We start from the raw sequence: 62,573 nt of genomic DNA on the forward strand, positions 1-62,573 counted from the left end.
TGTATCTCATGTGCCATCACCCACTGTACCTCATGTGCCATCACCCACTGTACCTCATGTGCCATCACCCACTGTACCTACTGTACCTCATTTGCCATCACCCACTGTACCTCATGTGCCACCACCCCCTGTACCTCATGTGCCACCACCCTCTGTACCTCATGTGCCATCACCCCCTGTACCTACTGTACCTCATGTGCCATCACCCACTGTACCTACTGTACCTCATGTGCCATCACCCACTGTACCTCATGTGCCATCACCCACTGTACCTACTGTATCTCATGTGGCATCACCCACTGTATCTCATGTGCCATCACCCTCTGTATGTCATGTGCCATCACCCTCTGTATGTCATGTGCCATCATCCACTGTACCTCATGTGCCATCATCCACTGTACCTCATGTGCCATCATCCACTGTACCTCATGTGCCATCATCCACTGTACCTCATGTGCCATCACCCACTGTACATCATGTGCCATCACCCACTGTACCTACTGTATCTCATGTGCCATCACCCACTGTATCTCATGTGCCATCACCCACTTTACCTCATGTGCCATCACCCACTGTACCTCATGTGCCATCATCCACTGTACCTACTGTAGCTCATGTGCCATCACCCACTGTACCTCATGTGCCATCATCCACTGTACCTACTGTAGCTCATGTGCCATCACCCACTGTAGCTCATGTGCCATCACCCACTGTACCTCATGTGCCATCATCCACTGTACCTCATGTGCCATCACCCACTGTACATCATGTGCCATCACCCACTGTACCTACTGTATCTCATGTGCCATCACCCACTGTATCTCATGTGCCATCACCCACTTTACCTCATGTGCCATCATCCACTGTACCTACTGTAGCTCATGTGCCATCACCCACTGTACCTCATGTGCCATCATCCACTGTACCTACTGTAGCTCATGTGCCATCACCCACTGTAGCTCATGTGCCATCACCCACTGTAGCTCATGTGCCATCACCCACTGTAGCTCATGTGCCATCACCCACTGTAGCTCATGTGCCATCACCCACTGTACCTACTGTAACTCATGTGCCATCACCCACTGTACCTACTGTAACTCATGTGCCATCACCCCCTGTACCTACTGTACCTCATGTGCCATCATCCACTGTACCTCATGTGCCATCATCCACTGTACCTCATGTGCCATCATCCACTGTACCTCATGTGCCATCACCCACTGTACCTCATGTGCCATCACCCACTGTACCTCATGTGCCATCATCCACTGTACCTACTGTACCTCATGTGCCATCATCCACTGTACCTCATGTGCCATCACCCACTGTACCTCATGTGCCATCACCACTGTACCTCATGTGCCGTCATCCACTGTACCCACTGTACCTCATGTGCCGTCATCCACTGTACCCACTGTACCTCATGTGCCATCATCCACTGTACCTACTGTACCTCATGTGCCATCACCCACTGTACCTCATGTGCCAACATCCACTGTACCTCATGTGCCATCACCCCCTGTAGCTCATGTACCATCACCTCCTGTACCTCATGTGCCATCACCCCCTGTACCTACTGTACCTCTTGTGCCACCACCCACTGTACCTCATGTGCCATCACCTACTGTACCTCATTTGCCACCACCCACTGTACCTCATGTGCCACCACCCACTGTACCTCATGTGCCACCACCCACTGTACCTCATGTGCCATCACCCCCTGTACCTCATGTGCCATCACCCCCTGTACCTCATGTGCCATCACCCCCTGTACCTCATGTGCCATCACCCCCTGTACCTCATGTGCCATCACCCGCTGTACCTCATGTGCCAACACCCACTTTACCTACTGTATCTCATGTGCCATCACTCACTGTACCTCATGTGCCATCACCCACTGTACCTACTGTATCTCATGTGCCATCACCCACTGTACCTACTGTATCTCATGTGCCATCACCCACTGTACCTCATGTGCCAACACCCACTTTACCTACTGTACCTCATGTGCCATCACCCACTGTACCTCATGTGCCATCATCCACTGTATCTCTTGTGCCATCACCCCTGTACCTTGTGCCACCTCCCACTGTACCTCATGTGCCATCACCCACTGTACCTCATGTGCCACCACCCACTGTACCTCATGTGCCACCACCCACTGTACCTCATGTGCCATCATTCACTGTACCTACTGTACCTCATGTGCCATCATCCACTGTACCTACTGTACCTCATGTGCCATCATCCACTGTACCTACTGTACCTCATGTGCCATCACCCACTGTACCTCATGTGCCATCACCCACTGTACCTCATGTGCCATCATCCACTGTACCTCATGTGCCATCATCCACTGTACCTACTGTAGCTCATGTGCCCTCACCCACTGTAGCTCATGTGCCATCACCCACTGTACCTACTGTACCTCATGTGCCATCACCCCCTGTACCTACTGTTCCTCATGTGCCATGACCCCCTGTACCTACTGTACCTCATGTGCCATCACCCACTGTACCTCATGTGCCATCACCCACTGTACCTCATGTGCCATCACCCCCTGTAGCTCATGTGCCATCACCTCCTGTACCCACTGTACCTCATGTGCAATCACCCACTGTACCTCATGTGCCATCACCCACTGTACCTCATGTGCCATCACCCACTGTCCCTACTGTATCTCATGTGCCATCACCCACTGTATCTCATGTGCCATCACCCCCTGTACCTCATGTGCCATCACCCCCTGTACCTACTGTACCTCATGTGCCATCACCCCCTGTAGCTCATGTGCCATCACCCCCTGTAGCTCATGTGCCATCACCCCCTGTAGCTCATGTGCCATCACCCCCTGTAGCTCATGTACCATCACCCCCTGTACCTACTGTACCTCATGTGCAATCACCCACTGTACCTCATGTGCCACCACCCACTGTACCTACTGTATCTCATGTGCCATCACCCACTGTACCTCATGTGCCATCACCCACTGTACCTACTGTATCTCATGTGCCATCACCCACTGTATCTCATGTGCCATCACCCACTGTACCTCATGTGCCAACACCCACTTTACCTACTGTACCTCATGTGCCATCATCCACTGTATCTCTTGTGCCATCACCCCTGTACCTTATGTGCCACCACCCACTGTACCTCATGTGCCATCACCCACTGTACCTACTGTATCTCATGTGCCATCACCCACTGTATCTCATGTGCCATCACCCCCTGTACCTCATGTGCCATCACCCCCTGTACCTCATGTGCAATCATGCACTGTATCTCATGTGCCATCACCCACTGTACCTACTGTACCTCATTTGCCACCACCTACTGTACCTCATTTGCCACCACCCACTGTACCTCATGTGCCATCACCCACTGTACCTACTGTACCTCATGTGCCATCACCCACTGTACCTACTGTACCTCATGTGCCATCACCCACTGTACCTACTGTACCTCATTTGCCACCACCCACTGTACCTCATGTGCCATCACCCACTGTACCTACTGTACCTCATGTGCCATCACCCACTGTACCTACTGTACCTCATGTGCAATCACCCACTGTACCTCATGTGCCATCACCCACTGTACCTCATGTGCCATCACCCACTGTCCCTACTGTATCTCATGTGCCATCACCCACTGTATCTCATGTGCCATCACCCCCTGTACCTCATGTGCCATCACCCCCTGTACCTACTGTACCTCATGTGCCATCACCCCCTGTAGCTCATGTGCCATCACCCCCTGTAGCTCATGTGCCATCACCCCCTGTAGCTCATGTGCCATCACCCCCTGTAGCTCATGTACCATCACCCCCTGTACCTACTGTACCTCATGTGCAATCACCCACTGTACCTCATGTGCCACCACCCACTGTACCTACTGTATCTCATGTGCCATCACCCACTGTACCTCATGTGCCATCACCCACTGTACCTACTGTATCTCATGTGCCATCACCCACTGTATCTCATGTGCCATCACCCACTGTACCTCATGTGCCAACACCCACTTTACCTACTGTACCTCATGTGCCATCATCCACTGTATCTCTTGTGCCATCACCCCTGTACCTTATGTGCCACCACCCACTGTACCTCATGTGCCATCACCCACTGTACCTACTGTATCTCATGTGCCATCACCCACTGTACCTCATGTGCCATCACCCACTGTACCTACTGTATCTTATGTGCCATCACCCACTGTACCTACTGTATCTCATGTGCCATCACCCACTGTATCTCATGTGCCATCACCCACTGTATCTCATGTGCCATCACCCACTGAATCTCATGTGCCTTCACCCACTGTACCTCATGTGCCTTCACCCACTGTACCTCATGTGCCATCACCCACTGTACCTCATGTGCCATCACCCCCTGTACCTACTGTACCTCATGTGCCACCACCCACTGTACCTCGTGCCATCACCCCCTGTACCTACTGTACTTCATATGCCATCACCCACTGTACCTCATGTGCCACCACCCACTGCACCTACTGTACCTCATGTGCCATCACCCACTGTACCTCATGTGCCACCACCCACTGTATCTACTGTACCTCATGTGCCATCACCCACTGTACCTCATGTGCCATCACCCCCTGTACCTCATGTGCCATCACCCCCTGTACCTCATGTGCCATCACCCACTGTACCTCATGTGCCATCACCCCCTGTACCTACTGTACCTCATGTGCCACCACCCACTGTACCTCGTGCCATCACCCCCTGTACCTACTGTACTTCATATGCCATCACCCACTGTACCTCATGTGCCACCACCCACTGCACCTACTGTACCTCATGTGCCATCACCCACTGTACCTCATGTGCCACCACCCACTGTATCTACTGTACCTCATGTGCCATCACCCACTGTACCTCATGTGCCATCACCCACTGTACCTCATGTGCCATCACCCCCTGTACCTCATGTGCAATCATGCACTGTATCTCATGTGCCATCACCCACTGTACCTACTGTACCTCATTTGCCACCACCCACTGTACCTACTGTACCTCATTTGCCACCACCCACTGTACCTCATGTGCCATCACCCACTGTACCTACTGTACCTCATGTGCCATCACCCACTGTACCTACTGTACCTCATTTGCCACCACCCACTGTACCTCATGTGCCATCACCCACTGTACCTACTGTACCTCATGTGCCATCACCCACTGTACCTACTGTACCTCATTTGCCACCACCCACTGTACCTCATGTGCCATCACCTACTGTACCTCATGTGCCATCACCCACTGTACCTCATGTGTCACCACCCACTGTATCTACTGTACCTCATGTGCCATCACCCACTGTACCTCATGTGCCATCATCCACTGTATCTCATGTGCCATCACCCACTGTACCTCATGTGCCATCACCCACTGTACCTCATGTGCCATCACCCACTGTATCTCATGTGCCATCACCCACTGTATCTCATGTGCCATCACCCACTGTACCTACTGTACCTCATGTGCCATCACCTACTGTACCTCATGTGCCACCACCCACTGTACCTCATGTGCCATCACCTACTGTACCTCATGTGCCATCACCCACTGTACCTCATGTGCCATCATCCACTGTACCTACTGTACCTCATGTGCCATCACCCACTGTACCTCATGTGCAATCATCCACTGTATCTCATGTGCCATCACCCCCTGTACCTCATGTGCCATCACCCACTGTATCTCATGTGCCATCACCCACTGTATCTCATGTGCCATCACCCACTGTATCTCATGTGCCATCACCCACTGTATCTCATGTGCCATCACCCACTGTATCTCATGTGCCATCACCCCCTGTACCTCATGTGCCATCACCCCCTGTACCTCATGTGCCATCACCCACTGTATCTCATGTGCCATCACCCACTGTATCTCATGTGCCATCACCCACTGTACCTACTGTACCTCATGTGCCATCACCCACTGTACCTCATTTGCCACCACCCACTGTACCTCATGTGCCATCACCTACTGTACTTCATGTGCCATCACCCACTGTACCTCATGTGCCACCACCCACTGTATCTACTGTACCTCATGTGCCATCACCCACTGTACCTCATGTGCAATCATCCACTGTATCTCATGTGCCATCACCCACTGTACCTCATGTGCCATCACCCACTGTACCTCATGTGCCATCACCCACTGTACCTCATGTGCCATCACCCACTGTATCTCATGTGCCATCACCCCCTGTACCTCATGTGCCATCACCCACTGTATCTCATGTGCCATCACCCACTGTACCTCATGTGCAATCATCCACTGTATCTCACGTGCCATCACCCCCTGTACCTCATGTGCCATCACCCACTGTATCTCATGTGCCATCACCCACTGTATCTCATGTGCCATCATCCACTGTACCTACTGTACCTCATGTGCCATCACCCACTGTACCTCATGTGCCATCATCCACTGTATCTCATGTGCCATCACCCCCTGTACCTCATGTGCCATCACCCACTGTATCTCATGTGCCATCACCCACTGTATCTCATGTGCCATCACCCCCTGTACCTCATGTGCCATCACCCCCTGTACCTCATGTGCCATCACCCCCTGTACCTCATGTGCCATCACCCCCTGTACCTCATGTGCCATCACCCACTGTATCTCATGTGCCATCACCCACTATATCTCATGTGCCATCACCCACTGTATCTCATGTGCCATCATCCACTGTACCTACTGTACCTCATGTGCAATCATCCATGGAATAGAGAAACGGGGAGTGGATTTAATGTCAATCAATATGAAAACAAAGGAAGATGTTTAGTAATGAGCATGAAGTGCTGTCATTGCTCTTTGGTACTGTGATGCAGGAATATTACAGTGTAGCACATATATATAACAGGGTTTATTCTACACTCCTAGCTCCTCTAGAAATGTGAAAACAGATACAAGCTGCTTGGATACAATCCTGATATAATTACGTTGCATTTAGAGAAAAATATTACCAACAGTATGAAGTTCTAATGGTGCGTACACACTAGACGATATGCTCCCTGAGCGATATCGTGTAGTGTGTCCCCGGCAGGCTGTGCTCTGTGTCGTTCATCACATTGAGCACACCCGCTGAGCGATATCATTCAGTGCTGGGCTCTCTCCCCCATTCCATAACATGTAGCAACCTGACGACATCGTCAGGTTGGCCTGCATGTTAACACGATGAACGATGATGACAAACGACCCGCGGGAACGCGCGTCGTCGTTATTGTTCATCATTTGTGTTAAAAATGGACGATAAAGTGGACGACTGAACGATAACGATATCGTTATCGTTCAGTCGTCCACTTTAATCGCCCAGTGTGTACGCACCTTAAAACATCTACCTGTCCGTGTCATGCAGCCGCTTAGACACAACATAAGGGAGCGGAAGAGCCGTTTACTGTCATCAGGGAGAATTAAGAGACACGTCTCTACTGTGCTATCTGTTGGTAGGAGGTCCCTGTTGCTGTCAACAATACAGGGAATATATAAAAACTACAAAACAAGAGATTAGGCGCTAATGAATAAAAAGATGTGTGTGTATGTATGTATGTATGTATATATATATATATATATATATATATATATATCTCTATAATCTTGCAGTCAAATTACCAAAATATTTTTTGTTAATAGCAGCAAAATGACTTGTGCTTGCGACTACACACCTACTCCATCACATACTATGGTGTAACAGAGACACACAAAGAAAAAAGTCTACGGCCCTGATTCAGAGCCGGTCGCTATTTGCGGTCGTTCGTTCTAAAACAAGGGGTGGCTATTCAAATGAACCGTTCACTCTTTGCGGTCTGTTCACGCCTCTAAGTCTGAACGAGCGAGCAAAACTTGCGGTTGTAATTTTGAAAAATACGCCCCCTGGCCGCTCGCATCCTACGTCATGCACGCTATTTATTAGATTAATCGAGGACATCGAACAGCGTATGAACTGCTCGCTATTCTTGTGGTTGGTTTTTTCAACCGCTATTTTGCAAGCAGTTCTGACTATAAAATAACCCAGTGACGTGGTCATTGACGCTGCTGTATTAATTATGCACACCCATAAAACGCCCGTTTTGACCTTTAAGCACGCCTGCGTTCGGATCTCCACTCCCCGTTTTCAAGCACCTTCCCCTGTTACCACCCACATACGCCTCTTTCTGTCACTCAAAATAGCAGGCATTCGCTATATAGCGAACAAACGATTTTCGGCCGCACTGACTGGTTCGCGCATGCGTATTAAAAACCGTACGCATGCGCAGATGTGCGAACATCGGTCAGAACGAACGAGCGGCCGCTTACGAGCGGCTCTGAATCAGGGCCTATATGTGCTGATAAGACACCATTCATTTATACAGCCGAATAGAATAATCAGGGGATCTGATGTTCAATAATAAAAATATATATATTTAATGATATATCCTATATGCAATATATATTTATTTATTCAGACTAGGATATGACTAGCCAAATTGCAAGCATTTATATTTGAACATGTAACACATACATATGTACTAACAAAAACTGCATATAAAGATACATAAAACTAATTGAACAACAAACAGTGATCACAGTGACTCCATGGAGATCTCCAAGTCTAATCTATAACTGACACTGCTATTAAAAGGACTCAGGGCCTGATTCAGACCCGGTCACAATGAGCGTACGCACGCGTGATGCGTATGCAAATATTTGAAAGTGACGCGGCGGGGAGCGATCGCTCGCCAAGGCATAAGCACGCCCATCTTACCTGTACGAGCGTTCGCTTTGTGTATGCAGACTCCCCTTAGCGAATGCAGAGACTCCCTCTGCTCCACGTCATCTCCTGGAAGTTTGTAAAAACATTGGTACATCGACCACTATCCGATGTGAACGCAGCGCTTGTGGTAGCTTTTTTTTACCACAAGCTTTGCGAGGAAAACAGAGGAAAAAATGGCTGGTGACGTGTACTATGACGCTGCCTGTTAATTATGAACGCCTCTATAACGGCGTTGAAACACTCGGGCACGCCTGCGTTCGCATCTCCAGCCCCCCGTTTTTACTGGGCTGCCCCTGTCACCACCCACAAACGGCCTCTCCTGTCACTCACTCTGCTGGACTGGTTTTGCTGGGCGAGCGAGGGTGTCACGATCCGATGCAAATGTTCCTCTGTGGAGGCCGGTGAGCCGGGGGGTTCGGGTGACCTGGGAAGTGACTGGACTAGGGGCCTGATTCAGAGCCGAACGCTCTGACCAGAGTGCTCGCTCTGAATCAGGGCCCTCATACATGGAAATGGAGGGGCCTCCTGGCCGCTTGCATAGCTGTGGGTGACCACCCACAGCATATGCGAGCAGCCAAAAAGAGGGTCGCGATGGTCTTGACCATCGCGACCATCGGACTTGCGACGGAGACCCTGCGGTAGGGTCTCCCTGCCACAAGCCCTGGAGTGATTTTGGCTCTCAGAGCCAAAATCACTCCCACTGACATCACTAGTGACGTCAGTGGGGCCGGCTTCAGACGGTAGGCGTTCCCATGGGAACGCCTCCGTCTGGCAGGCACACCCCCGGCACGCCCACCAAAGGGGGCGTGCTGTCAATCAACATCGACAGCACGCCCCCTTTGGTGCGAGACCCGGAGCGATGGAAAGCCCGTCGCTCCCCGGGTCTTGCGCACGACGGAGCTCCCTCCATCGTGCGCATGCGCAGTGGGGAACATCGACCCGCTTGCGAGCGTACTGCTGCTCGCGAGCTGTTCTGAATGACCCCCTAGTTCTTCTAGTTGCGGCCGAACACAGGTTTGGCTAGACCTGCCCAGAGGCGCGGAGTCTAACTCACTTGGTGGTTTTCTCCAATGACCCCTCCAATTGGGATTTGGTTTTCCGCTGCACCAAGTGAGCAGGTTGCGGCCCTCTTGACAGGTACCTGGGAATGGCAGAAGATCGGAAACAATATTTAACGAAGCAAATGCTAGAGCACAGGAGGTAAACTGGATCCTTAGATATTGGAACGCTGTTTAGGGATCCTAATCACAGGCTAGCATAGGAATACTGGAAAGTGTACTGAGAATCACTAAGAAATCCAAGTGCTGATTGCACAGAAAAACAGAGGTATATATTGGGAATTGCTAGATATGTTTAGAGCTGATTTGCAGAGACAAGACACAGAGCAAAGAATACCAACATGCACTGGAAAGCTATAAATGTAGGTGTTGACTGCACAGACAAGACACAGAGAGAAGTGAACACAGGCACATGTAGTAATTCCAGTCGCAGGCTAGCTTGGAAACACAGGAAAATATACAGTAACTGCAACAGATTCTGGAGCTGATAAACACAGTAAAACACAGAGGGAAGGCAGGAATAAACTGGGGAAGCTAGTAATGCTGGTACTGGACAAAGGCAATTACTAGGAGAGTGCTGGAGGTCCAGCTTTGAGCTAATTAGTACTAGCAGGTAATCTGACACTTCAGTGACACAGGGTAATAGCCACAGGAAAGCTGCAATAGAATTAGCAGCACATATACAAAGACAGGGAATGGACATGAAACACTGAAGTACTTGTGAGAAAGCTAAAGTCTCAGAGTAAGGTTTAGCATGGAAGCTAATGCAGGAAACTGGGAAACTGTGAGCAGGCTGAAGCAACATGCTGAAGGATTTAGCACAGAGCAACAGTGGGAGTAACACAGGCACTTGGAATAACGAAGTTGAACAACATCTTCCTGAAGTTCTGGGGGCGGATTTATACCCAGGGGTAGCAGATTATTGGAGCACAGCGTCAGCTGACTGAGATCATGCTACCATTGGTTAGGAGGACTGTCACATGAGAGGAACTGTCATGGCGGCGCCCATTATGGGAACTCCGATCCCCAAAACACACAGCCGACCATGGAAGTCCGCAAAAGTACCTAAGGTAGAATACTCAGCATCTCACCCCTCACTGCACCAGGCGTCTGACCACAAGGAAGTCAGGGGAAGCCGGCACGGAGGTAGGGTTCAGCCTAGGATCGGCTATCTCTTGACAGAGGGATCTGTGAACGCACAGTGTAGTGTGCGAATGCACACTGTGACGTATGTGCAGATTAGCCACCATCAGCAATAGCGAGCACACTGCGGATAGCGTCATCAGGCCCTCAGTCCATATATTCATAAGATATCGCTCCTGTATAGAGGGATGCTTTTTACTCTTTGAAAAAGCTCCCTCTATACAGGAGCGAAACCGGTTAGAGCAGTGATTCCCAACCTCGGTCCTCAAGGCACACTAACAGGCCAGGTTTTAGTGATATCCATGATTGTGCACAGATGGTTTAATCAAAATAACTGAGGCACTAATTAAGTCACTTGTGCTCAAGTATGGCTATCCCTAAAACCTGGACTGTTAGTGTGCCTTGAGGACCGTGGTTGGGAACCCCTACGTTAGAGGATCCAAAGCCCTATGCAAATGCATGTCTGGACATTCGTTATCTAAGTGCATTCACCCCTTCGCCATCAGTGGGACTGGTTCCCATATACTTTCCATTGTTGTTGCTGTCCACTTGGGGAATCCCCCATACCATCTGGCATATAGAGGCTACTGACGTCCAATTCTATCGTTAGCATTTGTGGCCCAAGTGGACCCCCGCAGGTGGATATATGGGTGGTGTGCAACCGCAGCCGCTGCACCACTCTGTACAGCACGGGAGATATTCAGGACTGCCTAATCTCGCACAGCACAGGGGGAGTCAGGACTGCCTAATCCTGCACAGCACGGGGGGAGTCAGGACTGCCCAATCCCGCACAGCACGGGGGGAGTCAGGACTGCCCAATCCCGCACAGCACGGGGGGAGTCAGGACTGCCCAATCCCGCACAGCACGGGGGGAGTCAGGACTGCCCAATCCCGCACAGCACGGGGGGAGTCAGGACTGCCCAATCCCGCACAGCACGGGGGGAGTCAGGACTGCCCAATCCCGCACAGCACGGGGGGAGTCAGGACTGCCCAATCCCGCACAGCACGGGGGGAGTCGGGACTGCCCAATCCCGCACAGCACGGGGGGAGTCGGGACTGCCCAATCCCGCACAGCACGGGGGGAGTCGGGAATGCCCAATCCCGCACAGCACGGGGAGAGTCGGGACTGCCCAATCCCGCACAGCACGGGGGGAGTCGGGACTGCCCAATCCCGCACAGCACGGGGGGAGTCGGGACTGCCCAATCCCGCACAGCACGGGGGGAGTCGGGACTGCCCAATCCCGCACAGCACGGGGGGAGTCGGGACTGCCCAATCCCGCGCAGCACGGGGGGAGTCGGGACTGCCCAATCCCGCGCAGCACGGGGGGAGTCGGGACTGCCCAATCCCGCGCAGCACGGGGGGAGTCGGGACTGCCCAATCCCGCGCAGCACGGGGGGAGTCGGGACTGCCCAATCCCGCGCAGCACGGGGGGAGTCGGGACTGCCCAATCCCGCGCAGCACGGGGGGAGTCGGGACTGCCCAATCCCGCGCAGCACGGGGGGAGTCGGGACTGCCCAATCCCGCGCAGCACGGGGGGAGTCGGGACTGCCCAATCCCGCGCAGCACGGGGGGAGTCGGGACTGCCCAATCCCGCGCAGCACGGGGGGAGTCGGGACTGCCCAATCCCGCGCAGCACGGGGGGAGTCGGGACTGCCCAATCCCGCACAGCACGGGGGGAGTCGGGACTGCCTAATGCCGCACAGCATACTGAGTGCTGACTACTAACATTAGTGAGAGTGGTGACTATACAAGTTTTCATGTTTCCATCTGCATCTGATTTGTGGCTTAAAACCAGGAGCAATATTTTATGAATATATGGACTGAGGGCCTGATTCAGAGCGCTCGCTCTGAATCAGGGCGTTTTCTTTTATTGTTTCGGCCCCCTGGCCGCTCGCATAGCTGTGGGTGACCACCCACAGCTTTTGCGAGCGGCCATGTGATAGCCGCGATGGTCGTGATCATCGCGACCATCGGGGCTTGCGACAAGACCCTTGCGGTAGGGTCTCGTTCCCGCAAGCCCCAGTGAGCTTCTGTCTCTAAATAGAGCCACTAGCTCACCACTGATATCACTGGTGCCTCCCACAAACGGCAGGCGTTCCTTCGGGAACGCCTCCGTTTGTATAGTCACCCCCCCCCTGCCCGCCTCCAAAACGGGGCGAGCTGTCAAACATAATCAACAGCCGCCCTGTTTTGGAGACCCGTAGCGACTGAGCGCCCGTCGCTGGCCGGGTCTTGTGCATGCGCACGCCGGAGCCAGCTCCGGCGTGCACGGTGGGGGACCATCGACCCGCTTGCGAGCGGGTCTGAATCAGGCCCTGAGTCCTTTTAATAGCAGTGTCAGTCATAGATTAGACTTGGAGATCTCCATGGAGTCATTGTGATCACTGTTTGTTGTTCAATTAGTTTTATGTATCTTTATATGCAGTTTTTGTTAGTACATATGTATGTGTTACATGTTCAAATATAAATGTTTGCAATTTGGCTAGTCATATCCTAGTCTGAATAAATAAATATATATTGCATATAGAATATTTCATTACATCATTTGCAAAAGAAAAGTGAAAATAGACATGTAAAAGACCACCACCAGCTAAAATGACAGGAATGTTAATGAATAAATATAACCGGGGTACAAGATGAATGCATGCGGATTAGAGCAAGATTGTCATAGAGGCTCATACTATAAAAAATGGAAATGAAATGTTGGGAAAAGATAGTAGAATGGATCGAGTCCTAGGGTTGGTCAGGTTAAAGAGCATTCCAGCAAATGTTATCATTGAGTCCATGCGGTGTAATCGTGTTAAGTTTTACAATCCATTTTGCTTCCAATGGTAACAATTGGCTAGCCGTATCACCTCCTCTCAAGTTGATGGGAACATGGTCTATTATTTTATGTTGGAAAGTTGCAAGGCTGTGTCCTCTCTCCACGAAATGCCGTGCCACTGGTCACTGGTTTTGCCTGAAATGGCAGATCTTATAGCAGTACGGTGGAGCGCCATCCTCTCACGCATGGTTCTCGTGGTTTTACCCATGTAGTACAGCCCGCAGGGGCATACTATGATGTAGCCTCTGTATGAGCCTCTATCACAATCTTGCTCTAATCCGCATGCATTCATCTTGTACCCCGGTTATATTTATTCATTAACATTCCTGTCATTTTAGCTGGTGGTGGTCTTTTACATGTCTATTTTCACTTTTCTTTTGCACACAGCGGCTCCAGCATGGATAGCGTCTGGCAGCCATGGAGACTGCCAGCAGCTCACGTCATTATCGGCAGATGCTCTCTACAATGCGCAGACGCGCGCCATTCCCGGAGCCAGCACTTGCACACTCGGGTGATTGTATTTAAAGGTAAGACCTGTTTCTGTTTTCATGTAACCTTGACAAATGGGCTGTATACTCCCTGAAACGTTGGCGTAAAACTTTCTATTGCATTTAAGACCTCCAGTGCCACCTATTTACTCACTCTCACTATATATATATATATATATATATATAAAATATATATATATATCTATATACTATATATATATATATATATATATATCTATGGCTATATATATATATCTATATATATCTATGGCTATATATATATATATATATATATATATATATATATATATAAACCTACCTCCGCAATGACTGATCAATCCTCCTGTAAAACTGCTACACTGGCGGGGAGATCTCCCCATGACTTGAAAAAGCCAGATGGGCAATATGTCGACACTAAATGTCGACATGGAAGAAGGTAAGCAGATACAAATGGTCGTCAGAGTCAAAAGGTTAACACGAAAATGGTCACCACACATGTTTTTCTTTTCTAAATCTGATCTTCATCCTAACCCTCCCTCCTGGTGCCTAACCCTAACCGTCCCTTCTAGTCCCCAGCCCTCCGGTAAGTGCCTAACCCGCCCTACCGGGTGCCTAACCCTAACCATCCCTTCTAGTCCCCAACCCTCCGGTAAGTGCCTAACCCTCCCTCCTGGTGCCTAACCATCCCTTCTAGTCCCCAACCCTCCGGTAAGTGCCTAACTCTCCCTCCTGGTGCCTAACCCAAACCATCCCTTCTAGTCCCTAACCCTCCGGTAAGTGCCTAACCATCCCTCCTGATGCCTAACCCTAACCTTCCCTTCTAGTCACTAACTCTCCGATAAGTGCCTAACTCTCCCTTCTGGTGCCTAACCCTAACCTTCCCTTCTAGTCACTAACTCTCCGGTAAGTGCCTAACCCTCCCTCCTTGTGCCTAATCCTAACTGACCCTTCTAGTCACTAACTCTCCAGTAAGTACCTAACCCTTCCTCCTAGTGCCTAACTGTAACACTCCATCCTGGAGTGTAACCCTAACCCTCCCTCCTGGTGCCTTACCCCAAATATTGGGGTAGGTGCCTCACTCTAACCATCCCTTCTAGTCCCTAACCGTCCGGTAAGTGCCTAACCCTCCCTCCTGGTGCTTAGCCCTATCCCTCCCTCCTGGTGCCTCATCCTAACCATCCCTTCTAGTCCCTAACCCTCCGGTAAGTATCCTTCCCTCCTGGTACCTAACCCTAACTGTCCCTAACCCTCCGGTAAGTGCCTAACTCTCCCTCCAGGTGCCAAACCCTAAATATCGGGGTAGTTGCCTCACCCTAACCATCCCTTCTAGTCCCTAACCCTCCGGTAAGTATCCTTAACTCCTGGTGCCTAACCCTAACTGTCCCTTCTAGTCCCTAAACCTCTGGTAAGTGCCTAACCCTCCCTCCTGGTGCCTAACCCTAACTCACCCTCCAGGTGCCAAACCCTAAATATCGGGGTAGTTGCCTCACTCTAACCATCCCTTCTAGTCCCTAACCCTTCGGTAAGTGCCTAACCCTCCCTCCTGGTGCTTAGCCCTATCCCTCCCTCCTGGTGCCTCACTCTAACCATCCCTTCCAGTCCCTAACCCTCCGGTAAGTGCCTAACGCTTCCTCCTGGTCCCTTACCTTAAAAAAAAAAAAAAACAGTCGACCATTTGCACGTCGCCAATTTTAAGAGTCAACCATGTGTACCTGTCGTCATTCTTCTATGTCGACCTTTAGTGTGTCGACAATTTTGTCCCTGTCTACCTTTTGTCCCTGTTGACCTATTGCCTGTCTAACATCTGGTGTCTATCTAGACATTGTTGACCTTCTGTCTATCTATAGTCCAATTTAAGAACCTGTTGCACCTCTCTATGTTATAGAAAAGGACATTTACTCCTTTCATGTAATAATAGGGAGAAGGGGTTTTACCTTCTGAACCAATACTGGTGTGGTGACTCCTTTTTATTACAAATAAGTAAATATACTTTTAAGACAAATTAGGTCATGAGCTGCCACTCCAAGGAAGTTATCAGGTTCTCTCTGATTAGGTGGTAATTCCAGTGTGGGATCAGCCCGAGATATTTTACCAAACAATTCCCTACATAAATGCAACCCTGTCTGTGTTATTATATCATTCCCAAGTCAAAGACAGAACATTATTGCATTTTATTTGAAATGATAAAATGTCAATATGCATTGAATAAAAATAGGGATAACATTTTGATATACCTGCAACTCCATTACTTTTTAAACTTTTGCCCTTTCTCAATGTCCCCTCTTATGTGATATCTGTGACAGCATTGTGCTGGCATACTAACCTGCTTTGCAGCCATTTTATTGCCTGTTTGTAAAAAAAAAAAAACAGTTCTAGAAATGGTTTTATTAAAAAAGAATGCAATCCTTCGGGCACAGTAGGGTAATGACACTGTGACGTTAGCAGAGAGGTCACATTCTGAGATGGTATAAACCTTACAGTTGTGTCCACTGGATAACATTATATTTGTACTTCTATCGATCTCCATCACGTTTCCCTAGATGTAGAAGCACACAGCGACCCACAGTGCATTTACTTTTACAATTCAACTTTGTATCAATAAAATCACACAACCGTGAATAACAATATTTCATTAGAGCAATCTCTATTGTTGAAGAGAATGTTGTGCAACTAAGGACCATGTTATATGGACAATCTGGATTACAATGGATTAATCTTTGTCTCCTGTATAATCTAATGGGGCCCTGTATTCCCAAACATCTGTAAGTAAGATCTCACATCCTAACACATCTTTTGACATGATCCGCACTAATAAAACGTCTTTCTTACCTCTTCGGTGCCTATCCAGGATGGCACAGAGGTCCATTCGGGAAGCACGCCACACCCGGCTGATGTTTGAGCATGCCGATGGTTCTCTGGGGCCTTTTACTCCTAACAGACTTCCCAGCTTGTTGCCATACAGGTCCAACGCCAGAGTTCCCTCCTGAATGGGGATATGGGTGTGGCCACCTTGGACTCACCTGATGCCATGCCACCATTCAGAACACTACCTGCTGACCACAGTATCCAATCATCAGGGAATTCCATTTCCTGAATGGCCTCTGTTGCCAGTACAATGTCGCTTATCGCTGAAGTTACAGCTCAGTACTGAGCTCCTGGATACTCCTTATCTGAACGGTGCATTCCGTCCTATTCTATTTCCTTCATCTATAACTAGACTCCAATATCATCTGCTGCAGTCTGGAATTGCCACTGAGAATTATCTCTCATATCACCATCGGTCCATACTGATAAACTACACTAAAGTATCACCATCAGTCATTACCGATCAACTACATTAGTGTAGTTGATCGGTAATGACTGATGGTGATACTTTAATGTAGTAGATCGGTAGGGACTGATGATGATACTTTAGTGTAGTTGATCGGTAATGACTGATGATGATACTTTAGTGTAGTTGATCGGTAATGACTGATGATGATACTTTAGTGTAGTTGATCGGTAGGGACTGATGATGATACTTTAGTGTAGTTGATCGGTAATGACTGATGATGATACTTTAGTGTAGTTGATCGGTAATGACTGATGATGATACTTTAGTGTAGTTGATCGGTAATGACTGATGATGATACTTTAGTGTAGTTGATCGGTAGGGACTGATGATGATACTTTAGTGTAGTTGATCGGTAATGACTGATGGTGATACTTTAAAGTATCATCGTCGGTCCCTACTGATCAACTACACTAAAGTATCATCATCAGTCATTACCGATCAACTACATTAAAGTATCATCATCATCAGTCATTACCGATCAACTACATTAAAGTATCACTATCAGTCATTACAGATCAACTACATTAAAGTATCATCATCATCACCATCAGTCATTACCGATCAACTACACTAAAGTATCATCATCAGTCCCTACCGATCAACTACACTAAAGTATCATCATCAGTCATTACCGATCAACTACACTAAAGTATCATCATCAGTCATTACCAATCAACTACATTAAAGTATCACTATCAGTCATTACCAATCAACTACACTAAAGTATCATCATCAGTCATTACCAATCAACTACATTAAAGTATCATCGTCGGTCCCTACTGATCAACTACACTAAAGTATCACTATCAGTCATTACCGATCAACTACACTAAAGTATCATCATCAGTCATTACCGATCAACTACACTAAAGTATCATCATCAGTCATTACCAATCAACTACATTAAAGTATCACTATCAGTCATTACCAATCAACTACACTAAAGTATCATCATCAGTCATTACCAATCAACTACATTAAAGTATCATCGTCGGTCCCTACTGATCAACTACACTAAAGTATCACTATCAGTCATTACCGATCAACTACACTAAAGTATCATCATCAGTCATTACCGATCAACAACATTAAAGTATCACTATCAGTCATTACAGATCAACTACATTAAAGTATCATCATCATCACCATCAGTCATTACCGATCAACTACATTAAAGTATCATCATCATCACCATCAGTCATTACCGATCAACTACACTAAAGTATCATCATCAGTCATTACCAATCAACTACATTAAAGTATCACTATCAGTCATTACCAATCAACTACACTAAAGTATCATCATCAGTCATTACCAATCAACTACATTAAAGTATCATCGTCGGTCCCTACTGATCAACTACACTAAAGTATCACTATCAGTCATTACCGATCAACTACACTAAAGTATCATCATCAGTCATTACCGATCAACAACATTAAAGTATCACTATCAGTCATTACCGATCAACTACATTAAAGTATCACTATGAGTCATTACAGATCAACTACATTAAAGTATCATCATCATCACCATCAGTCATTACCGATCAACTACACTAAAGTATCATCTGTCCCTACCAATCAACTACACTAAAGTATCATCTGTCCCTACCAATCAACTACACTAAAGTATCATCATCAGTCATTACCAATCAACTACATTAAAGTATCATCGTCGGTCCCTACTGATCAACTACACTAAAGTATCACTATCAGTCATTACCGATCAACTACATTAAAGTATCATCATCAGTCATTACCGATCAACTACACTAAAGTATCATCATCAGTCATTACCAATCAACTACATTAAAGTATCACTATCAGTCATTACCAATCAACTACATTAAAGTATCATCATCAGTCATTACCGATCAACAACATTAAAGTATCACTATCAGTCATTACCGATCAACTACACTAAAGTATCATCGTCGGTCCCTACTGATCAACTACACTAAAGTATCATCGTCGGTCCCTACTGATCAACTACACTAAAGTATCATCATCAGTCATTACCGATCAACTACACTAAAGTATCATCATAAGTCCCTACCGATCAACTACATTAAAGTATCATCATAAGTCCCTACCGATCAACTACATTAAAGTATCACTATCAGTCATTACCGATCAACTACATTAAAGTATCATCATCAGTCATTACCGATCAACAACATTAAAGTATCATCATCAGTCATTACCGATCAACTACACTAAAGTATCATCATCAGTCATTACCAATCAACTACATTAAAGTATCACTATCAGTCATTACCAATCAACTACACTAAAGTATCATCATCAGTCATTACCAATCAACTACATTAAAGTATCATCGTCGGTCCCTACTGATCAACTACACTAAAGTATCACTATCAGTCATTACCGATCAACTACACTAAAGTATCATCATCAGTCATTACCGATCAACTACACTAAAGTATCATCATCAGTCATTACCAATCAACTACACTAAAGTATCATCATCAGTCATTACCGATCAACTACATTAAAGTATCATCATAAGTCCCTACCGATCAACTACATTAAAGTATCACTATCAGTCATTACCGATCAACTACATTAAAGTATCATCATCAGTCATTACCGATCAACAACATTAAAGTATCACTATCAGTCATTACCGATCAACTACACTAAAGTATCATCGTCGGTCCCTACTGATCAACTACACTAAAGTATCATCGTCGGTCCCTACTGATCAACTACACTAAAGTATCATCATCAGTCCCTACCGATCAACATTATAGTCTTCAACATCGGATCAACAGCAAGTAAATTAATATTCTTCAAACATCTGATCCTCAGCAAATCAATTATTATTTTTCAAACATCAGATCCTCAGTAAATCAATTATAATTCTTCAAACATCGGATCCTCAGCAAATCAAGTACTATTCTTCAAATATCGGATGTTCATTAAGTCAAATACTATTCTTCAAACATCAGATCCTCATTAAATCAAATACTATTCTTCAAACATTGAATCCTCATCAAATTAAATATTATTCTTCAAACATTGGCTTTTCAACTAATCAACTTATTATCCTTCAACATCGAATCTTTATTAAATCAAGTTATTGTTCTTCATCATCGGACTCTTTATCAAAACAAGTTATATTATTCAACATCGGACTTCTGTCAAATCAAACTATTCAACTCAACTAGACTTTATTTATTCAGGCACCTCATTCACTACCATATCCTTATATCCCTATATGAGGAGCTCCTGGTTAAAGCCAACCAAGTTCATCCATGCTCCTCCAATCTCTCCTTCAGTCTCCCACGCCTGTTCCTGTCCAAACCAATCGTCAGGCACGACATCTTTATAATAATTACTATGACTCTGCTCTGGGACAATGCATAGATATGGCATTAGTTTCATTATACATGATATGATTTTCTGCACCTATGCATAGGAAATATGATCATATTTTATCGATTCCTTGGAGAGATGCATTATTTATTATAGGTTCCTTGTGTTATTGACATGTCTGTTTAGTTCCACAAATTACATTTGCATATAGAGTCCTCCTCTAACATGGATTATGGAAAGTATTGCTTTGTTTCATAATATTTTCCAGAAAGAAAGTACACTGAAAACTAGAGTAACACAAGTATAATTATTCCTGACCAATGGGATTTTAGCCAAGATCTGTAGAGCTTTTCACTGAGCTGTCAAAAAATATCTTCTCTGACAAAAGGGTATCACAAATGATCATGGTAAAGTGACAGAGATTGTCTGTTTCTGTTATCAAAATACATTAGCTCCTTGTTAGCTTAAATACTGTGATTTGCTGGAAAACATTTTGCTTAAGCCAACACAGATATTAGGATAGCATTATAACATAATACTGTATTTCTATAATCCTGATTAGGTTATAAACTTGACAAGAACATTGTAGTATTGTCAGCTGACAGCAATTTCCATACAGGCATCTGAAAGCTCCGGTTACCGATGAGCAGAAGACGGGTGACCCCCTATTTGTATAGTCCATTGGGGTTGGTTGCTGGTCAGGCACTTTTATTCTTGTGGCTGAATGTACACTTTTTTTTGGGCTATGGGGCTGCTATACTAAAGTTGGGTGGCTCCCAGTCTAGCACCCACTCCTTCACCTCTTGGGCGCACCTGCGATAGAACTGCTCCTGGAAAATAAAATCCTTGCACCCACTTCACCATGTATTGCCTCAGCTGGGTGGTGAACTGCTCATAGGTGCTGTTAGAGCAAGTCCCAGAATTTTTCCTATAGGACTCCTGAGTGATAAAATATTGCTGTAGGAGGGCCCTTGCGACTTTGTTGTATTCTCCACAGTCCTCAGTGGCCACTCCTCAATAGGCCTCTATTACCTCTCCATGCAGAGTGGGCACTAGGTGTCTGACCGTCTCCTGCTTATGCTGCCCATCCACTACACTACATAGAAATGACTGCACGATTAAAATGTTGTAATCGTGCTGTCGTTTCTATGTCTGTGATGTGCATACACTGAACGTTCAGTTGTTCAGTGTAGGCACACCATCATCCCCGTACATGCTGGGACTAACGTGATCGTCAGGTTGACCAGCATGTACGGGCGATGATAGATGTCAAAAACGACCAGCGGGCACGGGCATCGCTGGTCGTTTTTGACATTAAACTGCCTGATTTGCGGGCAATTACCAAGCGATTAAGTGATAACGTCGGTCATTGTCGCTCAATCGCTAGGTTTAATCGCCTAGTGGATGGGCAGCATTAGGAAAATCATGGAGTTTGTAAGTTCTTTCAAAAACGTGTAAATGTCAGTCAATGTTCCCATCACTGTCTGCAAATTTGGCAAACTGTGTGGGTCTACCAGCTGGCGATGGTTCACGGGGTGCCACTGCAAGTGGTTCCTGTTTATCATGCCACCTCTGGATAATGAGCATCTTCTCATTCTCAGTTGCTTGATCTTGCAATTCTGGCAGTCAATCAAATAGGGTGTCTTGGAACATTCCGCTGTTCTCATGCATCCTGTGTGTTCTCCTGTGCTCTCCTGTGTAACTTGACTTCTCCAATCTGGTGACCGAAACGCTGCCTGGTATTATCTCACTGCTGCCACCAATATCTGTGGCCGGATGACCTCGCCTTGATAGGCGATCAGAGATATTTTAATACACTGATTATAGAACAGAGGGTGGTTACTCATCCTTGAGTAACCTGAGTGGGCTTACTTCACCACTTCTAGGGTTTCCCTGTGACTGTCAGTAACCACCTGTTACCAAGTCCTCCCACTGCGTAGTAGGCAGGTAACGTTGCCACCACCACCAGACTTGACAGGCACCTAGAACTGCTCGACCCACAAAGGTTCCTACACCGCTACCTCGAACTGCCTACTTCTGGGTATATGTGGACACTCTGTTGCAACACTTCCTGATTAGTGTTGGAGAATTTTATAGTGATCTCACCATGGACCAGACTCTGCATGACAGCTCGCAGAGGGCTTGGAGACACTGGGCTTAATCCAGAACAGCCGGAGAACAGAATAGCGTTTTACACTAATCTGGTGGTCACAGGATACAGCAGATGAAACGTGTATTGGTGGAAGTAGAAGTTTATTGTACCAATGATAACCACAGCATACAGATACTCTTCAGATGTTTTCTCCACTGTGACAGTCAGAGGAACCTTACTCAGGGCTCGCAGGCCCAGTTTTATAGCAAGAGCACACAACACAATAGGCTACAGCCCTGACCTCTAGGACTATTATACCAATCAGCCAACTAAAATTTAAATAAATACAATTAAATTTCAAAGGAGCCACACAACTTCCTCTCTCCTCTCATACATATACTGTACCACCCAAACCAGTCTGTCCATACGCGAACTGATTTACCATGTAACGGTCTCTATTCTAACACCTTAGAAAGCTCCATTATACAATGACTACATGCAGACCCGTGGCTTGGTCATTTCACACTAGACAAAATGCTAGGTCAGAATAATTACTATATCGCATCCTGAGTCACAGGAGATAAAAATTCCTAATACAAAAAAATATTCTTGAAACGCATCCCAATATGTGCATAGTCTATACATTTAAAAATGCATTTCTGGGACAGCGCATTAAATATAATATGTACATATACAGTAAATGGCTCCTAGTGCCGATAGTATATATGAAAATGGCGCTGCCGCACAAGGGATTAACCTTCTCAGTGCCATGACCACCGTCTCGACCATGTGGACCAGGTTTCCAGCCACAGATGCAATAGATGTATAATGAGATGTAATATAAGTATATAATGTATACGTGAGTAGTATGATGTAATATAGGTATGACATGTATGTGATGTATATGTAAGTAGCATGAGGTAATAGAGGTATAATGAGGTGTAATATATAATGTCTTTGTGAATAGTATGAGGTAATAGAGGTATATTATATAATGTATACGTGAGTAGTATGATGTCATATAGGTATAATGAGGTGTAATATATCATGTATATGTGAGTATGAGGTAATAGAGTTATAATATATAATGTATATGTGAGAAGTATAATGTAATAGAGGTATAATGAGGTGTAATATATAATGTATATGTGAGTAGTATGAAGTAATAGAGGTATAATGTATATGTGAGTAGTATGAGGTAATAATAGAGGTATAATGAGGTGTAACATATATGTGATGTATATGTGAGTAGTAGGAGGTATAATAGAGGTATAATGTGATGTATATGTGAGTAGTAGGAGGTATAATAAAGGTATAATGTGATGTATATGTGAGTAGTAGGAGGTAATAGAGGTATTCTATATATATATATATATATATATATATGACTAGTATGAGGTAATAATAGAGGTATAATGAGGTGTAACATGAATGTGATTGATATGTTAGTATAAGGTAATAATAGAGGTGTAACATATATGTGATGTATATGTGAGTAGTATGAAGTAATAGAGGTATAATATATAATGTATATGTGAGTAGTATGAGGTAATAATAGAGGTATAATGAGGTGTAACATGTATGTGATGTATATGTGAGTAATATGAGGTAATAATAGTTATAATGAGGTGTAAAATGTATGTGATGTATATGTGAGTGATATGAGGTAATAATAGTTATACATCACATACATTTTACACCTCATTATATGTGAGTAGTATGAAGTAATAGAGGTATAATGTATATGTGAGTAGTATGAGGTAGTAATAGAGGTATAATGAGGTGTAACATGTATGTGATGTATATGTGAGTAGTATGAGGTATAATATGTATGTGAGTAGTATGAGGTGTAACATGTATATGTGAGTAGTATGAGGTAATAATTTGGTGTAACATGTATGTGAGTAGTATGAGGTAATAATGAGGTGTAACATGTATATGTGAGTAGTATGAGGTAATAATGAGGTGTAACGTATATGTGAGTAGTATGAGGTAATAATGAGGTGTAACATGTATATGTGAGTAGTATGAGGTAATAATGAGGTGTAACATGTATATGTGAGTAGTATGAGGTATAATGAGGTGTAGCATGTATGTGAGCAGTATATGTGAGTAGTATGAGGTAATGAGGTGTAACATGTATGTGAGTAGTATGAGGTGTAACATGTATATGTGAGTAGTATGAGGTAATAATGAGGTGTAACATGTATATGTGAGTAGTATGAGGTATAATGAGGTGTAGCATGTATGTGAGCAGTATATGTGAGTAGTATGAGGTAATAATGAGGTGTAACATGTATATGTGAGTAGTATGAGGTAATAATGAGGTGTAACATGTATATGTGAGTAGTATGAGGTAATAATGAGGTGTAACATGCATGTGAGTAGTATGAGGTAATAATGAGGTGTGACATGTATATGTGAGTAGTATGAGGTAATAATGAGGTGTAACATGTATGTGAGTAGTATGAGGTAATAATGAGGTGTAACATGTATATGTGAGTAGTATGAGGTAATAATGAGGTGTAACATGTATATGTGAGTAGTATGAGGTAATAATGAGGTGTAACATGTATATGTGAGTAGTATGAGGTAATAATGAGGTGTAACATGTATATGTGAGTAGTATGAGGTAATAATGAGGTGTAACATGTATATGTGAGTAGTATGAGGTAATAATGAGGTGTAACATGTATATGTGAGTAGTATGAGGTATAATGAGGTGTAACATGTATGTGAGCAGTATGAGGTAATAATGAGGTGTAACATGTATGTGAGCAGTATGAGGTAATAATGAGGTGTAACATGTATATGTGAGCAGTATGAGGTAATAATGAGGTGTAACATGTATATGTGAGTAGTATGAGGTAATAATGAGGTGTAACATGTATATGTGAGTAGTATGAGGTAATAATGAGGTGTAACATGTATTTGTGAGTAGTATGAGGTAATAATGAGGTGTAACATGTATGTGAGTAGTATGAGGTAATAATGAGGTGTAACATGTATATGTGAGTAGTATGAGGTATAATGAGGTGTAGCATGTATGTGAGCAGTATGAGGTAATAATGAGGTGTAACATGTATATGTGAGTAGTATGAGGTAATAATGAGGTGTAACATGTATATGTGAGTAGTATGAGGTAATAATGAGGTGTAACATGTATATGTGAGTAGTATGAGGTAATAATGAGGTGTAACATGTATGTGAGTAGTATGAGGTAATAATGAGGTGTAACATGTATGTGAGTAGTATGAGGTAATAATGAGGTGTAACATGTATATGTGAGTAGTATGAGGTAATAATGAGGTGTAACATGTATATGTGAGTAGTATGAGGTAATAATGAGGTGTAACATGTATATGTGAGTAGTATGAGGTAATAATGAGGTGTAACATGTATATGTGAGTAGTATGAGGTAATAATGAGGTGTAACATGTATATGTGAGTAGTATGAGGTAATAATGAGGTGTAACATGTATATGTGAGTAGTATGAGGTAATAATGAGGTGTAACATGTATATGTGAGTAGTATGAGGTAATAATGAGGTGTAACATGTATGTGAGTAGTATGAGGTGTAACATGTATATGTGAGTAGTATGAGGTAATAATGAGGTGTAACATGTATATGTGAGTAGTATGAGGTATAATGAGGTGTAGCATGTATGTGAGCAGTATATGTGAGTAGTATGAGGTAATAATGAGGTGTAACATGTATATGTGAGTAGTATGAGGTAATAATGAGGTGTAACATGTATATGTGAGTAGTATGAGGTAATAATGAGGTGTAACATGTATATGTGAGTAGTATGAGGTAATAATGAGGTGTAACATGTATGTGAGTAGTATGAGGTAATAATGAGGTGTAACATGTATATGTGAGTAGTATGAGGTATAATGAGGTGTAGCATGTATGTGAGCAGTATATGTGAGTAGTATGAGGTAATAATGAGGTGTAACATGTATATGTGAGTAGTATGAGGTAATAATGAGGTGTAACATGTATATGTGAGTAGTATGAGGTAATAATGAGGTGTAACATGTATGTGAGTAGTATGAGGTAATAATGAGGTGTAACATGTATATGTGAGTAGTATGAGGTAATAATGAGGTGTAACGTATATGTGAGTAGTATGAGGTAATAATGAGGTGTAACATGTATGTGAGTAGTATGAGGTAATAATGAGGTGTAACATGTATATGTGAGTAGTATGAGGTAATAATGAGGTGTAACATGTATATGTGAGTAGTATGAGGTAATAATGAGGTGTAACATGTATATGTGAGTAGTATGAGGTAATAATGAGGTGTAACATGTATATGTGAGTAGTATGAGGTAATAATGAGGTGTAACATGTATATGTGAGTAGTATGAGGTAATAATGAGGTGTAACATGTATATGTGAGTAGTATGAGGTAATAATGAGGTGTAACATGTATGTGAGTAGTATGAGGTAATAATGAGGTGTAACATGTATATGTGAGTAGTATGAGGTAATAATGAGGTGTAACATGTATGTGAGCAGTATGAGGTAATAATGAGGTGTAACATGTATGTGAGCAGTATGAGGTAATAATGAGGTGTAACATGTATGTGAGTAGTATGAGGTAATAATGAGGTGTAACATGTATATGTGAGTAGTATGAGGTAATAATGAGGTGTAACATGTATATGTGAGTAGTATGAGGTAATAATGAGGTGTAACATGTATGTGAGCAGTATGAGGTAATAATGAGGTGTAACATGTATGTGAGCAGTATGAGGTAATAATGAGGTGTAACATGTATGTGAGCAGTATGAGGTAATAATGAGGTGTAACATGTATATGTGAGTAGTATGAGGTAATAATGAGGTGTAACATGTATATGTGAGTAGTATGAGGTAATAATGAGGTGTAACATGTATATGTGAGTAGTATGAGGTAATAATGAGGTGTAACATGTATATGTGAGTAGTATGAGGTAATAATGAGGTGTAACATGTATATGTGAGTAGTATGAGGTAATAATGAGGTGCAACATGTATGTGAGTAGTATGAGGTGTAACATGTATATGTGAGTAGTATGAGGTAATAATGAGGTGTAACATGTATATGTGAGTAGTATGAGGTATAATGAGGTGTAGCATGTATGTGAGCAGTATATGTGAGTAGTATGAGGTAATAATGAGGTGTAACATGTATATGTGAGTAGTATGAGGTAATAATGAGGTGTAACATGTATATGTGAGTAGTATGAGGTAATAATGAGGTGTAACATGTATATGTGAGTAGTATGAGGTAATAATGAGGTGTAACATGTATGTGAGTAGTATGAGGTAATAATGAGGTGTAACATGTATATGTGAGTAGTATGAGGTATAATGAGGTGTAGCATGTATGTGAGCAGTATATGTGAGTAGTATGAGGTAATAATGAGGTGTAACATGTATATGTGAGTAGTATGAGGTAATAATGAGGTGTAACATGTATGTGAGTAGTATGAGGTAATAATGAGGTGTAACATGTATATGTGAGTAGTATGAGGTAATAATGAGGTGTAACGTATATGAGTAGTATGAGGTAATAATGAGGTGTAACATGTATATGTGAGTAGTATGAGGTAATAATGAGGTGTAACATGTATATGTGAGTAGTATGAGGTAATAATGAGGTGTAACATGTATATGTGAGTAGTATGAGGTAATAATGAGGTGTAACATGTATATGTGAGTAGTATGAGGTAATAATGAGGTGTAACATGTATATGTGAGTAGTATGAGGTAATAATGAGGTGTAACATGTATATGTGAGTAGTATGAGGTAATAATGAGGTGTAACATGTATATGTGAGTAGTATGAGGTAATAATGAGGTGTAACATGTATGTGAGTAGTATGAGGTAATAATGAGGTGTAACATGTATATGTGAGTAGTATGAGGTAATAATGAGGTGTAACGTATATGAGTAGTATGAGGTAATAATGAGGTGTAACATGTATGTGAGTAGTATGAGGTAATAATGAGGTGTAACATGTATATGTGAGTAGTATGAGGTATAATGAGGTGTAGCATGTATGTGAGCAGTATATGTGAGTAGTATGAGGTAATAATGAGGTGTAACATGTATATGTGAGTAGTATGAGGTAATAATGAGGTGTAACATGTATGTGAGTAGTATGAGGTAATAATGAGGTGTAACATGTATATGTGAGTAGTATGAGGTAATAATGAGGTGTAACGTATATGAGTAGTATGAGGTAATAATGAGGTGTAACATGTATATGTGAGTAGTATGAGGTAATAATGAGGTGTAACATGTATATGTGAGTAGTATGAGGTAATAATGAGGTGTAACATGTATATGTGAGTAGTATGAGGTAATAATGAGGTGTAACATGTATATGTGAGTAGTATGAGGTAATAATGAGGTGTAACATGTATATGTGAGTAGTATGAGGTAATAATGAGGTGTAACATGTATATGTGAGTAGTATGAGGTAATAATGAGGTGTAACATGTATATGTGAGTAGTATGAGGTAATAATGAGGTGTAACATGTATGTGAGTAGTATGAGGTAATAATGAGGTGTAACATGTATATGTGAGTAGTATGAGGTAATAATGAGGTGTAACATGTATATGTGAGTAGTATGAGGTAATAATGAGGTGTAACATGTATGTGAGTAGTATGAGGTAATAATGAGGTGTAACATGTATATGTGAGTAGTATGAGGTAATAATGAGGTGTAACATGTATATGTGAGTAGTATGAGGTAATAATGAGGTGTAACATGTATGTGAGCAGTATGAGGTAATAATGAGGTGTAACATGTATGTGAGCAGTATGAGGTAATAATGAGGTGTAACATGTATATGTGAGTAGTATGAGGTAATAATGAGGTGTAACATGTATATGTGAGTAGTATGAGGTAATAATGAGGTGTAACATGTATATGTGAGTAGTATGAGGTAATAATGAGGTGTAACATGTATATGTGAGTAGTATGAGGTAATAATGAGGTGTAACATGTATGTGAGTAGTATGAGGTATGAAGGGTATAGTATAATGAGTGTATTATATGTCTGTATAATATCGTTCTTCAGAGCCCTACGTGAGGGGGCGGGGTGTGTGACGTCACGACCAGTTAAGAAAAATGAATGAACATCAAACAAATCGGCGGTGTGGGCGGGGTTTTTGGGCATAAGATTCAACATCACTCGCTCCTGCTCCGGAAGAGGCGGGGCATTGTCCGGAAGTGTATCGGATGCACGTGGTGGCAGGGAAATATGAGCCCGGAAGCGAAGAGGAGAAAGGTCCCGAGTTATAGTATTATATAATAGTAGACTGCACGCTGTTATAGTAGACTGCACGCTGTTATAGTAGACTGCACGCTGTTATAGTAGACTGCACGCTGTTATAGTACACTGCACGCTGTTATAGTACACTGCACGCTGTTATAGTAGACTGCACGCTGTTATAGTAGACTGCACGCTGTTATAGTAGACTGCACGCTGTTATAGTAGACTGCACGCTGTTATAGTAGACTGCACGCTGTTATAGTAGACTGCACGCTGTTATAGTAGACTGCACGCTGTTATAGTAGACTGCACGCTGTTATAGTAGACTGCACGCTGTTATAGTAGACTGCACGCTGTTATAGTAGACTGCACGCTGTTATAGTAGACTGCACGCTGTTATAGTACACTGCACGCTGTTATAGTACACTGCACGCTGTTATAGTACACTGCACGCTGTTATAGTAGACTGCACGCTGTTATAGTAGACTGCACGCTGTTATAGTAGACTGCACGCTGTTATAGTAGACTGCACGCTGTTATAGTAGACTGCACGCTGTTATAGTAGACTGCACGCTGTTATAGTAGACTGCACGCTGTTATAGTAGACTGCACGCTGTTATAGTAGACTGCACGCTGTTATAGTAGACTGCACGCTGTTATAGTAGACTGCACGCTGTTATAGTAGACTGCACGCTGTTATAGTAGACTGCACGCTGTTATAGTAGACTGCACGCTGTTATAGTAGACTGCACGCTGTTATAGTAGACTGCACGCTGTTATAGTACACTGCACGCTGTTATAGTACACTGCACGCTGTTATAGTAGACTGCACGCTGTTATAGTAGACTGCACGCTGTTATAGTACACTGCACGCTGTTATAGTACACTGCACGCTGTTATAGTAGACTGCACGCTGTTATAGTACACTGCACGCTGTTATAGTACACTGCACGCTGTTATAGTACACTGCACGCTGTTATAGTACACTGCACGCTGTTATAGTACACTGCACGCTGTTATAGTAGACTGCACGCTGTTATAGTAGACTGCACGCTGTTATAGTAGACTGCACGCTGTTATAGTAGACTGCACGCTGTTATAGTAGACTGCACGCTGTTATAGTAGACTGCACGCTGTTATAGTAGACTGCACGCTGTTATAGTAGACTGCACGCTGTTATAGTACACTGCACGCTGTTATAGTACACTGCACGCTGTTATAGTAGACTGCACGCTGTTATAGTACACTGCACGCTGTTATAGTAGACTGCACGCTGTTATAGTAGACTGCACGCTGTTATAGTAGACTGCACGCTGTTATAGTAGACTGCACGCTGTTATAGTAGACTGCACGCTGTTATAGTAGACTGCACGCTGTTATAGTAGACTGCACGCTGTTATAGTAGACTGCACGCTGTTATAGTAGACTGCACGCTGTTATAGTAGACTGCACGCTGTTATAGTAGACTGCACGCTGTTATAGTAGACTGCACGCTGTTATAGTAGACTGCACGCTGTTATAGTAGACTGCACGCTGTTATAGTAGACTGCACGCTGTTATAGTAGACTGCACGCTGTTATAGTAGACTGCACGCTGTTATAGTAGACTGCACGCTGTTATAGTAGACTGCACGCTGTTATAGTAGACTGCACGCTGTTATAGTAGACTGCACGCTGTTATAGTAGACTGCACGCTGTTATAGTAGACTGCACGCTGTTATAGTAGACTGCACGCTGTTATAGTAGACTGCACGCTGTTATAGTAGACTGCACGCTGTTATAGTACACTGCACGCTGTTATAGTACACTGCACGCTGTTATAGTACACTGCACGCTGTTATAGTACACTGCACGCTGTTATAGTAGACTGCACGCTGTTATAGTAGACTGCACGCTGTTATAGTAGACTGCACGCTGTTATAGTAGACTGCACGCTGTTATAGTAGACTGCACGCTGTTATAGTAGACTGCACGCTGTTATAGTAGACTGCACGCTGTTATAGTAGACTGCACGCTGTTATAGTAGACTGCACGCTGTTATAGTAGACTGCACGCTGTTATAGTAGACTGCACGCTGTTATAGTACACTGCACGCTGTTATAGTAGACTGCACGCTGTTATAGTAGACTGCACGCTGTTATAGTAGACTGCACGCTGTTATAGTAGACTGCACGCTGTTATAGTAGACTGCACGCTGTTATAGTAGACTGCACGCTGTTATAGTAGACTGCACGCTGTTATAGTAGACTGCACGCTGTTATAGTAGACTGCACGCTGTTATAGTAGACTGCACGCTGTTATAGTAGACTGCACGCTGTTATAGTAGACTGCACGCTGTTATAGTAGACTGCACGCTGTTATAGTAGACTGCACGCTGTTATAGTAGACTGCACGCTGTTATAGTAGACTGCACGCTGTTATAGTAGACTGCACGCTGTTATAGTAGACTGCACGCTGTTATAGTAGACTGCACGCTGTTATAGTAGACTGCACGCTGTTATAGTAGACTGCACGCTGTTATAGTAGACTGCACGCTGTTATAGTAGACTGCACGCTGTTATAGTAGACTGCACGCTGTTATAGTAGACTGCACGCTGTTATAGTAGACTGCACGCTGTTATAGTAGACTGCACGCTGTTATAGTAGACTGCACGCTGTTATAGTAGACTGCACGCTGTGATATCACTCTGATGTATTATGTCATACTACACTCTGATATATTATACTACACTGTGTTATGTTATTATATTACACTGCATTGTTATATTTTATCACACTGCAATATGTTATATACTAGATGGGGATACTCTGCGGGGGTAGTGGTGGCAGCTGGGGGTGAGAGGTGGGGATAGGCGGCTGGGGTGGTAGGGGCAGCTGGGGGTGAGAGGTGGGGATAGTCGGAGAGGGTAGTAGGGGCAGCTGGGGGTGAGAGGTGGGGGTAGTAGTGTTAGCTGAGAGTGAGAGACGTGGTTACCCCTATGCGATATTAATGTGTATTTGCCTTAGGTAGCGGAGGATGAGCAGGAAGCTCCCATCTCTGTATTCCTGGACTGGTGTAAGAAAATTTGTATCCAATTAAATCCAAAGGTGAGGATCACTATCCGGTCTCCCTGCAATGGAACACGCTGTTATGTTTTCCTCCTTCAGTGGTACATGCATTCACAGCGTCACGTGTGTGTGATCTTCGGTGCATGGTACACGCTGTCCCTTCATTGCATGTCTCCTCTAGGGATACATGGTACACGCTGTTACTATTTCCTGTGTCCCTGATGTACACTCTGTCATTGTGTGTGTCTCTCTAGGTGTACATCAGCACGCAGAACACGGTATCGCAGTATGGGATGTTATATATATGTGTGTGTCTCTAGGTGTACATCAGCACGCAGAACACGGTATCGCAGTATGGGATGTTATATATATGTGTCTCTCTAGGTGTACATCAGCACGCAGAACACGGTATCGCAGTATGGGATGTTATATATATATGTGTCTCTCTAGGTGTACATCAGCACGCAGAACACGGTATCGCAGTATGGGATGTTATATATATGTGTCTCTCTAGGTGTACATCAGCACGCAGAACACGGTATCGCAGTATGGGATGTTATATATGTGTCTCTCTAGGTGTACATCAGCACGCAGAACACGGTATCGCAGTATGGGATGTTATATGCGTGTGTGTCTCTAGGTGTACATCAGCACGCAGAACACGGTATCGCAGTATGGGATGTTATATATGTGTGTCTCTCTAGGTGTACATCAGCACGCAGAACACGGTATCGCAGTATGGGATGTTATATATGTGTCTCTCTAGGTGTACATCAGCACGCAGAACACGGTATCGCAGTATGGGATGTTATATATGTGTGTCTCTCTAGGTGTACATCAGCACGCAGAACACTGTATTGCAGTATAGGATGTTATATGTGTGTCTCTCTAGGTGTACATCAGCACGCAGAACACTGTATCGCAGTATGGGATGTTATATATATGTGTCTCTCTAGGTGTACATCAGCACGCAGAACACGGTATCGCAGTATAGGATGTTATATATATGTGTGTGTCTCTAGGTGTACATCAGCACGCAGAACACGGTATCGCAGTATGGGATGTTATATATATGTGTCTCTCTAGGTGTACATCAGCACGCAGAACACGGTATCGCAGTATGGGATGTTATATATATGTGTCTCTCTAGGTGTACATCAGCACGCAGAACACGGTATCGCAGTATAGGATGTTATATATATGTGTGTGTCTCTAGGTGTACATCAGCACGCAGAACACGGTATCGCAGTATGGGATGTTATATATATGTGTCTCTCTAGGTGTACATCAGCACGCAGAACACGGTATCGCAGTATGGGATGTTATATGTGTGTCTCTCTAGGTGTACATCAGCACGCAGAACACGGTATCGCAGTATGGGATGTTATATATATGTGTGTCTCTCTAGGTGTACATCAGCACGCAGAACACGGTATCGCAGTATGGGATGTTATATGTGTGTGTCTCTAGGTGTACATCAGCACGCAGAACACGGTATCGCAGTATGGGATGTTATATGTGTGTGTGTCTCTCTAGGTGTACATCAGCACGCAGAACACGGTATCGCAGTATGGGATGTTATATGTGTGTGTGTCTCTCTAGGTGTACATCAGCACGCAGAACACGGTATCGCAGTATGGGATGTTAACAAGTGAGGATCTCCCTGTGGGAGAAGTTTTATTCTCCATTCCCCGATCCGCTCTCCTGTTCCAGCAGACGACCAGGATTCATGATCTGCTGGAGAAAGGTACAGTGATGGCTGGAACAGAAGAACTGTTTGAAAATGCACTTTATGCTTAAATTATTTCTCTGTAATCGACCAAAAAGCTGCTGAAAAGCAATAACAGCATAGCTGGAGGACTCCGGCTGTGCAGTGACTTCTCTGAGGGCCCCTCTTCTTCTCTGCAGTGACTTCTCTGAGGGCCCCTCTTCTTCTCTGCAGTGACTTCTCTGAGGGCCCCTCTTCTTCTCTGCAGTGAATTCTCTGAGGGCCCCTCTTCTCTGCAGTGACTTCTCTGAGGGCCCCTCTTCTTCTTCTCTGCAGTGACTTCTCTGAGGGCCCCTCTTCTCTGCAGTGACTTCTCTGAGGGCTCCTCTTCTCTGCAGTGACTTCTCTGAGGGCTCCTCTTCTTCTCTGCAGTGACTTCTCTGAGGGCTCCTCTTCTTCTTCTCTGCAGTGACTTCTCTGAGGGCTCCTCTTCTTCTTCTCTGCAGTGACTTCTCTGAGGGCTCCTCTTCTTCTTCTCTGCAGTGACTTCTCTGAGGGCTCCTCTTCTTCTTCTCTGCAGTGACTTCTCTGAGGGCTCCTCTTCTTCTTCTCTGCCGTGACTTCTCTGAGGGCTCCTCTTCTTCTTCTCTGCCGTGACTTCTCTGAGGGCCCCTCTTCTTCTTCTCTGCCGTGACTTCTCTGAGGGCCCCTCTTCTTCTTCTCTGCCGTGACTTCTCTGAGGGCCCCTCTTCTTCTCTGCAGTGATTTTGCCAGATACAGTAGAGAAAACAGGAGTAAAAAATGATTGGAAATATAGCAGTTTCAAGTATTTTGCATGACTTCTTCCTTTCACTTCTTCACATCATGCTCTATTGTCACGAAGATATCGCTCATTCCCTGATATACTCTGTGCTGCTGGGGACCCTGCTCCTCCCAGTATATAACTCTCAGTCTGTGACTTCCTGTATCAGTGTGACAGGAGCCTAACATCACTATTCTGTGCTGTTGGGGACCCTGCGCCTTACACTATATAACTTTATTTTTGTTTTCTTCGGGTTCCATAGGGTCCACAGGAATTACCTTGGGATATATAGTTGGATGGCGTCCATTGCATCAAACAGCAAAGCTTTGGAGCTCCCAGCATGCACTGCTCCTCCTCCCTATATACCCCGCCCCCAGCCACATGCATTCAGTTGTTTTGTGTGGTGCATGGCAAGGCGCACCTGTTATAACAGCGGCACTGCTAGGCAGTCTCAGGCTTTTTTTCTTTTTATGTTTTACCTTAAGTTTATGAATCTTCAGAGTTTAGCGGTACCTGCGCCGGTAATGACGCTGTACTGCGGCTCCATCCACAGAAAATGGCTGCAGTGAGTTTCAGAAGGGGCGGAGGGTGAGGGAGGAACAGCAAGACCGCAGTGGAACGGCGCCCTGAGCTGGGGGAGGGGCTGCAGGGAAAGCGCCTTCTCCCCTCGCTGATATTAACCACCGGGTCCCTGGCTATAAATTGTGCCCTGCGCCAGTGCTTGTAATGCCCTAGTGATCTAGTGGAGTCCCGGATGCATCGGTGTCCACATCAGCGAATCCAGTCGGTCTCCGGAGACCAGAGGCAAGACTGCGCATTAAACACGGGTTCCCGACAGCGGATCGGTGAATGGAGCAGCAGTGCAGGCATCTAAAGGACTGTCTTTGGGCTGCTGCCCAATAAAAATAAGCTTGGGCTGCTTAATAGTAGCCCCGTTAAAACGGTGATCCAGCTCCTGCAGGACACCAACGAAACGGAGTTCCCCTCAGGCTGTGGCTGGGGTATAGGGGGAAGGACCGGAGTATCCTGGGACTGAGAAAGCTTTGCTGTTTGTGCTAGGTCCTCCTGGTCCCAACTACACCCCATTGTCTCCCCTGTGGAGCTATATGGACTCTGAAGAAATGGGGCGTAGCGCTGGGGTTGTACGGTAGATAAATGGGGCGCAGCGCTGGGGTTGTACAGTAATGTAGATAAATGGGACGCAGCGTTGGGGTTGTACGGTAGATAAATGGGACGCAGCGCTGGGGTTGTACAGTAATGTAGATAAATGGGACGCAGCGTTGGGGTTGTACTGTAATGTAGATAAATGGGACGCAGCGTTGGGGTTGTACAGTAATCTAGATAAATGGGACGCAGCGTTGGGGTTGTACTGTAATGTAGATAAATGGGACGCAGCGTTGGGGTTGTACGGTAGATAAATGGGACGCAGCGTTGGGGTTGTACAGTAATGTAGATAAATGGGACGCAGTGTTGGGGTTGTACTGTAATGTAGATAAATGGAACGCAGCGTTGGGGTTGTACAGTAATCTAGATAAATGGGACGCAGCGTTGGGGTTGTACGGTAGATAAATGGGACGCAGCGTTGGGGTTGTACTGTAATGTAGATAAATGGGACGCAGCGTTGGGGTTGTACTGTAATGTAGATAAATGGGACGCAGCGTTGGGGTTGTACGGTAGATAAATGGGACGCAGCGTTGGGGTTGTACAGTAATGTAGATAAATGGGACGCAGCGTTGGGGTTGTACTGTAATGTAGATAAATGGGACGCAGCGTTGGGGTTGTACAGTAATCTAGATAAATGGGACGCAGCGTTGGGGTTGTACGGTAGATAAATGGGACGCAGCGTTGGGGTTGTACTGTAATGTAGATAAATGGGACGCAGCGTTGGGGTTGTACTGTAATGTAGATAAATGGGACGCAGCGTTGGGGTTGTACAGTAATGTAGATAAATGGGACCCAGCGTTGGGGTTGTACAGTAATGTAGATAAATGGGACGCAGCGTTGGGGTTGTACTGTAATGTAGATAAATGGGACGCAGCGCTGGGGTTGTACAGTAATGTAGATAAATGGGACGCAGCGTTGGGGTTGTACTGTAATGTAGATAAATGGGACGCAGCGTTGGGGTTGTACAGTAATGTAGATAAATGGGACGCAGCGTTGGGGTTGTACAGTAATGTAGATAAATGGGACGCAGAGTTGGGGTTGTACAGTAATGTAGATAAATGGGACGCAGCGTTGGGGTTGTACAGTAATCTAGATAAATGGGACGCAGCGTTGGGGTTGTACGGTAATGTAGATAAATGGGACGCAGCGTTGGGGTTGTACGGTAGATAAATGGGACGCAGCGTTGGGTTTGTACAGTAATCTAGATAAATGGGACGCAGTGTTAGGGTTGTACGGTAGATAAATGGTACGCAGCGTTGGGTTTGTACAGTAATCTAGATAAATGGGACACAGCGTTGGGGTTGTACAGTAATCTAGATAAATGGGACGCAGCGTTGGTTGTACAGTAATCTAGATAAATGGGATGCAGCGTTGGGGTTGTACGGTAGATAAATGGGACGCAGCGTTGGGGTTGTACAGTAATCTAGATAGATGGGACGCAGCGTTGGGGTAGTACAGTAATCTAGATAGATGGGACGCAGCGTTGGGGTTGTACGGTAGATAAATGGGACGCAGCGTTGGGGTAGTACAGTAATCTAGATAAATGGGACGCAGCGTTGGGGTTGTACGGTAGATAAATGGGACGCAGCGTTGGGGTTGTACGGTAGATAAATGGGACGCAGCGTTGGGGTTGTACAGTAATGTAGATAAATGGGACGCAGCGTTGGGGTTGTACTGTAATGTAGATAACAAGAGATATGGTAAGAACTTACCTTTGTTATCTCTGTTTCTACGAAGTCCATAGGGTCCACAGGGTGACATTGGGGTATAGCTGGATCCTGGATCCTCGGGCACCACGGAGTTAAAGCTTTTAGCTGCTCCCAGGATGCACTTGGGTCCAACCTCCCCTATACCCCGCCCCCGAGCCACAGGCACCTCAGTTGGTAAGCAGCCCAGGCCGGAGGAGGAGACGAAACAGAGAGAAGGAAGACTGGAACACACAAGAACCATACTCACAGAAATGGGAGACGGAAAACCGGTGACCAGTCACAGAGCCCATATGAAGCCAGGTGCGTCAGGGCGGGTGCCCTGTGGACCCTATGGACTTCGTAGAAACAGAGATAACAAAGATAAGTTCTTACCATATCTCTTGTTTTCTACTTCAGGGTCCATAGGGGTCCACAGGGTGACCTTGGGGATGTCCCAAAGCAGTCCAACTAAGGGCGGGGACGCTCCTGTGCTGATAGGAGAACCCGGCGCCCAAAGGATGCATCCTGAGAGGCAAAGGTGTCAAACGCATAGAACCTCAAAAAGGTCTGAATGGAAGACCAGGTGGCCGCCTTACAGAGCTGAACAGCAGAGGCGCCACGGCTAGCAGCCCAAGAAGGGCCCACGGACCGAGTGGAATGAGCCTTAACAGAGGCTGGAACAGGTAAACCCTCCTGTTATTATTGAGGCTTATATGCAGAACGAAGCCAACGGGCTAGAGTCTGTTTGTTGGCAGGCCAACCCCTCTTGTGAAAACCAAAGAGGATAAACAAAGAATCCGACTTCCTCACAGAACTAGTCCGGTCCACATAAACCTGGAGTGCCCTTACAACGTCTAAGGAAGTCTCCCCAGCCGAAAGATCAGGTGACTGAAAGGCTGGTACAACAATTTCCTGATTAATGTGGAACCTGGAAACCACCTTAGGCAGGAAATCAGGACGAGTGCGAAGCACCGCTCTGTCCTGATGAAAAATCAGAAAAGGGGGACGACAAGAAAGCGCCCCCAAATCTGAAACCCTCCTGGCAGAAGCAATTGCCAAGAGGAAAACAGTTTTAAAAGTTAGCCACTTGAGCTCCACTGACTCCAAGGGCTCAAAAGGAGGACCCTGTAAGGCCCTAAGAACCACCGCCAAATCCCACGGGGCCACAGGTGGCACAAAGGGAGGCTGGATTCTCAAAACACCCTGGAAAAAGGTGTGTACGTCCGGCATAGCAGCGATCCTGCGCTGGAACCACACCGACAGACCAGACACGTGTACCTTCAGTGAAGAAAGACGTAATCCTAAGTCCAAACCGGACTGAAGGAAAGCCAGAATACGCGAAACTCGGAACACCTGGGGATCATAGTTTCTGGCCTCGCACCACTGAAAGTAAGTGTGCCACACTCTGTGATAGATCCTCGCGGAAGCAGGCTTGCGCGCCCTCAGCATGGTGGTAATAACGGAGCTAGAAAAGCCCCGAGACCTCAGGACGGCTGTCTCAAGAGCCACGCCGTCAAAGATAGTCGACCCAGATCCGGGTGAAGACAGGGCCCCTGAGACAACAGGTCCCGCCGTTGAGGTAGGAGGTACGGAGCGTCGATGGACAGGCTCCGCAGATCGGAGTACCACGGCCTTCTGGGCCACGCTGGGGCCACCAGGATCAGTGTGCCTCCGTCCTGTTTGAACTTGCGCAGGACCCGAGGCAGCAAAGATATCGGAGGGAACAAGTAAGCCAGTTGAAACAGCCATTTCACCGACAGCGCGTCTATCAGACTTGCGCCTGCGTCCCTTGTCCTTGACCCGTACACAGGCAGCTTGTGATTGTAACGGGACGCCATCAGGTCCAGCTCTAGCAGCCCCCACTTGTCCACGAGTAGTTGGAATACCTCTGGATGAAGCGACCATTCCCCGGGATGCACATCGTAACGGCTGAGGAAGTCTGCCTCCCAATTGAGGACTCCTGGGATGAAAACTGCCGAGAGAGCTGGAAGATAGCGCTTCGCCCAAGCCAGGACGCGGGACACCTCCGACATCGCAGCTCGACTGCGAGTCCCTCCCTGGTGATTGATGTACGCCACCGTGGTGGCGTTGTCTGACTGCACCTGAACGGCCCTTCCGTGAAGAGCGGTGCCGGACGACTGCAGGGCTCTGTATACTGCCCGCAGTTCCAGGATGTTGATGGGAAGAATCGCTTCCTCCGCCGACCAACGACCCTGAAGTGACAAGGAGCCTGTCACCGCCCCCCAACCCCGGAGACTGGCATCTGTCGTGAGCAGAACCCATTCCGGGATCCAAAAGGGGCGCCCCTCCAGGAGATGCGCTGTCTGCAGCCACCAGGCTAGGGACAGACGCACCTCCGAGGACACCACCAGCATCTGAGAGCGGATCCTGTGTGGCAATCCGTTCCATTCTGAAAGAATCAGCCCCTGCAGGGGCCTGGAATGGAACTGGGCAAACTCCACCATGTCGAATGCCGACACCATGAACCCCAAAACTCTCATCGCTGAGTGCACCGACACTCTGCCACTGCTCAGACAACTGTGAATCCGCAGCTGTAAGGAGGAGACCTTCTCTGGAGTCAGAAAAATCCGTTGCTGACGAGAGTCCAGCAGGGCCCCCAAATGAACCATCCGTTGTGATGGGATGAGGGAGGATTTCTTCCAGTTGATCAACCAGCCGTGCGCCTGTAGACAAGCGACCGTCAGGTGGAGATGCTGGATCAGTACCTCCGGGGAGCTTGCCAGCAAGAGGAGGTCGTCTAGATACGGTAGCAACCGTATCCCCTGGCTCCGAAGGTGAGCCGCCATGACCGCCATCACCTTGGTAAATACCCTTGGTGCCGTGGAGAGACCAAAGGGTAGAGCCCTGAATTGGTAGTGGTTGTGGAGAATAGCAAACCGCAGAAACCGTTGGTGCGATGTTGCTATAGGCACATGGAGGTAGGCGTCCTGGATATCCAGGGAGACCATATAATCCCCCGGTTCCATCGCCAGTATGATGGAACGCAAAGTTTCCATCCTGAATTTGGGAACCCTGAGAAACCTGTTCAGGGACTTCAAATTGAGGATGGGGCGATGAGAGCCATTGGGTTTCTGCACCAGAAACAGCGTAGAGTAGTACCCCATCCCACGTTGAGACTGTGGTACGGGTATAATGACCCCCGCCGTCAGCAAGGCCTCTATGGCTTCCTGAACCTGCAAGGCGTTGGTTTTGTCCTGAGAAGGACTTGTGCAAAAAAACTGGCAAGGCGGCCTGTGCCGAAAAGACAGGGCGTACCCCTGGGAGACCACTTCTCGCACCCAGGCATCCGTGGTGGTATTGTGCCAGCACTGGGCGAATTGAAGAAGTCGGCCTCCCACTCTGGGGTCCCCCAGAGGGAGGCCCGTCCCATCACGCAGAAGGCTTATCTTCTGGCTTGGAAGAAGGGCGCCTAGCACTCCAGGCTTGCTTCTTTGGCTTTGAGGCGGTCTTGGGTGCGGACTGCCTCGGGAAGGACTGACCCTTTGCCTTGCCCTGAACCCGAAAGGAACGAAACGCCGAGCTCCGGACCTTAGCAGGTGTAGTAGCTGAAGGGAGGAAGGCTGACTTGGATTTTGCCAGGGTATCTACTATTTTGTCCAGGTCCGGACCAAATAGTAATTCCCCATTAAAAGGTAAGGCCTCCAAGCCTTTCTTTGAATCCGCGTCTGCTCTCCAAGACCGCAACCACAAGGATCTACGAGCAGACACTGCTGCCGCCGAAACCCTAGAGATCAACAGGCTAGCATCCAAAGATGCTTCTCCAATGTAGGAGGCGGCATCTCTCATCTGTCCTAACAACGCCCTCTGGACGTCCAGAGATTCATCCGTAAACGTGTCCTCCAAGGCGTTGGCCCACCCCTCAATGGCCTTGGCCACCCAGGAGATGGCCATGGACGGCCGGGCTACAGCCCGAGAGAGAATAAATAGACTTTAGACAAGTCTCCACCTTCCTGTCCGTAGGATCCTTCAGCGAGGATATAGACGGCAATGGCAAAGTAGCACTCCTGATGAGGCGTGTTACATGGGAATCGACTGCAGGCGGAGTTTCCCATTTCTTACAATGCGCTTCCGGGAATGGATAATTGGACGCCAAGCGTTTCTGTGGCAGGAAACGCTTACTGGGCGTCTGCCAGGCCACCGCCATGTGATCAGTCAACTGATCAGACAAGGGGAACGCTGTAGAAGTAACCTTAGCTTTTTTAAAACTAGGATACCTTGACTTGGGAGCGGGTGCCTCATCCTCAATCAGAAGAATGGCCCGCACCGCCTTAACCAGAGCCCGCACATTGATGGAAGACTTAGTGTCTACCTCCTGGACTGAGGCATCTGAGGCTGAGTCATCCTGTACCTCACCATCATCCGAGAACCCCTCAGAATCCGAAAGATGCGCAGCCTGTGCCATGACTGAGCGTTTAGACGCCCTGGAGGGCACGTCACTGCGCAACATCGACTGAAAAGCCGAAGATGCTGCCGCCAAATCTTGGACAGTGTGGGAAAGCGCATCCACCCAGGGTGGAGGAGCTGTCACAGGAGCCTGAAACGGCACCACAGCCGGCTGTGCCACAGGGGTGGACTGAATATACATTGGCAACCCCGCATAGGGACCAACAGGCTGAGACCCCGGGGGAGTCTGCAATAATTGTGGGACACCCGGGGAATGGGGGATGGCAGGCTGAGGCAACGCCCTAGTAGGGGCGGCAGTCAGGACCGACAGACGGTCCGCGATGGACACCAGCACCTGGGAAAACATCGCCCATGGTGGCTCCTGCGAAATGGGAGGTTTAGACGTACCAGGGACCGCCTGGCACTGTCCGCACAGGCCGTCCTGTGACAAATCCTCCCTATCCACTCCTGCAGAACAGCGCCTGCAGGAGAACAATGCTGGAGCCCCGGAGTGCTCAATCTCCTCCTCAGACATGACTTAGGAAGAAAACGTGCGCACTCACCAGTGTGCTGAACAACAGCCCACAATATGGCACCGTGTAGCACACAACTGTATGTGACGGACCTCACAAATACGTGATCTATATAGGTGAGGTCAGTAGAAACACCCTTCCCCCGCACACCTGTAGGGCTTGTAGGAGAAGGAAAGGGATAGGTACAGGCTGACAGTAAGTAGAAAAAAGACACAGACAGGCAGCACTAGCAAAAGTCACATACCATGCAGGAAGATATACTCACTGCACCTTTCCACTACAATCAACCTCCCAGATTCAGTGTCTGGGAGGGCTATAGCGCTGTGTACACTGTCCTTGTCGGGGGAGAGGTACACAGGGGGACCGGTCCGCGTGCTCCCTGAGAGTATCCACGCTGCCAGTAAGAAAATGGCTGCTGGAGACCTCAGAGGAGGAGTGGCCCGAGTAGCTGCAGCTCAGCGACGCCAGACTCCGAGCTGAAAGGCGAGCTGAGGGGAGGAGCCGCTGACAGGGAAGGCTTCCTCCCCTGGCTAGCATATTTAACCCCCAAGGTTGCGGCATCCCGCTTGCCGCTTAATTACCCTGGTGGTCTAGTGGTCTGGCGGGGTATGCCTCCGATGGAGGGGGGGGCCCGCCGCCACCGCTAGCGCCCCCGGTCTGTCCCCTAGACCGGGGGCATGGGACTGCATATGAAAGGCATTACCCGCGCACCGCCGCTAATCAGCGGTGCGCGGCTTACCTGATCTCCCCGGCGTCTTCCGGCAGCAGTCCCGGGGGAAGCCAGAGTCCGGCTAGTACAGACTCTGGCTTCCCCCGCCGCGATCCCCAGTTCAGTGCTGGCGTCGCGGCGCCAGCAGGGAGAAGGAGCGGCAGCGTGGGCGTCTGTACAGACAGCCCATCGCTGCCGCTCTGGAGAAAAAGAAAAAACTGTAGTCAAAAAATAAATAAATTTAACTAAGTTAAAAAAGCTTTTGGGGGCTGCTCCTGCAGACCCCCCCCCGCAGGGTGACCCGACTCCGGCCGGGCACCATCTTAAACTGAGGTGCCTGTGGCTCGGGGGCGGGGTATAGGGGAGGTTGGACCCAAGTGCATCCTGGGAGCAGCTAAAAGCTTTAACTCCGTGGTGCCCGAGGATCCAGGATCCAGCTATACCCCAAGGTCACCCTATGGACCCTGAAGTAGAAAAATGGGACGCAGCGCTGGGGTGGTACTGTAATGTAGATAAATGGGACGCAGCGTTGGGGTAGTACAGTAATCTAGATAGATGGGACGCAGCGTTGGGGTAGTACAGTAATCTAGATAAATAGGACGCAGCGCTGGGGTTGTACAGTAATGTAGATAAATGGGACGCAGCGCTGGGGTTGTACAGTAATGTAGATAAATGGGACGCAGCGTTGGGGTAGTACAGTAATCTAGATAGATGGGACGCAGCGTTGGGGTTGTACGGTAGATAAATGGGACGCAGCGTTGGGGTTGTACGGTAGATAAATAGGACGCAGCGTTGGTTGTACAGTAATCTAGATAAATGGGACGCAGCGTTGGTTGTACAGTAATCTAGATAAATGGGACGCAGAGTTGGGGTTGTACGGTAGATAAATGGGACGCAGCGTTGGGGTTGTACAGTAATCTAGATAAATGGGACGCAGCGTTGGTTGTACAGTAATCTAGATAAATGGGATGCAGCGTTGGGGTTGTACGGTAGATAAATGGGACGCAGCGTTGGGGTTGTACAGTAATCTAGATAAATGGGACGCAGCGTTGGTTGTACAGTAATCTAGATAAATGGGATGCAGCGTTGGGGTTGTACGGTAGATAAATGGGATGCAGCGTTGGGGTTGTACAGTAATCTAGATAGATGGGACGCAGCGTTGGTTGTACAGTAATCTAGATAAATGGGACGCAGCGTTGGGGTTGTACGGTAGATAAATGGGACGCAGCGCTGGGGTTGTACAGTAATCTAGATAAATGGGACGCAGCGTTGGGGTTGTACGGTACAGTATATGTTCTCAACCGATCAACAACTAAAATGGAGTATATTGCGCCTTAATGCTCTAATTCGTGCTGTGATTTTATATGTTCTCAGAACAGCTGAGTCTGGAAAGTAAATCTGGTTGGGTCCCGCTCCTCCTCTCTCTCCTGTATGAAGCAGCAGACCCCAGTTCCCCGTGGTCACCATACTTTGGGCTGTGGCCTCAGTTGATTCCTCCGGACCTCCCTATGTTTTGGTGAGAATCTCTCCTATCATTGATACAAACCTCAGTGGCTGAGGGGTCTGTTAGTGACTGTATATATTTCTCTCCATAGGTCGTCTGAGGAGTGGTCCGGGCTTCTCCAGGGCACCGGGGTGGCTGAGGCTGTCAGACAGGACCTGGAGAATATAGAGCAGGAATATAACACGATAGTTCTGCCGTTCATCCAGAGACACCTGGAAGTGTTTAGTCCTAAGACGCACACCTTGGAGCTGTACAAGAGGCTGGTGGCGTTTGTTATGGCGTACAGGTGAGAAGTGCTCACTGCGTATGGTATTATATGAATCGTTCCGCAGTGCGCTGGACTCCTCCCTGTCCCACAGAGCGTCTGATCGCTACGGAGGTAAGCACAGCAGGCGGTTACATGATTCGCCCCATGATGAAGATTTTGTTTGGGTACTTCGGAAACGCTGGTATTCCCAACATAAGTCTTTCCAGTGTCCTAACTGCGCACAATATCCTTATCCAGGAGTTTAGTGTGTGCCGAGTTAGACCGAATTCACACGTGTCTGGCGTCTACTCCGAGTCCACGGCTGTTTGTACCCTATAAAGAGCTGACACTAGACACCACTTATTAGGTCTTCCAGGTGGTAAATGTTACCCCCCCATTTATACGCAGTACCCCACAATCTGACAGCATTCATATCACTGGTCTGCATGGAAATATGGCGCTGTATCTGTAGTATGTTACTTGTATTTCTATTAGTATCAAGGGGCACTTTGTCATTTGCTATCTGCCCCCCCCAGGGCATACGTTATACACAACGAGGAAAAGCCCCGTATACTCCTGGGAACATCCCTTCCTGGTGTGGCCCTTGGGGGCCAGGTAGATGGCTGCCGCTGATTTGTAGGACATTGTCGCTGCCTTCTGGTGTAAATACGGCACATACTGTTGGAAGTTAGACTGATCTGGTGGACGGCCCATTGGTCTCTAGCTGTCCCCCGTTCCACCGTCGCTAGCGTAGATCAGTTCTGGGCCGGTCAATGCTCTAATTCTATACGTATAACTGTGACCCTGGCCACATGTAGTCTTCACCTTGTGCCAAAGGGGGGGATGATGATCGGTCATGAGGACACGCCTCCGGTAAGGTGATATAATTTACATCAGGTGGTGCATTATCCCATATAAGGGTATGACAAGTTAATGAGAAGTTCTATGACTGTATAAAGGGAAGAGGCTGTAATACAGTAACTTACAGAAGGGGGGCGCATTGTTTCTTACACTATACACGTTTCCCATTGAATACAGCGTTGATGACCTCATAACTCGCTGATTATACATATATTATTTATAATAAGATAAGTGATACTAATATGTATTGTTTCATGGGAATGGTAAAGAGCTTAACATCTACGGAGAGGTCTCAGCGTATTCTGGCCGATCTCACCAGTCACTAAGATCCTATACAGATGGGTATTATTCTGGTGGTTCTAGTTCCTGTCATCGTACGTGGCTGGCACGTGGCGTGGGAGCTGCCTCTCGTGGCTGCTGAGGTTTTGCAGATCCGTCGGTCTAGTAATAATGAGGGGCCGGGTTCTGTCTTTTCCCAGCTTTCAAGAGCCTTTGGATGATGATGATGAAGAGGAGGATTTGGGGAAGGAGGTTCTGCCACCCATGATGGTCCCCGTGGCTGACCTGCTGAATCACGTGGCGCAGCACAATACACACCTGGAGTTCACACCTGTGAGTTTATAGTGACCGATCTGTTAGGTAAGTTTGTAGAGTTTCTTGGGAGCGTATAACGAGACCGTCTCTAATGTCCATGGTTACCCCAGGAGTGCCTGCGAATGATCACCACGCAGCCCGTGGCGGCCGGCGGCGAGCTGTTCAACACCTACGGGCAGATGGGAAACTGGCAGCTTCTACACATGTACGGCTTCTCTGAGCCCCATCCACAGAACACAAACGAGACCGCGGACATCCAGATGGTGACCCTGCGAGAAGCTGCCCTGCAAGGTGAGTGGCCCCTCACTCTGCGGACTGTCCGCCCCAGCAGCTCCTGCTCCGCAGCTGAAAGATCTGTTATGTATCTGCAGGTGCGGAATCTGAAGACGAGCGGGCGCAGGTTCAGCAGCGCTGGGACTTCCTTTGTCACATGGAGATGGTGGGGGAGGAAGGGGCGTTTGTTTTCGGCTGTGGTGAGGTGCTGACAGAAGAAGAGCTGAGGACATCTCTGAAGGTGAGTGATGGTGCAGGTGACTCTAGCTCCCTCTATAATGCACAGTGCAGACGGCCCCGTTATTATTACTACTGTAACCAACATACACCCGTGTGACACTGAGACCCCCTGCTTACAGCCTAAAGGACGGCCCTGTTATTACTACCGTAACCAACATACACCCGTGTGACACTGAGACCCTGCTTACAGCCTAAAGGACGGCCCTGTTATTATTACCGTAACCAACATACACCCGTGTGACACTGAGACCCTGCTTACAGCCTAAAGGACGGCCCTGTTATTATTACCGTAACCAACATACACCCGTGTGACACTGAGACCCTGCATACAGCCTAAATGAAGGATTCATATTACAGAGCCTGAATACTGCACTATATGGAATCCTATATGTATGTTGCCCACGGTGAGTGACGCAAGGCGCTGGCTGCCCCCCTCCCCGTCTGTTATACTGTGCCGTATGTGCGCTTTATCTGACTGCTGAAAGCCGGGCAGAACGGTTAGATTCCTCTTTCGCGTTACCTGCGGGCGTCTGTAACTCTGCCCCTCAATCTGTTCCTACGCTGTAAGCGGCTCTGTCCCTGGGCTGATGTGACGTCGCTTACTGTCGCCGTTTCCTGGTTGTACTTTGCTGTTGTACCTTTAGTGTCCGAAGGGTTTTATTTTGTACTGTTTACATTGAGCAGTTTCTGTTGAAGCGTTTGTTTATAGGAAGGATGGAAATAAGATGTGAGCGTGTGACCGAGGCGGTCTGGTAGATCCGGTGATGGCCATAGTATGAGAGTAACAGCACCTCTGTGGTGTATAGTGGGTGCTGGTGGGGTATGGACACTTGTCTGTAGCTCCTCCCCCTATACCCCATGCCTGCAGGTTAGGGCCTGGGTGTAGGGACCCTCTATGGGCTTTGCTCCTATCTGGGGCTGTGGCTCCCAGAGTCATTAGCTCACAGGTAAGTGCATTCGGGAAGAGGGACTCTTTTCCTCATTATGCTGTGGTGGTCTCCAGTTCCATAGGGTACACAGGGTGCCCCCCTGACACATCTGGCTTGCAGGGGTTTGTTCTGGTTCCCCTGTCCATATCTGCGCTGTGTTTGGATCTGTATGTATGCCAGTCCTCTCCCTTCTCGCTCCTGTCTTGGGTTTGCTAACTGAACTGGCCTGTCTGGCTCAGGGTATATTGGGGTGCCCAGTCATTCTGCACAGCCTATACCCCAGCATTGTCCCTGTGTCCCCTATGAAACGCAAAGAAAGATTTAACCAGGTAAGAACATAGACACTTGCAGAAAAGGGGATTTGTCAGGCTGGTAATGAGTCCCTTTCATCTGACGCGTCTTCCTATGAGAAGGGCGCAGTGGTGTCTGATGCAGACCTAGGTGTACTCCAAGCTATGATGTTTCTGAGCTTCCCGAGGTCTGTAAGTATGATGATGGGTTTGATCTAGTTTCCTCCTCTTTATGTGCAGGGGAACTGGACGCTTTGCATCTAGTTATCCTCACCGAACTAAAGTTTAGTTCTCTTCGTCCTAGTGAGCACTTGTGGATGCCTTATTTCGGGGTTAGGATCCCTACTGTACGGTATTGGGTATAGAAGCTATGGTGTGGGATGTTTCTCTGCAGTAGCAGATGCCTTCTGTGCCTGATCCCAGTAATATAGCGTCACTAATCGCACCAGGAGACGGAGCTCATTTGGAAACAGACTATTCATATTGTGTTTTGTTTTGTCTCATTGGTCTGTGTGAGACCAGCTACGGTCAAGAGGAAATAGAACGGAGAATGGTCAGGACGGGCTGAGGACTAGAGCAATGGTAACAATTACAACCATGAATATAGAATGGAAACATCCTCCAAGCGCAACTTCTCCCAACCATCCAAGAACAGTTTGGTGAGGAACAATGGCCTTCTCCAGCATGATAGTTATCACTTTTTCCTTATGGCAAGGTGCTCCAAGTGGCTCGGGGAACAAAACATCGAAATATTTGGTCCAGGGCCAGGAAACTCCCCAGACCTTAATCCCATTGAGAACTTGTGGTCAAATCCCCAAGAGGCGGGTGTACAAACAAAACCCCCCAAATTCTGACAAACTCCAAGCATTGATTAGGTAAGAATGGGCGGCCACCAGTCAGTATGTGTCCCAGAAGGTGAGTGACAGCTGCCAGGGCCAATTGCAGAGATCTGGAAAAAGAAGGGTCAGCACTGCAAATATTCACTCTGCGTAAACTTAATGTAATTGTCAATAAAAGCCTCTGACACTTATGTAATGCTGTAATGTTCCCTCAGTATACCATAGTAACATCTGACAAGTAGGTCTAGTAATATTGAAGCAGCAGACTTTCTGATAACCAATACTTGTCATTCTCAAAACTTTTGCCCATGGCTGTACTGTATATGGAAGACATACATCTGGATGTGGAAGGCAGAGGGTTTTATTGGTTGTCCAGGTTATTACTGTTCTTACAGGAGGGTCTGGGTCAGGTTTTGAGATTTACATTTTCTTTCAGATAAAACTGTTCCTGTTAACAGAAGATGTTGTATGACGTCCTACCTTAGTGCCTTAGCGCTCCATGGGACCCTCAGCCGGACTCTGTACAGTTAGTCTCAAAACGAAGAAATCTAATTCCACTGAATCTGTCAGCATAAGAAATGGTTCTCCGAGTAAGAATCACCGTCTGTTTGGTTTCTTCCTCGCATTCCCCAGTATCAGGCCGTCCTTATGACCAAACCTTTATTTCAGCCAACTATGTTCTCCTGGTGTCACATTAGTCAGGACTTATGGCTCCTGTCTGTCATAGGCCCCTGGTCACTAGCTGCAGTTTGTGGATTCATGTTCAGAGGACAAGTGGTATCTGTAGGACGGAGGGTCTCTTGGTTGATCACTATGATTGGGGGGGTGGGTGAGACATGTTGGGACTGATTGTCAGATGTTTTTACAGGTGTAGATCTCTATTAATCCTATAGTTTCACGTGCGAGAGCCACATTATGACCGTTCTATATGTACAGATGTGTCCACATCCATCTATCCTCACGTCACCCCACTTAGCGTGCCACGGACTTTGCCACTAAAGGGTCTCCTTACAGCAGTAATCACGTGGGGCAATTCTCTGTTCTGCCAATGCTGGGTCAGACTAGCGTCACAATCCAACATGTTGGACGATCTGGATTTGCTAATTCTGACCCAAAAAAGATCGATGAGTCAGGAGTGTGAACATGTTGTGTTTTGCAGACTTGCCCGTTAGATATATGGCCATCATTTAGACACATTAATCTTATGTACCTGGCACACTGTAAGCATACGGATAACGGAATGGTGCCCGGTGTATAATCATACCTAATAATGTACAATCCATCCCCCCCTCTAGCTCCTGTGCATGTCCACAGAGGAATTCGCAGAGTACAAGGAAAACGATGCCTGGGAGGATGACAATGGTGAAGAGGAGGAAGACACGCTGACCAATCAGGAGATTTCACAGTTTCCACTGTCTTGGCGTAGACTGCTCCACGCTACCGCAAATCTCACGCTCAGCACGTATTCCACGGATCTCCACAGCGACCAGGTTCTTGTAAACGATGCCGCAGTGTACGCCAAGCTGAGCCCCAGGGAGCAGTATTCACTTCAAGTGCGATATGGACAGAAAAGGATATTACACCAACTGCTGGAACTGACGCGCGGCTGACGCAGCGCAGATCATATAATGAGTGTCTGACATTTCACAATGTGTATAATGCTGTTCCCTGTTTTACTGATTCTTATAAAGTCCCACTGTAACTCTACAAGAGCCCTGTACATCAGTCACTCTCTCCTGGTGATCACTATTACACCAATCACTCAGTTATCCTGGTATAGGGCACCTACACTATACACAGCACTATCAGTGATTAGTAATAATACAGCCACCTATTGTGTCTCTACAAGAGCCCTGTACAGCAGTCACTCTCTCCTGGTGATCACTATTACACCAATCACTCAGTTATCCTGGTATAGGGCACCTACACTATACACAGCACTATCAGTGATTAGTAATAATACAGCCACCTATTGTGTCTCTACAAGAGCCCTGTACAGCAGTCACTCTCTCCTGGTGATACCTATTGCTCCATTTCTTCTAGTACTCAGAACCTCTTATGTCTGCTGACTGTACTAATAACAATCACCAGTATAAAGGGAACATTTTCATGAGGGATGTAGCCCTAGTGCACAGCTACCTCAAACATGAAGGCCCGTATTCAATTTGTTTCGCACCCACGATACCTTTTCGCCTATATCGCGCGTTTTGGGTGCAGTAAGTTTTCGTACGCGTCCCCACGATTCCCCTTATTCAATATGAAAGTACACAAAAATGGCACCCGGCGATACCAAAAGGTGCACCAACATGGGGGATCGCTAGGGATACCCCCGAATTGGCCTGCTGAAGGTATTTGGTGTATATAAATGGTCTCAATAGGCGCCGTTTTGCGTACTTGTATAAGTGGTGAAGAATAGCATTTTGTTTTATTTTCTGGGAGAAAATCCCTGCAAATTTTGGGTACCTGAAAAAGGAGGGGGGGGGGGGGGGGTGTATTTCCATATTTTAAAGTTGCTAAAGTATCGTTTGAAAACAGGAATTTGGTACTTACCGATAAATCCCCTTCTCCGATTACACAGGGGACAATGGAGGACTTCAAGACAGTGGGGTATAGACGGTGCTGAGTGGAGCTGGCACTTTAAATTTAAATGAAGTGTGACTAGCTCCTCCCCTCTATACCCCCCTATAGGCCAGTATTAGAACCGTGCCCGAGGGGAGCAGAGAAAAAAGATTGACAGAAGAGGAGGAGGCGAAAGTACACATAACAACTGAAAGGTGAAAAGAAAGCAAAATAGAATGAAACAAGAGACGACAAACATGTCTCTAATATTCATAACATCACCCTAAACAAACATGTCGCCAACAGGCATAACAGGTGTGGCAGGAAGAACAGCGCGGGGTGGGCGGCCAGTGTCCCCTGTGGAATCGGAGAAAGGGATTTATCAGTAAGTACCAAAATCCTGTTTTTTCCTTCATCCACTAGGGGACACTGGAGGACTTCAAGACCCCACTGGACGTCCCAGAGCTCCCATCACAGGTGGGAAAGCGCTGAAAACCCTGCAAAACAGACCGACCATATTGCGCTGCAGAAGTCGCAAAGGTGTCAAATCTGTAAAACCGAACAAAAGTATGGCGGCCAGACCAAGCAGCTGCCCGGCCTAGAGACTCCATAGAAACGCCTCGAGCAGCCGCCCACGAGGCATCCACTGAGCGAGTGGAATGTGCGGTAATGGAAGATGAAGGTTCCCTAGACAAGGCCATATACGCCTGTCGTATGGTCAGACGAATCCATCGAGCCAGTGTCTGTTTGGAAGCTGGCCAACCCGGACGAGCAGCATCATACAAAACAAAGAGTATCTGTCTTGCGAACGGCTGCTGTCCTGTCTACATATATGCGAAGAGCTCTAACCACATCCAAGGATCTACAAGAAGGAGAATCCTGTGGAAGAACCGGAACCACAATAGGTTGATTGATGTGGAAGGCTGAAACCACCTTCGGCAGAAAATCCATTCTGGTGCGTAGCTCAGCTCTATCCTCATGAAATACCAAATATGGTGGACGACATGATAAAGCTCCCAGCTCCGACACCCTCCTGGCGGAAGCTAGAGCCAGCAAAAGTATCAACTTCCATGAAAGATACTTCAATTCCACCGACTCCAAAGGCTCGAACAGCGAAGACTGCAAGAAAGACAGGACGAAGTCCAAGTCCCATGGAGCTGTAAGAGGAACAAAGGGTGGATGTAATCTAACCACACCCTGCAGAAAAGTCTGCACGTCCGGTAATAAGGCCAATTTCTTTTGGAAGAAAACCGAGAGTGCTGAAATTTGTACCTTCAGAGATCCCAACCGAAGGCCTGCTGAGAGACCTGCTTGCAGAAAAAGCAGAAATCTGGGAAGACTGAACTCCGTAGAAGGCAGAACTCTACGTTCGCACCAGGTTACATATGCCTTCCAAATACGATGGTAATGCTTGGAAGTAACTTCCTTCCTGGCTCTAAGCATCGTAGGAATCACCTTGGAAGGTATCCCTTTACGTCTTAAGATGGCCCTTTCAATAACCACGCCGTCAAACGTAGCTGCTTTAAGTTTGGATAGAGTAAAGGACCAGATCCTCTCTGAGTGGTAAGGGCCACGGATTATCTACCACCAGGAGCTGAATGTTGGAGTACCAAGCTCTGCGAGGCCAGTCCGGAGCTATCAGCAGGACTTGGCCTGTTCCCTCTTGATGCGTTGAAGGATTCGAGGGAGAAGGGGAAATGGAGGAAATAGATAAATGAATTGGAACCGCCATGGTGTTGACAGTGCATCCACAGCCACCGCTTGTGGATCCCTTGTTTGAGAGCAGTAAAGGGGCAGTTGATGGTTCTGCCTGGATGCCATGAGGTCGACCTGCGGAAGACCACCGTTGGACCAGCTGTTGAAACACCTGTGGATGTAGAGTCCATTCTCCTGGATGTACATCCTGACGACTGAGGTAATCTGCCTCCCAATTTTCGATGCCCGGAATGAAGATTGACGAAATCAACCTTGCGTAGCTTTCCGCCCAGATCAGAATCCTGCTGACTTCTTTCATGGCCGCACGACTTCTGGTGCCTCCTTGTTTGTTTATGTATGCCACTGCTGTGGCATTGTCGGACTGGACCCTGACTGCTCAGCCCCTCAGAAAGTGAGCTGCTGTCCGTAATGCATAGAAAACTGCTCTTAATTCCAATATGTTGATTGGAAGACTCGTTTCCTGTGCTGTCCGGCGTCCCTGGAAGTGATGCTCTAGAATTACTGCCCCCCAGCCTCTTAGACTTGCATCCGAGGTAAGAAGCGTCCAATCCCACTCCCCGAATCTCTTTCCCTCCGTAAGGTGAACTGAGTTTAGCCACCACAGTAGGGAAATCCGAGTCTTGGGTTGTAACCGAACTCTCTTGTGAAGAAACAGGTGGGATCCCGACCATTGTGATTGTAGATCTAGCTGAAAAGGTCTGGAGTGAAAACGACCGTACTGGACAGCCTCGAAGGCTGCCACCATCTTCCCCAGAAGTCGGATACATGCATGAACCGAAACTTGCCGACGTCGAAGGACCAACCTCACCATCTCCTGAATGGAAGTTATCTTGTCCTGGGGAAGGAACACCCGTTGAGACACAGTGTCCATGATCATTCCTAGAAACTGCAATCTCTGTGTCGGTTGCAGATGCGATTTGGGAAAATTCAGAATCCATCCATGACGAATGAGGAGGTTGTGCGTCACGGTGATGTCCTGTAATAGTTGATCCTTGGAATTCGCATTCAGGAGTAGGTCGTCCAGGTACAGAATAATAGTGATTCCTTGTTTCCGAAGGAGACTCATCATCACAGCCATAACCTTTGTGAATACCCGTGGGGCCGAAGATAAGCCGAAGGGCAAGGCCTGAAACTGGAGATGTGAATCCCGAACTGCGAATCTCAGGAAAGCCTGGTGAGGTGGCCAAATGGGAATGTGCAGGTAGGCATCCTTGATATCTAGAGATACCATGAACTCGCCCTCCTCCAAGCCTGCAATTACCGATTGAGAGACTCCATCTTGAACCGGAAGATCCGTAAGTATGGATTGAGATCCTTTAAGTTTAGAATGGGTCTGACCGAGCCGTCCAGCTTCGGAACGACAAAAAGACTGGAGTAAAATCCTTTTCCCTTCTGATGACTGGGTACTTGGATTACCACTTTCATGGACAGAGAAAGCAATAGACAGGCTTCTAAGACCACACTTCTGTCGTTGGAAACTGGCAAACCTGTGGGAAAAAAACGATTCGGGGGTTGCAGTTGGAAATCTAGCTTGTAGCCGCAAATGATTATATCTCGGACCCAAGCGTCCGCACAGGTTTCCATCCAGACCTCTCTGAATTCCCGAAGACGCGCTCCCACTCTGGGGTCCCCCAGGTGAGAGGGAAGCCTGTCATGCACTGGGTTTAGAAGTGGACTTAACTTCCTGTAGACTTGAGCCTCTGTTGTCTGCGGTTCTCCCCCGACCTCTGGTACCACGAGACGTTGATGATCCTCTGAAACGACCACGTGAACGACCCGGGGCCCGAAAGAACCGAAACGAAGGTCCTGAGTAAGATCGTCTAGATGGAGGAGCTGCAGATGGTAGAAAAGTGGATTTACCTCCAGTAGCCTGAGATATCCATTTATCTAGTTCTGCCCCGAATAGTACATGTCCAGTGAAAGTAAGTGCTTCCACAGCCTTTTTGGATTCCGCGTCAGCCTGCCAAGTTTTGAGCCACAGCGCCCGCCGTGCTGAAATTGCCAGAGCTGAAGTTCTGGAGGCAATAGAACAAACATCCTTAGACGCTTCCCCAAGGTAAGCTGCCGCTTCACCTATATGTTCTGCTAACGGAATGAGTTCCTCCATAGGTAGTTGATCCTTCATTCCGTCCGCCAATTGCTTAGCCCAAATTTCAATAGCCTTGTTCGTCCAGCGATCGTTAGCTGCTGGACTAAGAGTCACCCCTGCAGCGGTGTAAATGGACTTAAGAGTGCTCTCCAGTCTCCGATCGGACGTGTCCTTTAAAGACGTGACTCCAGGAACAGGGAGCGTAGTCTTTTTTGACAATCGCGATACAGATGAATATACCATAGGGGGAGTTTCACAAGCCTTTCTATTATCTGCTGGAAAAGGGTAAAAAGATAATAAAGGCCGGGACATCTGAAACTTTTTATCTGGATGTTCCCAGGCTGTCGTTAGAAGAGAATCCAGCTCTTCCAATATAGGAAAAGCCGTAGCTGGTCTTAGGTCCTGCAAAGCAGTCTTTCTTTCTTAAGAAACAGAGTCCTCTTCCTGTATGTGCAATACCTGTCGTATTGCAGCAATCAAGGCTTCTATTCCCTCTGATACCTGTTCAGGATCAGACTCCAGAGGCTCTTTAGGCGAATCTGGGGCATATTCACCCTCTTCTAATTTGGGCATATCCTCCTCCTCCTCCTCTGGGTCATCCCAATGGAGGACTGAGGGTAACAATCTCTTTTTACAGACCTGTGGAGTGGACGCCATTGTCATGGCTTTGGAAATCCCCTCCATAGAAACAGCTAGGGATCTCATGCTGGTTCCTCTGTAGCAGCTGACCTATAAGCCTCTCTTTCTCTGCGAGAAGCCTCCAGTTCAGCCGAAAGAGAGGACATAACGGATGTAACCTGCGTCCAAGACGGTGGTTCTGACATCTCTGCAGATTGCTGATCCGTATAACAACCGTCACACAATCTGGAGGTAGATGACTGTCCCTGTGTACATTTTACTCTTTTTTACACTTTTTGCAGGTAAATAACTTTTGCGAAGCCTTAGACCTGCCAGTCATGCTACATACAGACCCCACACAAAACACAAAGAGGTTAAGTGACAGGGTAAGAAAAACAGAATATACTGGGTACAGAGAGTTTGGAGACAGTCACACTTGCCCACAACGGCGCTCCTAGCAGAGCCAGAACGCCAGGCAAAGGATTAATTATTATTATGCTCCAAATGCTCACTTTACATCAGCCTAAACCCCTGCTGTGATACATACAGGTACGTGTAGGCTGTCCAGCGATGCCGCTCCCTGTAATGGCCGCCAGCAAACTGCATGCAGTGACACGCTGGGGCTGATGGGAGGCAGGAGGAGGAAGTCGGAGCTAAGCTCCGCCCCCTGCATTCTAGCGCCGTTAGTTATACTGGGTACACGCGCCAGTTTATAATGTTATATATTTATATACAATGCCCTAGTGCAGTATTGCTGAGCTGCCTAATGCCGGGAAAACACCGGCTACCCTGCTTGTCAGGGAGCCGGTGCATACAGGAAGCCACCTCTGTAGCGCTAAGCCGGCTTCCCTGCTAATCAGGGAGCCAGCTGTAATGATAGAGCTGCGCTGCCGTCGGCACGTCTCTGTGGAATGTGAAGCCGTCTGATTCCGCTAAGCTGCCTTCCCTGCTAATCAGGGAGCCAGCTGTACTCACAGGGAGATGCTGAGGCTTGGAGGCTTCCTGCTGCCGGCGGCTGGCTCTGACTGGGGGGTCCGCAATGCGCGCTGCATACAACAGCGCGCATTGGGCCCCCCTCCCCCCCCCTGAAGACTGAGGTCTCAGGTGTCGGGGACCCCAGGCGAAGTGCAAGCACTTGCAAGTGGGTCCCCTCCGGCAGCGTCCCGCGTAGCAGACAGGCAGTTGCAGTTACTGCCCGTCTGTCCTCAGATTAGGAATTCTTTTTTTTAAAAAAAAACAAAAACCTATCCTAGCCCTAGCAGGAGAGATCCTTTTTTTTTTGTGACCTGCTCCCACTCGGGCACAAACTAATACTGGCCTATAGGGGGGTATAGAGGGGAGGAGCTAGTCACACTTCATTTAAATTTAAAGTGCCAGCTCCACTCAGCACCGTCTATACCCCACTGTCTTGAAGTCCTCCAGCGTCCCCTAGTGGATGAAGGAGAAAAAGCCACCTGCCGCAAACACCTGCAATGAAAAAAAAATACTTGGGGGCGCCCCTGGAGTCTATTTCGCTAGTTTTTAACTTTGTCCCCCAACTTTGCTTTTTTCGCCCACAAAAAAAAAAGTACATTTTTGGGTGTTTGGAAGTCTTGAAGAATTTTTTGACGCAGTTTACCATTGCGAAAGTGTTTTAAGGCTGCACGGGGGTTCCTGCAAAGTTGCACCCCAAAACCCCAATTCTGCACTTTTTTCCGCCAGCTATTCACAGGCGAAACTTTTCCACCGAGTACATTGCACTGACTTTTCGCCTAGACGAAAGGTCTCTGAAATTGAATACAGTGAAAAGTTTCCACCTGGCGAAATGTCACCCGCAATACTCTTTCGCACACAGCAGGGTGACTGAATCGCTTGTAAAGGTTTATTATGAAGCTATAATTACAGCGGTGTCAGAGTCCCAGCTGTGAGCCAGACGGGATGACTCTCTCCCTGTGTTATGTACTACAGGCGTCCATCATATACGTGTCTCCTATAGTCGCTGAAGGGGGACGGAGAAGACCTTGTTCCCGGACTTGCAGCAAATTTCATCTGCATAGAATCGAGTCAGCAGCTCAGAGTCCTCGAACTTGTCCACTACACTCTGAAAAACAGAGAGAACACTCATCAGCTGGAGTAATGCCCTTATTTAGGGTCATGCAGGGTGATGGGACCCCTAGTAACTAACAAGCATCTGTCTGACACACATAGTCCAGATGGAAAAGGTTAATTAGATAATCATAGATCAAGGCTGGGTCACTGCACTACTCCAGCCCACAAAAGCCCCATTCATGGCCAGCAGCCAATCAGGGTGAGCTCCTGGACAGAGGGGCTATAATCAGGTGAGAGTGGATCAGTCTCATGCGATAGGTTTGGAAGTGGCCAGATGCTGGTACATGGGTCAGTATTACACACAGACATGGAGCAGGCAGAGACCACCACACTGCAGACCCCTCACCTGCAGCTCCGTCAGGCACTGCAGACCCCTCACCTGCAGCTCCGTCAGGCAGGCTCCCCTGTAACAGCTCAGCTGAGTCCCCCACACACCAGGCCAGGCTCATGTGGAACGAGGGATTCTGGGTGGAGAGAAAGGAATAAAGTCTAAAAATCTAATTGCCCCAAATGTAGCTCTTTTAAGAAGGCAGCAAAATGTTCTGTATCTGGGGTGTTTCAAGTTACCAGTTGTAATGTAGGCTCAGAAAAACACACACAGAGGACTGACAATCCTTTCCCTGATCACTCCCTAGAGGAAGTAACCACACACACACACAGAGAGAGGACTGACAATCCTTTCCCTGATCACTCCCTAGAGGAAGTAACCCCACACACACACACACACACACACACACACACACAGAGGACTGACAATCCTTTCCCTGATCACTCCCTAGAGGAAGTAACCACACACACACACACACACACACACACACAGAGGACTGACAATCCTTTCCCTGATCACTCCCTAGAGGAAGTAACCCCACACACACACACACACACACACACACACAGGACTGACAATCCTTTCCCTGATCACTCCCTAGAGGAAGTAACCACACACACACACACACACAGAGGACTGACAATCCTTTCCCTGATCACTCCCTAGAGGAAGTAACCCCCACACACCACACACAGAGGACTGACAATCCTTTCCCTGATCACTCCCTAGAGGAAGTAACCCACACACACACACACACAGGACTGACAATCCTTTCCCTGATCACTCCCTAGAGGAAGTAACCCACACACACACACACACACACACACACAGAGGACTGACAATCCTTTCCCTGATCACTCCCTAGAGGAAGTAACCACACACACACACACACACCACACACACACACACACAGGACTGACAATCCTTTCCCTGATCACTCCCTAGAGGAAGTAACCCACACACACACACACACACACACACACACAGAGGACTGACAATCCTTTCCCTGATCACTCCCTAGAGGAAGTAACCCCACACACACACACACAGAGGACTGACAATCCTTTCCCTGATCACTCCCTAGAGGAAGTAACCCCACCACACACACACACACACACACACAGAGGACTGACAATCCTTTCCCTGATCACTCCCTAGAGGAAGTAACCCACACACACACACAGAGAGAGGACTGACAATCCTTTCCCTGATCACTCCCTAGAGGAAGTAACCACACACACACACACACAGAGGACTGACAATCCTTTCCCTGATCACTCCCTAGAGGAAGTAACCCCACACACACACACACACACACACAGAGGACTGACAATCCTTTCCCTGATCACTCCCTAGAGGAAGTAACCACACACACACACAGAGAGAGGACTGACAATCCTTTCCCTGATCACTCCCTAGAGGAAGTAACCACACACACACACACACAGAGGACTGACAATCCTTTCCCTGATCACTCCCTAGAGGAAGTAACCCCACACACACACACACACACACAGAGGACTGACAATCCTTTCCCTGATCACTCCCTAGAGGAAGTAACCACACACACACACACAGAGGACTGACAATCCTTTCCCTGATCACTCCCTAGAGGAAGTAACCCCACACACACACACACACACACACACACACACACACACAGAGGACTGACAATCCTTTCCCTGATCACTCCCTAGAGGAAGTAACCACACACACAGAGGACTGACAATCCTTTCCCTGATCACTCCCTAGAGGAAGTAACCACACACACACACACACACACACAGAGGACTGACAATCCTTTCCCTGATCACTCCCTAGAGGAAGTAACCACACACACACACACACACACACACACACAGAGGACTGACAATCCTTTCCCTGATCACTCCCTAGAGGAAGTAACCCCACACACACACACAGAGGACTGACAATCCTTTCCCTGATCACTCCCTAGAGGAAGTAACCCACACACACACACACAGAGAGAGGACTGACAATCCTTTCCCTGATCACTCCCTAGAGGAAGTAACCCACACACACACACACACACACACACAGAGGACTGACAATCCTTTCCCTGATCACTCCCTAGAGGAAGTAACCACACACACACACACACACACACAGAGGACTGACAATCCTTTCCCTGATCACTCCCTAGAGGAAGTAACCACACACACACACACACACACACACACACACAGAGGACTGACAATCCTTTCCCTGATCACTCCCTAGAGGAAGTAACCACACACACACACACACACACAAGAGGACTGACAATCCTTTCCCTGATCACTCCCTAGAGGAAGTAACCACACACACACACACAGAGGACTGACAATCCTTTCCCTGATCACTCCCTAGAGGAAGTAACCACACACACACACACACACACACACACAGAGGACTGACAATCCTTTCCCTGATCACTCCCTAGAGGAAGTAACCACACACACACACAGAGGACTGACAATCCTTTCCCTGATCACTCCCTAGAGGAAGTAACCACACACACACACACGAGAGGACTGACAATCCTTTCCCTGATCACTCCCTAGAGGAAGTAACCCACACACACACACACACACACACACACACACACAGAGGACTGACAATCCTTTCCCTGATCACTCCCTAGAGGAAGTAACCACCACACAGAGGACTGACAATCCTTTCCCTGATCACTCCCTAGAGGAAGTAACCACACACACACACACACACACACAGGACTGACAATCCTTTCCCTGATCACTCCCTAGAGGAAGTAACCCACACACACACACAGAGGACTGACAATCCTTTCCCTGATCACTCCCTAGAGGAAGTAACCCACACACACACACACACACACACACACACACACAGAGGACTGACAATCCTTTCCCTGATCACTCCCTAGAGGAAGTAACCACACACACACAGAGGACTGACAATCCTTTCCCTGATCACTCCCTAGAGGAAGTAACCACACACACAC

At 47.0% G+C, this 62,573-nt stretch overlaps 1 protein-coding gene and 1 long non-coding RNA gene across 2 annotated transcripts; one reads left to right on the forward strand and one right to left on the reverse strand.

Annotated features, from left to right (window-relative positions):
* Positions 1–30,274: 30,274 nt before the first annotated feature.
* Positions 30,275–51,902, forward strand: SETD6 (SET domain containing 6, protein lysine methyltransferase). Its single transcript, XM_088466030.1, has 9 exons — positions 30,275–30,375; positions 33,366–33,446; positions 35,010–35,154; positions 45,790–45,931; positions 46,011–46,205; positions 47,507–47,639; positions 47,732–47,912; positions 47,993–48,135; positions 51,488–51,902. The coding sequence occupies exons 1-9, from the start codon at positions 30,349–30,351 to the stop codon at positions 51,800–51,802; spliced, it is 1,362 nt and encodes a 453-aa protein (XP_088322156.1). The 5' UTR covers positions 30,275–30,348; the 3' UTR covers positions 51,803–51,902.
* A 7,111-nt stretch (positions 51,903–59,013) lies between these two features.
* LOC148431392 (uncharacterized) lies at positions 59,014–59,730 on the reverse strand. The gene is made up of 2 exons (XR_015877184.1): positions 59,642–59,730; positions 59,014–59,254 (listed from the first exon to the last, which is right to left on the reverse strand). It is a non-coding gene; the product is annotated as an uncharacterized LOC148431392 (long non-coding RNA).
* Between the last annotated feature and the right edge of the window lie 2,843 nt (positions 59,731–62,573).

Source organism: Taudactylus pleione, unplaced genomic scaffold (genome assembly GCF_031769625.1).
Source record: "Taudactylus pleione unplaced genomic scaffold, aTauple2 ptg002301l, whole genome shotgun sequence".
Taxonomy (NCBI): domain Eukaryota; kingdom Metazoa; phylum Chordata; class Amphibia; order Anura; family Myobatrachidae; genus Taudactylus; species Taudactylus pleione.

What these genes read in the sequence shown, in the direction of transcription:
- SETD6 (XM_088466030.1), top strand. Translation starts at nt 30,349, where the DNA reads ATGAGCCCGGAAGCGAAGAGGAGAAAG. An exon ending in TCATGATCTGCTGGAGAAAG is followed by an intron (nt 35,155 to 45,789) that starts GTACAGTGATGG and finishes ATATGTTCTCAG; the next exon opens with AACAGCTGAGTCTGGAAAGT. An exon ending in AGCTGAGGACATCTCTGAAG is followed by an intron (nt 48,136 to 51,487) that starts GTGAGTGATGGT and finishes CCCCCCCTCTAG; the next exon opens with CTCCTGTGCATGTCCACAGA.